The 66,367-nt window shown below is 54.9% G+C and overlaps 5 protein-coding genes and 1 long non-coding RNA gene across 19 annotated transcripts in view; 4 read left to right on the forward strand and 2 right to left on the reverse strand.

The window, feature by feature from the left end:
• Positions 1–6,484, forward strand: part of PFAS (phosphoribosylformylglycinamidine synthase) — an 18,054-nt gene extending 11,570 nt beyond the window's left edge. For all 4 annotated transcript variants that reach the window (XM_042916202.1, XM_042916203.1, XM_042916205.1 and 1 more), the window contains exons 13-28: positions 1–132; positions 447–508; positions 635–796; positions 1,049–1,168; positions 1,302–1,433; positions 1,641–1,871; positions 2,029–2,209; positions 2,296–2,379; positions 2,525–2,680; positions 2,877–2,996; positions 3,342–3,487; positions 3,590–3,797; positions 3,949–4,040; positions 4,120–4,234; positions 5,222–5,545; positions 5,645–6,484. The exon at positions 1–132 is cut by the window's left edge and continues 25 nt beyond it. In XM_042916202.1, the coding sequence (XP_042772136.1) occupies positions 1–132; positions 447–508; positions 635–796; positions 1,049–1,168; positions 1,302–1,433; positions 1,641–1,871; positions 2,029–2,209; positions 2,296–2,379; positions 2,525–2,680; positions 2,877–2,996; positions 3,342–3,487; positions 3,590–3,797; positions 3,949–4,040; positions 4,120–4,234; positions 5,222–5,545; positions 5,645–5,955 (2,576 nt within the window). In that variant the 3' untranslated portion in view covers positions 5,956–6,484. The remainder of the gene's footprint in view (positions 133–446; positions 509–634; positions 797–1,048; positions 1,169–1,301; positions 1,434–1,640; positions 1,872–2,028; positions 2,210–2,295; positions 2,380–2,524; positions 2,681–2,876; positions 2,997–3,341; positions 3,488–3,589; positions 3,798–3,948; positions 4,041–4,119; positions 4,235–5,221; positions 5,546–5,644) is intronic.
• An 11,163-nt stretch (positions 6,485–17,647) lies between these two features.
• Positions 17,648–19,776, forward strand: RANGRF (RAN guanine nucleotide release factor). Of its 3 annotated transcripts, XM_042916927.1 has the most exons (6): positions 17,648–17,787; positions 18,462–18,548; positions 18,637–18,753; positions 18,972–19,128; positions 19,236–19,321; positions 19,494–19,772. In XM_042916927.1, the coding sequence occupies exons 2-6, from the start codon at positions 18,472–18,474 to the stop codon at positions 19,615–19,617; spliced, it is 561 nt and encodes a 186-aa protein (XP_042772861.1). In that variant the 5' UTR covers positions 17,648–17,787; positions 18,462–18,471; the 3' UTR covers positions 19,618–19,772. The 3 variants fall into 3 exon arrangements, with proteins under 3 accessions (XP_042772861.1, XP_042772860.1, XP_042772859.1); XM_042916926.1 differs by lacking the exon at positions 17,648–17,787 and having other exon boundaries at positions 18,357–18,548; positions 19,506–19,776; XM_042916925.1 differs by lacking the exon at positions 17,648–17,787 and having other exon boundaries at positions 18,357–18,548.
• Positions 19,777–19,875: 99 nt separating this feature from the next.
• On the reverse strand, positions 19,876–23,562 carry SLC25A35 (solute carrier family 25 member 35). 2 transcript variants are annotated; one of them, XM_042916923.1, is made up of 5 exons: positions 22,609–23,562; positions 21,650–21,715; positions 21,047–21,199; positions 20,528–20,662; positions 19,876–20,355 (listed from the first exon to the last, which is right to left on the reverse strand). In XM_042916923.1, the coding sequence occupies exons 1-5, from the start codon at positions 22,981–22,983 to the stop codon at positions 20,182–20,184; spliced, it is 903 nt and encodes a 300-aa protein (XP_042772857.1). In that variant the 5' UTR covers positions 22,984–23,562; the 3' UTR covers positions 19,876–20,181. The 2 variants fall into 2 exon arrangements, with proteins under 2 accessions (XP_042772857.1, XP_042772858.1); XM_042916924.1 differs by lacking the exon at positions 21,047–21,199.
• Positions 23,563–29,791: 6,229 nt separating this feature from the next.
• LOC122206811 lies at positions 29,792–34,668 on the reverse strand. Its single transcript, XR_006196578.1, has 3 exons — positions 34,185–34,668; positions 33,375–33,431; positions 29,792–30,024 (listed from the first exon to the last, which is right to left on the reverse strand). It is a non-coding gene; the product is annotated as an uncharacterized LOC122206811 (long non-coding RNA).
• Positions 34,669–34,798: 130 nt separating this feature from the next.
• On the forward strand, positions 34,799–46,598 carry ARHGEF15 (Rho guanine nucleotide exchange factor 15). Of its 8 annotated transcripts, XM_042916367.1 has the most exons (18): positions 34,800–34,942; positions 35,449–35,482; positions 35,746–35,863; positions 36,732–37,387; positions 38,005–38,337; positions 38,601–38,655; positions 39,880–39,938; positions 40,045–40,256; positions 40,375–40,535; positions 40,717–40,869; positions 40,970–41,099; positions 42,382–42,456; positions 42,570–42,662; positions 42,740–42,900; positions 43,007–43,159; positions 43,315–43,397; positions 43,508–43,612; positions 45,029–45,487. In XM_042916367.1, exons 4-18 carry the CDS (start codon positions 36,781–36,783, stop codon positions 45,178–45,180), a joined length of 2,532 nt encoding a protein of 843 aa, XP_042772301.1. In that variant the 5' UTR covers positions 34,800–34,942; positions 35,449–35,482; positions 35,746–35,863; positions 36,732–36,780; the 3' UTR covers positions 45,181–45,487. The 8 variants fall into 8 exon arrangements, with proteins under 8 accessions (XP_042772306.1, XP_042772301.1, XP_042772303.1 ...); XM_042916369.1 differs by lacking the exons at positions 35,449–35,482; positions 35,746–35,863 and adding an exon at positions 45,886–46,598 and having other exon boundaries at positions 45,029–45,210; XM_042916368.1 differs by lacking the exons at positions 35,449–35,482; positions 35,746–35,863 and adding an exon at positions 45,889–46,598 and having other exon boundaries at positions 45,029–45,210.
• A 7,969-nt stretch (positions 46,599–54,567) lies between these two features.
• On the forward strand, positions 54,568–59,216 carry ODF4 (outer dense fiber of sperm tails 4). The gene is made up of 4 exons (XM_042916797.1): positions 54,568–55,207; positions 58,066–58,239; positions 58,497–58,631; positions 58,831–59,216. Exons 1-4 carry the CDS (start codon positions 54,796–54,798, stop codon positions 59,013–59,015), a joined length of 906 nt encoding a protein of 301 aa, XP_042772731.1. The 5' UTR covers positions 54,568–54,795; the 3' UTR covers positions 59,016–59,216.
• Positions 59,217–66,367: the final 7,151 nt, after the last annotated feature.

Raw genomic sequence — 66,367 nt, forward strand, 5'->3', positions numbered from 1 at the left:
TGGACTTTGGGGCTGTGCAGCGGGGAGACCCGGAGATGGAACAGAAGATGAACCGTGTGATCCGGGCTTGCGTGGAGGCCGCCAGGGGGAACCCCATCTGCAGCCTCCACGACCAGGGTGCCGGTGGCAATGGTGAGAGAAGGGGTTCGGACAAGGGTCCCGGCCGCCCCGGGCTCTTGCGAGATTCGGCTCAGAGAGGGGCATCGAGGATCTGCGACTGGCCGCCCGGCCCCAGGTCCCATCCTCCACCCCCTGTACCTTCTGGAGAGGCTCCGCTTTGGGGCGTTGGGAGCCTGCTGCCCTGGGGTGGTTGGTGGTGAGGGTGTGGAAGTGATCCGTGCGGGACGCACAGCATCGGGGGCTCCCTGGGAGGCCGGGCACTGTCCTCTGTTCGCCGGGTCCCGACCGTGGCCAGGTCACCACCTTCCCACGCACCCTCTCACCAGGCAACGTCCTGAAGGAGCTGAGTGACCCGGCTGGAGCTGTCATTTACACCAGCCGCTTCCAGGTGGGCCTTGTCCCCCCGGGCCTGGCTGCCTCCCCGTCCCCGCCGGCCCCCGCCATCTTCTGGCAGAAACGTGAGCCTGGGGAGTGCCCACCGACCTCTTCCTTTCCTCCTCCCCCGTGGATGCAGCTCGGGGACCCGACCCTGAACGCCCTGGAAATCTGGGGGGCCGAGTACCAGGAGTCGAATGCTCTTCTGCTGAGGCCCGTGGACCGAGACTTCCTCAGTCGTGTCAGCGCCCGGGAGCGCTGCCCAGCTTGCTTTGTGGGCACCATTACCGGAGACAGGAGGGTGAGTTGGCCGCGTGGGTGGGCGCGGAACTGCGGGGGGTGGGCTGGAGCAGGGGGTAGGTGCGGGGAGTGGGAGGGTAGGAGTCGGTGGCTCACAGACTGGGAAACGGTGGGGGGGGGGGAGAAGGAAGGGCGGGCCCTCGAGGGGAAGTCCAAGCAGAGGGTGGAAAACGCACCTCGCTGCTTTCTAGAAGTGGCCCCTGCTGGGCCTCACAGTCTCATGCCCTCTGGGCCACGTTCCCATGGTCTGTAGATCGTGCTGGTGGACGATCGGGACTGTCCCGTCGGGAGAAATGGCGAAGGGGACGCCCCCTCGCCCCCGACCCCTGTGGACCTGGAGCTGGATTGGGTGCTGGGCAAGATGCCTCGGAAGGTGCGTGTGGGTGGGTGGGAGGGAGGCTGGTCTCCCTTCCCCACCCCGGCCCTTCAGGCTCCCCCTTTGCCGACGTGCGCCTTCTCACCCGTGTGCCCGGGTGCTCACACCCCTGCCGCCTTCTGTGTCCTAGGAGTTCTTCCTGCAGCGGAGTCTCCCCGTGCTGCGGCCTCTGGCCTTGCCCCCGGGGCTGAGTGTGCGCCAGGCTCTGGAGCGCGTCCTGAGGCTGCCTGCTGTGGCCAGCAAGCGATACCTCACCAACAAGGTTTCCCTGCACCCCTGCTCTGCCCCTCGTCCCCCGTGCCCTTCCCTCTGCTCACCACCCTGGCCTCCCACTCTTTGGGATTGCCGAGGGGGCTCATCAGGCCCAAGGGAGGAGTGACGGGGCCCGGCGGCCACCCTGATGGCCTGGCGCCCCGCGCCCCGGCGTCCCTGTCCCTTGGCCTCTTGCCGACCCTGCCTGGTCCCACAGGTGGACCGCTCCGTGGGCGGCCTGGTGGCGCAGCAGCAGTGCGTTGGGCCCCTGCAGACCCCTCTGGCCGACGTGGCGGTTGTGGCATTGAGTCACCAGGAGCTCGTAGGGGCTGCCACGGCTCTAGGAGAGCAGCCGGTCAAAAGCCTGCTGGACCCCAAGGTTGCCGCCCGACTGGCTGTGGCCGAAGCCCTCACCAACCTGGTGTTTGCTCTGGTCACTGACCTCCGGGTGAGTCCCCTGGGGCTGCAGGCCTCTGCGATGCCCCTCCGTCCACCGCTCACCTTTTCCTCTTGCCCTTCGTGCCCGGGACCTCCCGGTCCCTGTGCCCCGGCCCGGTCTCCACGCGGCTGTCCCTCTCTAATGCCCGGTGTCCACCGCTCCCCAGGACGTGAAGTGCAGCGGGAACTGGATGTGGGCGGCCAAGCTCCCGGGGGAGGGCGCGGCTCTGGCCGACGCCTGCGCGGCGATGGTGGCGGTGATGGCGGCCTTGGGTGTGGCGGTGGACGGTGGCAAGGACTCCCTCAGCATGGCCGCCCGGGTCGGCTCTGAGACCGTGCGGGCCCCCGGTATGGCCTGGGGGGGTCCCGGGGAGAGCGGGGCAGGGCCTGCGGAGCGCGGCTGGCACCTCACCGTCTCACTCCTTGCCCTGCAGGGTCGCTGGTCATCTCGGCCTATGCTGTCTGTCCGGACATCACAGCCACCGTGACCCCGGACCTCAAGCGTCCTGGGGGCAGAGGTAAATGTGGATGCTTCCCCCTCCTCGCCGCGTCACGTGTTCGGGGGTCTGTGGGTCCGTCCGCGTGCCGGCCGCTTTGGCACCCGTGAGTGCGTTGGGGAGTCCCGAGCCGCTCACCTCCCTCACCCCTTCCCCGTCTCCCCAGGCCGGCTGCTGTTCGTGCCTCTGAGCCCCGGGCAGCACCGGCTGGGGGGCACAGCCCTGGCCCAGTGCTTCTCGCAGCTGGGCGAGCAGCCCCCGAACCTGGACCTTCCCGAGAACCTGGTGCGTGCCTTCCGCATCACACAGGGGCTGCTGCGAGGTGAGCGGGACCCTGGCGGAGCCGGTGTGTGTGTGGCGGATGCGTGGCGGGCGTTCCCCGGCTGAGCTGGCGAGGCTGGGGCAAGAGGGATGCGGCGTCCCCTCTCTCTGGTTCCCACACGTGGCCTGCTGGGTGAGGGCGCGGGGCCGTCAGGTTTGGGCCCTGAGCTTGCTGAGCGTTTTTCTCCTTCCTCCAGACCGTCTCCTCTGCTCAGGCCACGATGTCAGTGACGGGGGTCTCGTCACCTGCCTGCTAGAGATGGCCTTTGCTGGGAATTGTGGGATAGAGGTGGACGTGCCTGCCCCTGGGGTCGATGGTGAGGAGCCGGGGGTCTGGACTCGGGCCTGGGTGGCCTGCAGGGTGGGCCCCGTAGACCCCATGTCCTGTGAGAAAATGGAGCATCCCCACCCCCGTTCCCTGAGTCCTTTGCCATCTCCCTGACCACTGAGCCAGGTGAGGTCCCCGCCCCTGCCATCTGAGATGTCCCGAGACCCTGAGGCCACATCCTTGGTCGTGGTCTCCCAGGCCTCACCCCACCCCTGATCCTTGCCTGCACTCACTCGGCCCTTAGCCGCCCCCCCCCCCCCCCCCCCGCCCCCGGTTGTACCTCCGCATCCCCGGTGGCACCCTTGTCACCCTCCCGCCCCCTCTGTTCCCCCAGTGCTGCCTACACTGTTCGCCGAGGAGCCGGGCCTGGTGCTGGAGGTGCGGGGGCCCGACCTGGCCCAGGTGCTGAAGCGCTACCGGGACGCCGGCCTGTACTGCCTGGAGCTGGGCGCCACGGGCGACGCTGGGCCCCACGCCCTGGTGAGGGAGCGGGCAGCGCCTCGCGGGGGGCCGCGGTTCGCCTGTGCCGGCCCGGGGGAGGGGGGCCGGGTTGGACGTCCTCGCTCTGGCCTCTCCCCGTAGGTGCGAGTGTCCGTGAACGGGGCTGTGGTTCTGGAAGAGTCTGTGAGGCAGCTGCGAGCCCTCTGGGAGGAGACGAGTTTCCAGCTGGACCGGCTGCAGGCCGAGCCGCGCTGTGTGGCAGAGGAAGAGCAGGGGCTCAGGGAGCGGACGGGGCCCACTTACTGCCTGCCCCCCGGCTTCCCCAAAGCTTCCGTGCCCCGAGAGCCTGGTGAGGCAGTGTGTGCGCAGGCATGGCTTCCCGGACACCGGGCCGGGGTGGAACCCACGGCCCGATGCCAGGGCCTGCCCTGGAGCCGCGTCTGGGGGGATGGCGGTGGGGAAGGAGCCCTCCGGCCCAGAGACCCTCCTTCACCCTCCAGGTGGTCCCGTTCCCCGGGTTGCCATCTTGCGAGAGGAGGGCAGTAACGGAGACCGCGAGATGGCAGACGGCTTCCACTCGGCCGGGTTCGAGGTGAGCGTCGTCGTCAGCGGGGCCGGGGCTGGGCCTCGGGCTCTTTGTCCTCCTGAGCTTCCCCTCCCCGTCCTGGCAGGTGTGGGACGTGACCATGCAGGACCTCTGCTCTGGGGCGATCGGGCTGGACACGTTCCGCGGCGTGGCCTTCGTGGGTGGCTTCAGCTACGCGGATGTCCTGGGCTCTGCCAAAGGTGGGCGTCAGGCTTCCGCCCACGGCCTCCCCCGCCCATTCCCGCGGAGGTGCCTTAGCTCCCTTCTTGACCGAGAATTGGCCTCTCTCCTCCCAAGTCCGGGGAGAGAGAGCACATTGACTCTGGGGCGGCTGCCAGCACAAGGCCTGTGGCTAACCGACATGAGGTGTGGGAGCGCTGGGTGGCACATGACTCGACCAAAGGGCACCACTCAACACCAGCAGATCGTGCTGTTAGAAAGCCGGCTCGGCACGGCCAGGTCTTTGTTTTCGAGAGAAGCCAAAAATCCAGATTTTTTTTTTGCACAAAATCTTGTTATTTTTAAAAACGTTTATTTATTTTTGAGAGAGACAGAACGTGAGCGGCGGGGAGGCACAGAGACAAAGAGAATCCCAAGCAAGCCCCACGCTGTCAGCACAGAGCCCAACTCAGGGCTTGAACTCACAAACCATGAGGTCATGACCTGAGCCGAAGTCAAGAGTCGTCAGCTTAACTGACTGAGCCACCCAGGCGCCCCTATATGAAATTTTACGTTTTATTTTAGGGGGCAGGGGAGGGGCAGAGAGGGAGGGAGACACAGAATCCGAAGCAGGCTGCAGGCTCTGTGCTGACAGCACAGAGCCTGATGCTGGGCTCGAACCTGTGAACCACGAGATCGTGACCTGAGCCGAACACTTAACCGACTGAGCCACCCAGGCGTCCCACAAAAATCTTATTTTTAAGTGTTAGGCAGTGAAATAAGGCGTTGCACATGCCCCGCTGGCCAGGCAAGAACTTACGGGCCATCTCTGGTCCAGGACTTGGCAACATCTGATTTAAGCAGATAAACCTATTTCTTCCCCTTGGATTTGCCCTGAGTTTGCGTGCACGTGTGTGTATTTTGGGTGCTGGGAGGGGCGGGGGTGGCGGTCATGGCAGGGCTGGAACCGGAAAGCAGCCATCCGCTTCCGTTCCGGGTCCCTCCGTGACTTCTGTGTTCCCTGCTAGGGTGGGCCGCTGCTGTGACCTTCCACCCGCTGGCCGGGGCTGAACTGAGACGCTTCCGGAAGCGGCCCGACACCTTCAGCCTGGGCGTGTGTAATGGCTGTCAGTTGCTGGCTCTGCTGGGCTGGGTGGGAGGTAGCCCCAGCGAGGAGGCAGAGGGGACGGGCCAGGACTCCTTGCCGGCCCGGCCGGGCCTCCTGCTTCGCCACAACCTGTCTGGGCGCTTTGAGTCCCGCTGGGCCAGCGTGCGGGTGGGTCCTGGGCCGGCCCTGATGCTTCGAGGGATGGAAGGAGCTGTGCTACCCGTGTGGAGCGCTCATGGCGAAGGTCGGCCTCCCGAAGGCAGGGGAGGGTCTGGCCGGGTGGGGGGCAGAGGGGAAGCTGTGATCTCACTTCCCTCCTCCTCTCCCCACCCCCCCTCCCCAGGTTACATGGCTTTTTCTTCTCCGGAACTCCAAGCCCAGATTGAGGCCAGGGGCTTGGCTCCACTGCACTGGGCCGACGACGACGGGAACCCCACGGAACAGTATCCCCTGAACCCCAACGGGTCCCCAGGGGGCGTGGCTGGCGTCTGCTCCCTCGATGGCCGCCACCTGGCTCTCATGCCTCACCCTGAGCGGGCTGTGCGGCTTTGGCAGTGGGCGTGGCAGCCTCCTCCCTTTGACGCTCTGACTACCTCCCCCTGGCTCCAGCTCTTCATCAACGCCCGAAACTGGACCCGAGAGGCGGGCTGCTGAGCAGGGGGGCGTCGTGGGGGGCACCCGGGCCCAACGGTCTCAGCCCGCCCCATCCCCATCTTCAGAAGCACCCCCACGTCATCTCCACAGACGTCTGGGACAGACGAGGACCAAAGCGCCAAAAAAAACACCTCAGCTAATGTTACTAATCAGCCCGCTTTCGCCTTACGTTGTTGGATGTGTTCCTCTCTGCCATAGTTTGTTCTTTGTGGACCTGGGAAGGGAAGCCGTGTGTGGTTCTGAGGCAGAAGCCTGCCTGCGGCAAGGGGGAGGGTCCCATCGCCCCAGGCCACTCGGCCCACTGATCGAGGCGTGCCTCCTGTCTTCCTCCGGGCTCGGGGGCATGTTTTACGTGCCCCTTCCCCATACGTGGGATTGTGGGGCTGGGGGTGTGCGAGAGCACGCAAGTCGGGGCCTGAGTGTTCTCATCAGAAAAACTGCAGAAAGAAGCTTTCGGGATTTCTCTTTTCAAAATGTAGTGCTGGGCGCCTGGGGGGCTCAGTCAGTTAAACGTAGGACTTCAGCTCAGGTCGGGATCTCACAGCTCGTGGGTTCGAGCCCCGCGTCACCGCGTCGGGCTCTGTGCTGACAGCTCAGAGCCTGCAGCTGCTTCACATTCTGTGTCTCCCTCGCTCTCTGCCCCTCCCCCACTCACCCTGTTTCTCTTTCAAAAATAAATAAAACCTTAAAATGTAGTGCTGTGTGGTGCAAGCAATTGCGGACGTTTCTGCAAAACCGGTATCCAGCTGTGGGGTAGGGCTGCCCCAGTGCGGGCCTCTGAACTCAGCATTTGCTTCTAGATTTAGCAGATCCCTTCCTGGCAGAAATGGGCAGCACCTGCTTCCCTAGGATTGAGCCTTCAGTATCCAGTCATTCGGTCATTCATTCCATTAATGTTTGGTGATTAGCTACAGGGCCGAACACGGTCACTGCTCCCAGGGGTCTTCTGGTGTGAATAGAATTTAAAATCACAGCTATAGGGGCACTTGGGTGGCTCAGTCGGCTTGGTTTTGCCTCAGGTCAGGATCTCACAGTTTGTGAGTTGGAATCCCTAGTCGGGCTCTACAGGCAGCCCAGAGCCTCTCTCTCAGAAATAAAGAGTATAAACAATATACCAGGAACTAAGGGTGTGTTTGGCATTTTAAATGTATCTAAATTATGTCTCACAAGAATTCATCAAGATACTTGAGAGGCTACCCTCTTTGTTCTTTTGTTTTTGGCTTTTTTTTCTAAAGGTAGAGTTAAGGTTAAATAAATAGCCTAGGGACACACATCTACGGGCGAGCCGGGAGGCAGGGCTCGTCCTACAGCTGCTGCTGCCTTCCTGCAGTCACGCGGGAGGCGGCGGGACCCAGAGTAATGCTGACAGCCGTCCATCGCCTCCTTTGCTTACAAGACTGTGACTGTGTGCAGAGGTCACTTCCCCAGGACTTGTGCAACTGGAATGCGTTTGCCCCCTGGAGAGTTCAACAGCCTTATTTAGGAAATTTCATTCACCAAGGGGCGCCTGGGCGGTTGATTTCAACTCCGATCTTGGTTTCAACTCAGATCATGATCTCACGGTTCGTGCGTTCAAGCCCCCGAATCGGGCTCCATGCTGACAGTGTGGCGCCTGCTTGGGATTCTTCCCCACCCCCCTCTCTCTCTCTGTCCCTTCTCCATTTGTCCTCTTTCTTTCAAAATAAAAGAAGAGACGGGGCACCTGGGTGGCTCAGTTAAGCGTGGAACTTCGGCTCAGGTCCTGATCTTGAGGTTCATGGGTTTGAGCCCCCTGTCGGGCTCTGTGCTGCCAGCTCAGAGCCTGGAGCCTGCTTTGGATTCTGTGTCTCCCTCCCTCTCTCTGCCCCTCCCCCACTCACGCTGTCTCTCCCTCTCAAAACTAAAAAGCAAAACGTCAAAAAAATAATAAAAAGAAGAGACTGACTAATGAAACAATTTTAAATTACGGCTCTGAAGACAATAAGCATTTCAGGTCTTTTTCTTACTGCTTTGCAAACTGACCTACCCTGAGCAGCGGGAGGGGGTGGGGCTAGTAAGGGTCATTTTTGGCTTTTGCTCCTGCCTCCCTGATCGTGGGAAACTATAAGAACCATAGATATGCATATACACATACACATATACATATACATATATACATATACACATACATATATACATGTACGTATACGTATACATATACGTGTACATATGCATACACATGGAAACAGTAGGCCCCGAATGACATTGCTTAGACCTAGTCCCCAAAGGGGGGCTTAAAACTTAATCTCATTGCATTGTCGACCTCCCCACGAAATGTAGTCTTAGCCGGTCAGTAATTTTCTGATGGGTGCCAGTGAGTCGGCCACATGGGCCTCCATATTCAAAGGAAGCCATTGTCTGTGTGATAAGGCCCCTGTTCTTCCCTGTAAGGGAAAGTATCCTTGCCCTTGCCGGGAACAATCCATTTCTTTCACTAATCACTTTCTTGCCCCCCACCCTCCTTCCATTTGTATGGCTCCTGGGGGGGCCCCCTCTACTCGCTAGATGGGCTGCTCCTGGATTCATGAATCATCTCATAAGGCCAATTAGATCTTCAAATGTAGTTTGGTTGATTTTTTTTTTTAAGTTTATTTTGGAGAGAGATTTTTTTCCAACAATGTTTTTTACATTTATAGATGATCTCAAATGCACAATTTGGGAGCCGATACCAAAACTTAGATGTCAAGTTTACTTAGCACTTGATGCAAAAGAAGGGTGGTTTGTGACTGGCTGTGGCAGAGAAATTTGTGCATCTGTAGATAGGTTTCGGTTTGGATCACCCTGGCCAAGCAAGACCCACCCTTGGCCACTGCTGAGACTCTGAGTCCCTGCGGCTTCTCAGCCCGGTCTTTGCTGGTCCTTGACCCAGCTCCTGACTCTGCCCACCCACCCTTTGCAAAGATCTTCTAGCAAACTCCAGCAGACTACCCGTTCTCTGCCCCTCATTGTCTCCACGGGAAATGAGCTACTCCAAAATCCGCTCCACACCCCTTCCAAGTGGTGGCTTCCATTCTCAGACTTCACATGGCTCCCAGGGAGTTGGAGCTGGGTCCTCCCTGTACCCCTTCTGGATTGTTCTCCACCCCCTTTGAAGAACATCTTGCCCCATTTTAGGCTCATGCCATCCTTTTATATCACCTTCACTCCCTACTTTGTGTTCTTCTGGCTTCCCCATCACCCTGGAAGAGACAGTCACTTGTTCCCCAATGTCTGGTTCCCCTTCTAAAATTTCTTTTTTAACGTTTTTATTTATTTTTGAGACAGAGAGAGACAGAGCATGAATGGGGGAGGGTCAGAGAGAGGGAGACACAGAATCCGAGACAGGCTCCGGGCTCTGAGCTGTCAGCACAGGGGCCCGATGCGGGGCTCGAACTCACGGACCGCGAGATCGTGACCTGAGCCGAAGTCGGCGCTCAACCGACTGAGCCACCCAGGCGTGGTTCCCCTTCTAGAGATAGAACCCCTGAGTATTTTACCAGGGGTTGTGTCTGCTTAAAATAAAGATGACCTCTCCCAGCTGCCCTTAACAGGCATGACTGCATCTGACCAATGAGAGAGAAAACCGTGTATACGACTTCCAAGTGTTCTTAAAGGAAGGGTATATGCTTCTCTTCAGCTATCCTTGCTTCCTGATGTCTAGGTCAAAGGTGTGATGGCTGGAACTCCAGCACCCAGCACCACATTGGGCCATGAGGTAGCTTTTGGAATTGGCATCACGTGAGCAGAGTAACAAGATAGGAGACTGGGTCTCGACACTGAAGACTACATATGAGCCCTGGATGTCTTTTTTTTTTTTTTTTTTCAAGTTTATTTATTTGAGAGAGAGAGCAGGGGAGGGGCAGAGAGAGAGAGAGAGAGAGAGAGAGAGAGAGAGACAAATGATCCGAAGCAAGCTCTGGGCTGACAGCAGAGAGCCAGATGCAGGGCTCAAACTCACGAATTGTGAGCTGAAACCAAGAGTCAGATGCTTGACCGACTGAGCCACTGGGGTGCTTCAAGCCCTAGATGTCATGCTTCTGTCTTGTTTAGCCATATTTGGTTGTTTTCTAACACTTGTAGCCAAACCTTATCCTATGCAACCCTTCCTAATTCCCCCTCATCCTTCAAGGGCATCTTGCTGTCCACCACAATCCCTTCGGTTATTCTGGATTCATGTCGATGGCCATTTAACACTCCGGACCTTTCTCCAATGACTTTGTCCATTCCGCCTTGGCCAACCTTGGGTTTCATCATCACCCAGATCTGCTACACTGGTTCCACTCTTGCTTATTCAAGCTCCCTGCCTCTGACCATAGCCTCTCTGACCATAGCCTCCCTTCCTCACATCCTGTTTCTTTGTTTTTAATTTTTTTAATGTTTATTTATTTTGAGAGAGAGAGAGAGAGAGAGCAAGCTGGGGAGGGGCAGAGAGAGAGAGAGAGAGGGAGAGAGAATCCCCAAGCAGGCTCGGAGCTGTCAGCACACAGCCCAACTTGGGGCTCGAACCCACGAACTGTGAGATCATGACCTGAGCCGAAGTCGGACGCTTAGCTGACTGAGCCACCCAGGTGCCCCTCAGCTCTCTTGTTTCTTCATCTTCGGTACTCTGAGATCTTCAAATCATCAGGACCTCCACCTCAATAACCTTCCCCCCAAGCCACTTCCTTCTTCCCCTCTCATCCAACCTCCAGGCATAACCTGTCCAGTGTCCTTTAACTTGACCGAGTATCTTTTCGTCATTCCCATGTGACAAAATCCCAACCATCAGCTATCTCATAAATTCATCATTACCCCCTTATGGGGGGAACAAAATGGGAATTAGAGATCAAAGGCGGTAAGAGAAGGCCCTCCAGTCAGGCAATGATAATATACCATGAACCGAAGGGGATGATGACAGCTCTCTACACCCGAGGTCTACAAAAAAGCCACCTATAAGCGTTCCTGGCTGGCTCTGTTGGTAGAGCGTGTGACTCTTGACCTCCAGGTTGTGGGTTCAAGCCCCACGTTGGGGGCAGAGATTACTTAAAGATCTTTTTAAAAAATCTATAGCAACATCTAAAGCTAATAATCAAGTCCTGTCCTTTTTTGGGGTTCCGTCAGTCAACAACTCTCGGATGAAACCCTCTGTTAGACACCGGAAGCTCCACACACCCAAGTCACTGTTGTAATCTACTTTTCTGTGTGCTCCTTCGATCAAAAATCCGTCTCCACCGTGGAGTGTAAGCTCCACGAGAATGAGAACTCCGTCTTTGCTCTCCCCTGGATCCGACCACCTGGAAACGTACCTACCGCCTACTAGGTGTTCAATCGCTATATGCGGAATGAATTAATAAATGTGAATGTTAAAATTAGGAAAGGTTGATACACTCTTTTTTTTTTTTTTTTTTTTTTTTTTTAAGAGAAGAGCAAATTTAGTGAATCTGGCTTATGGCGGCTTGGCTTTTCAGGTCCTCTCAAGGATTTCCCTTTCTTACTTCATCTCTCCAGTCATTCAGAGTGGCAACTTCTTGTCATCACATTAAATGAGGGACACTGTGTGTGTGTGTGTGTGTGTGTGTGTGTGTGTTCAGGTGGGGGTGGGAGACACGAGAACCCTTAAGTCTTACTGTTTTCCCAATTTTTAAAAACATTTCTTAATGTTTATTTATTTTTGAGAGAGAGAGACAGAGAGACAGAGTGCGAGCAGGGGAGAGTAGAGAGAGAGGGAGACACAGAATCCAAAGCAGGCTCCAGGCTCCGAGCCGTCAGCACAGAGCCAGACGCAGGGCTCGAACCCACAGACCGCATGACCATGACCTGAGCCAAAGTCAGAAGCTTAACCAACTGAGCCCCACAGGCGCCCCATCTGTTTTCCCAGTTTAATACCTGCCTGGCAGCCAACAGGATCCAGGGGGCGGGCAAACCTGTTTCCCTACCACCTGCTGTATTCAAGACGCTGGGGCGGAAATCAAAGAAATTTCAGCTTGTCATTGGATATGTGGGGGCAGCACACAGCCAGATGGTGGAGGCCCAGGTACTGCTGGGGTGGGGCTTGGGTTGGAGTCCCGTTTCTGGCTTCAGGAAGGACCTTCCTGTGTGAGCAGCCCACTGGGAGTCCCGGCCACTGTGAGTCAGTCCCCCACCCCCCAGAAGGGGTGGGTGTGTGTGGCTTCGCCTGTCCTGTGGCCACAAAATTCGGCCCAAGCTTTCAGGCTCAGGGAGGGATTCCCAGGAGTGGCTGAGGCCTGAGGGAGGACTAACCTTGTTGCAGGAAACAGGAAAGCTCGGGGCTGGGGGGGGGGGGGGGGGGGGGGGGGGTGGAGACTTGACTCGCAAAGATGGTGATGTAAGGACTTGAACGAAGGGGTGTCTGGAGTATTAAGTGGGAGAGAGGACAGGCCTGGGGAAAGACCTAACAAGCATGTTAGGGAACATGGACTTTCTCCAAAGAGCAACGGGGAATCTCTAGAAGGGGTCTGTTTCGGGGTAGAGATGGGACTACCACTAGGGCTGCAGGGGAGGAAGACAGAGGAGGGTGTGTGTGGTGGGGGGGTCCGGGGAAGAAGGCGTGGCACTCTCCAGGCAGGAAATGCTGGCCCAGACTGGAGATGGAGAGAAATGGAAGGGTTCCAGGGACACTAGGAGGCAGAACTCACCAGGAACTGGATGTGAGGGGAGGAGGAGGGCGTGGGGGGGCCAATGGTGGAGCCCAGACTTCTTGCTTGGACCGGCTCCATGATAATCTCATTAACCGTGATAGGAACACTGGGGAGGGGGCACGCTTGGGTCAAGAGGCTGTGCTGTGCTCAGGACGCACCGACGGAGGTATCCAGCGGGCGGCCAGGAGACATCTGGGATGGAGGTGAGAATCTGGGAGGCCCTGATGTACTTACGGAAAAGGTTATCCAGAAGGACCCATGACTCACTCTGAGGCTGTGTGCCGTCCGCTAGCTCCGGGCAGAGGGTCCTCAGGAAGAAATGTCACTGAGCCCGGGCACATGGTACTGTTGCCTCTGAGTGACTGGCTACGGACAACCCACGGTGACAAGGAGGAATGGCAGAATCATAGGCACCTGCACTCCACCGTTGGGAGATGGAGGAAAGGATGCTGTCTCCTCCTGGCCCCAGAGCCAAACCCTTCGGTGCCCGTGCCCTATTTCTGTCATCGGTGTAGCCATTCTTCTCGGCCAGGCCTCCATCTTGGCCACTGATCTCCATGTTTCCTTCCACCTGGGATCACCCAGGTCATGGCTTCCCTTGCTCATGGCTTTTCTGGTGCCGTCTCTTCCTCTCCCTTCTCTACCAGCGCAGCACAGACCCTCATCACCCTGAACTTGGGATATCACACTGACCTCTTATTCTATGTCACCCTAACTGGTCCAACACCAACTGGGAGGTGGCATCAGGTGCTACATGTTATAGATTGTTTTCCACAAGACCACCCTCACTTCAGATGCCAACTATAAATCTCCTGGGTTCCCCACTCACCCACATTTCTGGCCAAGTGGTTATAAATTCCAGGCTTCCTGCAATGCCCACAGGTTCGATATTTCACTGGAATGACTCACAGAACTCAGGGAAGTGCTCTACTTAGGACTGCTGTTTCACTGCAAGGGTCTGGAAGGGTCCTAGAAGCAGACCTTCTAAGCCCATTCCCCCAGGAGACAAGGGGTATCGCCCTCCTGGCACATCGGTGTGTTTACCATCCAAGAACGTCTCCCTGAGCCTCAGTGTCCAGAGTTTTTGCTGGGGCTTGGGGTCTGATTGGGCTGATATCAAGTGGCTCGAACATGGCTGGTCTCTACGGTGTGGCCTACGCTCATCCTGACTCTTCCCTTTGCATAAACCATGTAGTCGTCCCATTAGTGCAAACAAGCAGGGCCCGCCATGAGTAACCAGGAACCCCCATCACTTGGAAGATCCCAACGATTTAGTTTCCCCCTCAGGAATTAAGAAGGAAGGCCAGTCGAGTTCTTTATCTTATAATATCTCTTGACTGGTTTTAACTGGTAAATAACTGCTTGCCTCTTAAGCAATATCCATTCGATAAATATTTATGGACCAGGCCCCGTACAACTCAGTGGGAAGCTAAAGGTAAAAGATGGGTATGATTGGGCGTCTGGGTGGCTCAGTCGGTTAAGTGTCTGACTCTTGGCTTTGGCTCAGGTCATGATCTCACAGTTTGTGGGTTTGAGCCCCATGTGGGGCCCCACATGGCTGGGGATTCTTTGCCTCTACTCTTCTCCCCTGCTTGTGGTCTCTCAATCTCTCTCTCTCTTAGAACAAAACAAAACACAACACAACAAAACAACAACAACAGAAACCTCCTGGTGCTTAGAATCTACTGAGGATTAGAGCATTACAGCACAGTGAGTATCTACGGTGGGGACAAGGAAGTCAAGCATCACAGGAGCCCTCTGAAGGCTCCTGACAATGAGTTAGCCAGGGAAGAGAGGGAGAAAGTTCTAGGCAGAAGGCGTGTGTGTAAAAGCACTGAGGCATGAAAGAGAATGACTCAGTCAAAGGGCTAAAGGAAGTTCAGAGTACCTTGCATATAGAGCATGAGGGGAGAAGGGGGAGATACAGGGCTGGAAAGGTCCGTGGGAGGTGGGGGGTGTGGGGTCTGGGTGACAGCTATAGAATCATCCCCAATACAAGGATACATGGTCTTCCTCAAACACTGCCTTCATGATGCCAGGTCTTTGGTTAGAAATCTCCCAGGGCTACCACTGGCTGCCCCAGGACCGTGGGCACCTCTCCGAGGCAGCTTCAACTGGGAAGTGAGGGCACTAATGTCTGTAACGTTACAGGATGGAGACTGTTCACCCCAGCTCTCTTGCTCAGCTGGGTGCTCAGAAAGTGACACCGTGTTTCACACATTTTTGGATTTTTTTTCTCAGAGCCTAGTCCACGGCCATGGCACGTACTTCATAGCTGGGTTTGTCTTTTCCTCTTTTTATTTAAAAAAAATTTTTTTAAGGTTTTTTTTTTTTTAACGTTTATTTATTTTTGAGACAGAGAGAGACAGAACATGAACGGGGGAGGGTCAGAGAGAGAGGGAGACACAGAATCTGAAACAGGCTCCAGGCTCTGAGCTGTCAGCACAGAGCCCGACGCGGGGCTTGAACTCACGGACCGCGAGATCATGACCTGAGCCGAAGTCGGACGCTTAACCGACTGAGCCCACCCAGGCACCCCTTTAAGTTTTATTTAAGTAATGTCTCCACCCACCCTGGGGCTGGAAGTCACAACCCTGAGATGGAGAGTCGCACGAGAGCTAGCCAGGCACCCCCACAGCTGGGTTCCTTACACTCCGATCAATCAACTTGGATGGGGAAAAAAGTATGCTTATTTCCAATGACCAATCGGAAATGCTTGTTATGCATTTATGCCTATTTCCAATTGAAATTCAGCAATTCAATTCAATTCCAATTGAAACTCCTGCAATTGTGACTGTAGATACCACAGTAGTAGGAACAGTACCAGAGGCTCTGTCACAATAGCGGCTGCAGGTACTGTCACATTACAGGGGTTGCTGATCTCCTGAGGTACGATTTAGGTGCATTGCCAGTTTGACGTCACACTTTCCAGACTTGCTGTTAGATCTTGTGAACGTGGTATCAGAGAAGCACATCTTGACTCTGACAAGAATCCGGGGGCTTGGGGGCGCCTGGCTGGCTCAGTTGGTTAAGCATCTGACTCTTGATCTCGGCTCAGGTCATCATCTCACGGTTCGTGGGATGGAGACCCGCGTTGGGCTCTGCGCTGACAGAGTGGAGCCTGCTTGGGATTCTCTTTCCCATTCTCTCTGCCTCTCCTCTGCTTGCAAGCACGCTCGCTCTCTCTCTCTCTCTCTCAAAATAAATAAACTTTAAAACAAATCTGGGGTTTTCATTTTGATGATTATATTTACATAGTTTCATTTCCTTTGTAGTCATACATATTTTACTTTATGAATTTGAAAACATTTTCCTGCGTAGGGGGTCCATGGGCCTCACCAAACGGCCGAGGGGACACACGGTAGAAAAAAAAAAAAGTAAAAACCCTGGGCTTAATAGAAGTATATATGTCACCCTCATTCTTCCTAAAATTGATGTTTGACTTTGGATACTGAGGTCATCTCTCTGGTCCAAGTCCATCACTTCCAGTCCCTGGTGCCCTCAAAGGTGCTCTGGGACACCTGTCCCCAAAGAAAACAGCTGTATCAAGTGCATGCAGGGCATCACCTAAGGGAACATCCTAGGGGTACGGAATCCATCAGCTGCAGATCTCTTTCAACCAATGAGCTGAGAGCCGGACAGACCCTCACACACACCCTCCCTTGGGCCACCTGGGTCTACTGTAACTCGTCCCATGATACCCTTCATCCTAGCGACGGCCGGCCGGACCGGGGATTTCACTCGTGTCTGGCTAGTGGCCTGGGAGGTGGCCAAGCACGAGGGCTTGCCAAACAGGTACTTTCCAGTTGGATGACCCAGTTAGTTTCTGTCTCTTGGGAGACTGCACTTGAACATGCAAGGGGTCAGCAGTTGGGAGGGCTAGAGGAAGTGATCGACACAAAGACAGAGGTAAACGGTGAGAGAAGGGAAGCGAAGTCCAAGGTGGAGCTTGCCAAGTGAGGGTGGGGGTCTCGCCCTGTGCCTGTGTCACTTCATGAAGGTCTGCCTCTCACCACTTGCAAGAGCGGACCTAACCTGCGCCCCTAGAGAATTGTGGCGGGCCAGAAATCCCCAGTCTCACACAAGGCTCACAGCACAGCATGACTCCTGGCACGCCAGAGACCCAAATCGATGAAGTGGAGGGCTTCCTCCTCAGTCTCCCTAATCCTGGCTCAGTAGGCCCCCACCCCCTGTGCCCAGTGCCAGGGCCCCGTTAACCTCTTTGTCCTTGAAATCCCCTTTCCAAGGGTTCCCTATCTGCTTGACTGCTCACAAAGCAGTTAGAGCTGGTACTGTGCAGGTGGGGTTGGGCTGGGGGTGGGGGGAGGTGGCAGGCAGAGATGGGGAGGGAGGGACCAGGAGGTCTGCCACTCCCCACCTGACAGAGGCCACATGGAGTAGACCTCTGGGATCTGGCCCCCTTGGTGTCCCTTGCCCAAGCTCCTTCTCTCCCTCTGGGGTCTGTAACACTCCCCTCCTCTCTAGAATTCCTCATGGATCAAACCTAGTCCACTCTCCTTGCCCAGAAACAGATCCAGAGATGCTGCTACGTCCATAGCTCTTTTAATCCTAACGTTTTAGAGACGAGGATGTGAGGCTGAGAGAAGTCTGATGCTAGCAGTCAGAAGAGAACAGTCCAAGCTCCTTCGGATGCTCTATAAAGACCCTGCACAAGGCAGCCTCTCCAGCGTCACTGTTCACAGCTGCCTGCTACCTGTTCCTCACTGCGCCCTTGCCAAACTGATATGCTAGCCTCTCCCAAAACATGCCGTTTCGTTTCATCTCCAAGTCTTGGCTCCTGATGATGCCCTGGCTAAAATACCCCTAGGATGCCCTAGTGAATTTTGGGTCAAAGTGTACTCCACGGTTCCCTGGTGAGGCAGGGATCGGGTCTTAATTGCCTCTGTACCCTCCAGCTTTGGTAAGGGGCCAAAAATGAGGTGTCCCCTGACCCCAATGTCACTAAATTATTAGGGTCCATAGTATAGTCTCACTTGGAACCCCGTGGGTGGGGTTTATTGAATCATTTAACAATACATAATGGGTCTATTATGTTCTAAACACTCTGCCCGGTGCTGGGGATCAAACGTGAATGGAGACATTAGCTGGCAGGATATCACTGAGCAGACACTTTAAGAACATTCTAAAAATCTATAAAAGAGAAACAACAGAGGGTTTAATCCGTGTTTTCCTCCAGGTGCGTGTTGGGGCGGCCACCCTCCCCACTCCCCACCGGGTTCTCAAGGCAAGATTTGAGAGGGATTAAGCATTATAATCCCCGGGTTGGGTCTCGCGTCCAGAAAAGCATGAAGCCTGAATCCTAACCAGGCCCCACACGTGGCCCCACTGTATCCCTAATTCCCCGCATCCGGGAATTAGCGGTCTGGTTTGCAGCTTGCTGCCATCAAGGGGCCCCAAAGAGGGAGTTGCGAGACCCTCAAACTATTTTCCCGGGACTCAGGAGACCCCATCTAGACGCCGGTCCCTGGCACGAGCAAGGGCCCCTAACGAGGGTCTCAGGCGACAATCTTAGGAGGTGCGAACCTTTTTAAAAGAGGAGACGGGTGGGCGCGAGCTCGGGAGCAGGCGGGCATCATTATTCCCAAACCGAGATCAGAGCTCTCCGCGGACGCCGGAGTGGGGGGGTGGGAGGGGCCCCCCGGGAGAGCGTGGCTTCCGGGATCCGCCCCGCCGGGCACCGCCCCGAAGACGCAGGCGCCGATTGGCCAACGCGACCGCGGGGCGGGACCAAAGCTAAAGGGGCGGGGCTAGGGTGGCCTGGAGAGGGCCGGGGCGGCGGCGAAACGCCGGAGGGGAAGCGGCGGGGCCGCACGTGGGTTTTTCGTGCATCTCTGTAATGCCCGAACCTAGTCCCAGGCGCATGGAGCCCACGCGAGACTATCCGCTGTTTGGGGGGGCCTTCTCCGCCACTCTCCCCCCCGGGGCCATCGACGTGAGGTGAGAAGGCGCGGGCACCGCTGGCCGACAGGGTGGGATGCGGGGAGCGGCGGGGGTCACCCCGGGGGTCTGCCTCGCCTCTCTCCAGCGATCTCCGGCCGGTCCCGAATAATCAGGAAGTCTTCTGCCACCGCGTGACGGACCAGAGCCTGATCGTGGAACTTCTGGAGCAGCAGGCCCACGTGCAGGGAGAGGAGGCTGCTCGGTGAGGGAGGCGGTGCCCGCGCGGCTGGCCAATGGGAGGGCCGGAGCTGGAGGAGTGGGCGGGGCCTGCGGCTGGATGTTTAATCGGGGCAATGAGAACTCCAAGGGCAACACTTTATCACCGGAAGCGAGCGAAGCTCAAAGGACTCAAAGATGCTGGGGGGGGAGGGGAGGAGCGGTGAGAGATGCCCCTGCCTGACCCTGCTCCCCCTACTCTAGATACCACTTTGAGGACGTTTGCGGGGCGCAGGAGGCTAGGGCTGTGCAAGTGGAAACTGTGCAGCCCCTCTTTTTGGAGAACCTGGCCCTGAGGGGCTGCTGTCAAGAAGCCTGGGTCCTCTCTGGCAAGCAGCAGGTGGCTAAGGAAAACCAGCAGGTGAGGGCAGGGAATGTGAGATTACTGGAGGGGTGAAGGGAGTGGCCCCGGCGGGGGAGGGGTGAGGGGGTGGGGTCGGGTAAGCATCCTGACACTGATCCCTTTAGGTAGCAAAGGACGTGACGGTGCACCAGGCCTTGCTGCGGCTGCCCCAGTACCAGACTGATGTCCTGCTCACCTTCAGTCAGCCCCCGTAAGGAGGACAGATAGTACACATGGCTCATGGCTGGGACCCCAGGAGGATCTGCTGGGAGGGGAGGAGCAGGGAGACTGGCTGGTGGGGTTCTCCTGGAAACAGGAGGTGGGAACTTCCAAACCCGAGGCCTGGATGATGTTGTCTCTCCATCTGTTCCCCCACCCTCAAGCCCTGACAACAGGTCATTTCTTAGCCCTGAAAATCTGTCACTTCTGCCCTGGAGCCTGGGTGACTTTGAACAGCTGGTGACCAGTCTGACCCTTCACGATCCCGGCATCTTTGGTCCCCAGTAAAGATCCTGAAGTACCGCGTGACGCTGCTGAAGCACATGGGGGCCCCGTTCTGCAAGGGGAGCGAGGGTTTGGAGATATTCCCCTAATTCCTTCCCTGTGCATAAACATAAGACACCTCCTGTCTGCAGAAATAAACTTGCTTTATACCCAAGATAATCTCTGTGCCATTGCATCTAACAAGACACCTGGATCCCCCCCCCGCCCCCACCGGGTTCCCTTTGGTCTTGGAGTGGGGAGTGTAAAGTTTGTGCATCAGAGCCGAAGGGACCCAAGGCTGCCCAAATAAAAGGAGGAAATACTTTGGAGTGACCGGTTCAGCCCTGAGAGAGGGGTATGAAGTGTCCAGGGGGACGGGTAGGGAAGGTTTAAAGAAAGTGACACCCAAGAAAGGGAGGGAAACTATCCCTTGTAGTGATTCAACCCTGAGAAGACAGTTAGGGAGTGGCATAGGCGGTTCCCTTTGGATGGACGAAAAGATCCGCTGGTCAGAAGTCACGAGAACACAATAGTGGAGGCAGAAGTGTCTAAGGAGTGCTGATGTGGTGGTGTGGGAAGGACTGGCTGTTATTTGGTGTACGTGTGGTAGAGGGTGCGTAACTGGTCCCAGAAGAAGAGGGAAAGGATGGTGTGGGGGCCAAGGCGGAAGTAGGAGGCACCTATACCCTTGTACATGCCAAAAATGCCCTCTGTCCGAGCGGTCTGCCGCAGAGCATCCAGCATCCCCCGGTACATGAGGCCCTGAGAGCAGGTTGGAGAGGGAGGGAGAGCACAGGGAAGGGATCTGTCAGAGCCCACCAGGGGGCCTCATCTCGGCAGGCTGCCTTTCTGGCTGTCCCACCTGCCCCCACAATCTGCCTTCGCCCACCCCCTGGCTCTCCCTACCTGCCGACACTCCAGAGCACTCCCTTACCTTGCCCTGAGAGTCCGTGGGCTGGTTGTAGAGCCTCGTGCTGACCACATCAAACGGCGTCATGGCCAGGACCACCGCAATGCCACTCACCATGGCAGCTGCCAGAGCCACTTTCCAGCTCTGGGGAGGAAGTATCTAAGAGTGGAGGGAGGAAGAGTTTTGTCAGCCAATCATTCGAGGCCTAGGGAAGGATAGGCCCCGTCCTGGGGACACAGGAGAGAGCTGGTAACTCGGGAAGCTCCCATGCCACCACTTATAATACAGCGTGATGACACTTGGAAGGAGGAAGGGCAGGCTGCTTGGGGACTCAGAGACGACTGCTGCGAGGTAAGCGAGGTAAGCGACAAGAGGACTGTGGGAAGGGTGTCAAGAGTCAGTGAGCCCCAAGCCCTCCTGCTGTTCCCTTGTTCCCTCACACTGAATGTCAGCACTGTCCCCTCTGGGGGGGGGCGCCCTTCAGCTTGCCCTTCCCCCCTGCCCACATTCCCGGGGAGGCCCCACCCCTTTCCCAGGCAGTACCTCCCACTGCGTGATGAGGTCCTTGGTGGATGAGAAGGTGCACAGCTGGGTGGAGGAACCGATGATAACTCGGGGCAGGCCGCCCAGGGCCCCACGCCACAACCCCACCAGACCATGTTTCTGGCCAATCTCGCTTAGCGCCTGAAACATGCCCTGGCAGGGGGAAGACCACGGGGGCGGGCTTCAGTCCCCCCAGCATCAGGGGCTGCCACCTAACACTGCCAGGGAGGGGTCCTTAACAGGCACCCGGTGTCCGGACAACCAGTTCCGTGTGGACTTAAGAGTCGGCATGTGGCCCCTTCAGGGATCTACCAGCCCCCCCCCCCCCCGTGGTTCCTTTCTTCATCACCCCAGAATAGGGGCAGGAAGCAAGGGAGGACGTGAGCAGCTCAGGAGAATGGGATGGGAGAAACAGGTGCAGAGACGTGGAGGAAGTGGGGACCATGTGGGAAAGAGGGTCTGGGCAGACTCCAGGGACGCAGTGGGGCTGAGCTGGTGGACCAGGCAGAGCCGGGGCTGGGTTGCAGTTGTTGGGGGCAGGCAGAGAGCTGGGGGGCAAGGGGCACGGGGGGCAGGGAGCCAGTGGGGCTGGAAAACCCTCACCTGATGCTTATACTGGTGCCCTACTGCAATTTCCGAGGCTGCTTGTGCCTGTAGGTGTGTCTTCACCTGGGGACGAGAGAGTATCACAGCCTCCAGCCCGGGGGCCACCCTCCCACCCCAAAGACCCGAACGCCTGACCCCCTCACACTTCCTCTGGGGTGTTCGGCAAGGTATATCCTTTTAATCTGATAATTATTGTTGTTCCCACTTAACAAATTGGTCATGAGACTCTGTGTCCCTTGGCTCCAGTCCCAGGGGATGGATCTCTTAGCACGGAGAAGACACCCCACCCCCTCTACATCCTCCTTCCCTTGGGGAGGTAGGGTGGGGGATGGGGAGGCTGGAGAAAGGCAGCATTTCCTAAGACTGTTCCCGTAGGGCAACACTCTGGTGGTGCTCGGCCTCTCACGCCAGCTCTTATTCTCAGACTGGATCTCCAGCCACCACTGTGAACCAGCCTGCCCATCAAACTGGGGCAGGTTGTGAGGGGTCATCTGTAAAACTTGCTCTCTGGCCCCCAAACCCCACGGGGGCATGTGGAGGCTGATTTTTGAAGGGGTCACCGTCCCTGAATCTCATACCCTGAGAGCGAGACCAGACAGACTGCCTCTCTTACAGAACTGACTGCCTCCCAGGATCTTCCAAGAGGAGCCCTAAGCAAGGCCTAATCCTAGCAATAAGCAGCTGTGTGACCTTGAGCTGGTCACTTCCCCTCTCTGGGCCTCAGGCTATTGACCCTTCATCTATTCCAGAAAACTCAAAGGAGAACACTGCGGGATTCTAATTCTGTGATGCCCGGGACTTTCCTTGATCCCCTACACCCGCTGATGTATGGTGCTCAAATTCCCCATCATCCCCTGCACGAACCCACTTCCAAGCTCAGTATCAGCTTGTGCAGGCCCGGCCCACCCGACACCAAGTGTCTGCCTGAAGGCCCCAGGCAAGATCCTTCTTCTCACCATGTAGATGGGGCTCCCCAAGTAGGCTCCCATGACCCCAGCCAGGGCCCCAGCTGCTGCGCTTCGTGGAGGGCTGAGGGTGCCTTCGGCAGTGTGCAGGTAGCCCCCAGCCTCAGCCAGCCCGTAGGTGCCCAGGCGGATGCCATTCATGAGGAACTGGTATAAGAGGGCGGGGGCCAGTCCCTTCTGCAAGGCAGCCAGGCCGTCCACCCTGCCGATGGTGATGAAGGCGTGGAAGACGTTTCGGTAGTGCCGCTGGTAGGTGCCCGGGGCCTGCAATTCTCCCTGCAGCTGCATCCTGGTCTTTACCACTTCCAGGGGGTTGGTGAACAGACAGGCCCCGCAGGCTGCCAGGCCGCTCATCAAGAAGTCCATGGTGGGGTAGCAGTAACAGGAAGTGGCCCAGGAGTAAAAAAGTAAAACTGAGCTTCAGAAACGGGGGGCTCAGAAATCAGGGGGAGGGCCTCAGTCTTAGCAGTCCGGGCTGCAGGAGATAGGAATTGAGAGGTCTGGAGCGGAGACTGCTAGGGTCAAATGTCAAGAGGTCAAGGGTTAGCTGGAATTTGGGAGTCAGGAGCTGGCAAAGAGAGAAGAAAAAGGAGTTTAGGGGAGCCTGGTGAGAAGGTTATGGCAGGGCTCTGTCGGTCAAGGATTTGAGGCCAAGGAAGGGCGGAAGTCAGGAGGATGGCAGGTGGAATGATGAGGATGGTCGGCTACGGGGGCCCAGGAGCAGGGGAGGGAAATGCGGATTCGGGAGATGGGAGCCGGGAGGAAGGAAAAAGAAAAACAGCAGGTTACGGAGGAAAAGGATCCTGGAGAAGATCGATGGCGTCCCGGGGAAGGCAACGGGATCGATCTGTATCGGGGAAGCAAGTCGGGACTCCAGCCCGGGATAAGCGTCCCCGGGCAGCTGCCGAAGCCCGCTGCAGCTCCGGCCAGGGGTAGCCAGCGGAGGCCGGGCCGCCACACTCCAGTCACTGGAGCGCGGCGCCCAATCGGGAGCCGGGGAGAGCCGCAGCCGGGAGCGCCAGCCAATCAGCGCCGAGCCGGCTCCGCGGCCAATGGGAGGTGCTCTGGACGACCCGGCCCCCGGAATCCTGGGAGAGGCTGTTGAAATTAACTCTCCCCACGCCGGCGCCCGCGCCGGCGCGGCGGACGGGAAGCTCCGGGAGGGGCTTTGGGGGAGCAGAGCTTGTATCTCCCGCGGGGAGGCGAGGCTGGAGCCAGGGCTCCTGGGCTGGGGTTTGGGGCTGCTCCTCTCGCGGGCGGAGGGCGCCCCTCCCTTCGCCTTCTGTCCGGGTCTGTGTCAAACTGTGGATCCGCTCCCTCCTGGGTTCCGGCGCCAGGTGAACCCGGAGGCTGCGGCTACGCCCGCAGGTGCAGACGGGGGACACACCTGCTGGACCGGATGGATCTCTTGAGGCTGTGGAGAGTATTCGTAGGCTCCAGCGCCGGGGTGTGGTGGCTGCGGGCCCCGAAGGTTGGCGTGGGAGCGCAGTCAACCCTGAGCTCTTGATCCTCGCGGCAATCCAGAGGCGAAGGGCGGACAGGGCAAGGCAGGGGGTTAGTTCCCTGGGCTTAGGTTTACACTGTCCGCTGGTGGTGGGGGAGCCTGGGATCCTGGACCCCTGTCTTTGCTCATGAGTCCGCTGACAGTTAATCACGGGAGAACCGAGGAAAGAGGTTGGGTTAGCTAGCAACCCTGGGAAGGGGTGGAAGGAGAAAGAAGGCTTGGGAGAAAGAAAGCAGGATGGGGGATGTCATCTTGGGGAGGGAGGGAGGAGGAGGAGGAGGCAGAGGCTGCCTGCCTGTGTGTAAGTGAGGCAGCCACCAGATTAGACTCAGCGCCTCTGGAGTTCCAGTTTGGGTCCTGTTGTGCACCGGTTCAGTGACCTTAGGCAAGTTACTTAACATTTCAGACCTTCCTTTCTAAACAGGAATGATAATTATCTATTGCACCGACCTGAGTGCAAGTGTTGGACCTGTACTAAGTGCTCAGTTACCAGGTTTCCAGAAAAGCCGGGAGCTGTCAGACCCCTGTGCCCTGTGCCCTGTGCCCTCCAGTGTCTTGTTCCCACTGCCCGGAATGTCCCTTCCTTCTTTTGGCGATTCCCAAACCATTCCTCACCTTGACCTTTACTTCTCCTGACACTTTTTTTTTTTTTTTAATTTTTTTTTTTTCAACGTTTTTTATTTATTTTGGGGACAGAGAGAGACAGAGCATGAACGGGGGAGGGGCAGAGAGAGAGGGAGACACAGAATCGGAAACAGGCTCCAGGCTCCGAGCCATCAGCCCAGAGCCTGACGCGGGGCTCGAACTCACTGACCGCGAGATCGTGACCTGGCTGAAGTCGGACGCTTAACCGACTGCGCCACCCAGGCGCCCCTCTCCTGACACTTTTGAAGCTTTTTCAAGTTCTCCACTTTCAGCCATTTCCATCTGGCTTTGCTCCTCAAGCATTTACCCACATTTTTCATTTTAATTAGCAATTGTTTACTCCCTGACTCCTTCACCTCCCTGGGAGTTCTTGGATGCCCCAGCCCACCCCTAGACCCTGTCTGAGTCATCTCTATCTCACCATTGTACTGCTACCTCATTGAGCAGTTCGGATGAGGCAGGAGGGGTGGAGGGTAAAGTAGCACAGATAATGGGGCTTCTCAGGAGGGGCTCTGAGTCTTCTGGAAATTTCCAAAGAATACTCTTAGAGTTCTCCACCTGGTGGACGGGATGAGAATTTTTTTTTTAATGTTTTTATTTATTTTTGAGAGAGAGAGAGAGAGAGAGAGAGAGAGAGAGGCAGAGCATGAGCAGGGGAGGGGCAGAGAGAGGGGGAGACACAGAAGCAGGCTCCAGGCTCAGGCTCTGAGCTGTAAGCACAGAGCCCAACGCAGGGCTTGAACTCAGAGAGTGTGAGATCATGACCTGGGCTGAAGTCGGACACTTAACCAACTGAGACACCCAGGAGCTCCGAGAATTAATTATTATTTTAATCCTGGAGTTTACACCAGTGGTTCTCAAAGTGTGGTCCTTGGACCCAGACTGACTGACTACTCCGTTCAACAAGCCCTGTAGGTTATTCTGATGTGTGCTGAAGTTTTAGAACCATTAGTTTAGGCCTTTTGTCTTTAATATCTAGATACCCTAGAGACAGACTACTTTTATAGTATTATTTTTAAAAATACCTTCATTTTGGGGTGCCTGGGTGGCTCAGTCAGTTAAGCGTCCGACTCTTGGTTTTGGCTCAGGTCATGATCTCACAATTCGTGGGTTCAAGCCCTGCGTTGGGCTCTGTGCTGACAGCTCAGAGCCTGGAGCCTGCTTCGGATTCTGTGTCTCCCTCTCTCTCTGCCCCTCCCCCTCTCATTCTCTGTGTCTCTCTCTCTCAAAAATGAATAAACATTTTAAAAAAAGGGTTTTTTTAATAGCGTAAATTTTAGAAGTGTTAAGTTTACAGAAAAGTCGTGGGGCGCCTGGAGGGGCTCAGTTGGTTAAGTGTCCAACTTCGGCTCAGGTCACGATCTCACGGTTTGTGAGTTCGAGCCCTGCATCGGGCTCTGTGCTGACAGCTCAGAGCCTGGAGCCTGCTTTGAATTCTGTGTCTCCCTCTATCTCTCTCTGCCTCTCCCTGGCTCACACTGTCTCTCTCTCAAAAAAATAAACATTAAAAAAAAAACTTAAAAAACAAATTTACAGAAAAGTTGTAAAAGTTGTAAAGGTACTATGAGAGTTCCCATATCACCCCCATCCAGTTTCCCTTGTTATTAACATCTTGTGTTAATATGATATATTGTTGGGGCGCCTGGGTGGCTCAGTCGGTTGAGCGTCCGACTTTGGCTCAGGTCACGATCTCACGGTCCGTGAGTTCGAGCCCCACGTCGGGCTCTGGGCTGATGGCTCAGAGCCTGGAGCCTGCTTCGGATTCTGTGTCTCCCTCTCTCTGACCCTTCCCCGTTCATGCTCTGTCTCTCTCTGTCTCAAAGATAAATAAACTTAAAAAAAAATTTAATAAAAAAAATGATATATTGTTATAATAACGGACTGATATTGACACATTATTATTCATTAGAGTCCATATTTTACTCGGATTTTCTTCATTTTTGCTTCAACTTCTTTTTCTGTTCCAGGATCCCATGCAGGGCACCTACCACATTACACTTAATTGTCATATTTTCTTAGGCTGGAAGAAGGCTCTGTCTTAGCTGTGACAATTTCTCCGATTCTCCTTGTTTTTGATGACCTTGACACTTTTTTGATGACCTTGACAGTTTTGAGGAGTCCTGCGTTAAGGATTTTGTAGCACGTTCTCTGATTCTCAGGATTGACCGAGGGCTTTTTGTCTCATGATTTTCTTTCTTTCTTTTTTCTTTTTTCCCCCCCTCATGATTGAACTGAGGTCATGGGTTTTTGGGAGGAAGACCACAGAGGTAAATGTCATTTGTCACATCATATCAAGGGTGCCACTAGACGCATACTGTCAAAGTGGCTTCTCACTGTGGGTGTTGATCTTTTCTTTCTTTCTTTTTTTTTTTTTTACATTTATTTATTTTTGAGAGACAGAGAGAGACAGAGCACTAGTCGGGGAGGGCTAGAGAGAGAGGGAGACACAGGATCCGAAGCAGGCTCCAGGCTCCGAGCCGTCAGCACAGAGCCCGATGTAGAGCTCGAACTCACGGACTGTGAGATCATGACCTCAGCCGGTCCGATGCTTAACCGACTGAGCCACCCAGGTGCCCCTGCTGGTGTCGATCTTGATCACCTGGATCAGGTACCCTTCGTCAGGGGTCTCCGTTGCAAAGCTATGATTTTTTCCTCCTCTGCAAACTGTACTCTTTGGAGGGAAGTCACTCTGCACAGCCCACACTTAAGGGATGGAGAGTTAGACTCCGCCTCCTCGAGGGAGAAGTATCTGCACAATTTATTTGGAATTAATGCACAGAAGAGTTGTCTCCCCCATTTATATATTCATTTATTCAACTATTGATATCTATCAGTATGGACCCACGGATATTTATTTTATACTTTGGGTTATAATCCCATATACTTCATTTCGTTGCTCAAAGTGTTCTAGCTTTAGCCTTGGGAGCTCTTTCTTTCATGGGCCATGCTTTTCGTGTTGCATCCAAAAACATATCGCCAAACCCAAGGTCACCTGGATTAGCTCCTATATTTTTCTCCTTGAACTCTCAGAGTTTTACATTTTACATCATAGGTCTATAGTCTTTTTTTTTTTTTTTTTTTTAAATTTTATTTATTTATTTATTTATTTATTTTTGGGACAGAGAGAGACAGAGCATGAACGGGGGAGGGGCAGAGAGAGAGGGAGACACAGAATCGGAAACAGGCTCCAGGCTCCGAGCCATCAGCCCAGAGCCTGACGCGGGGCTCGAACTCACGGACCGCGAGATCGTGACCTGGCTGAAGTCGGACGCTTAACCGACTGCGCCACCCAGGCGCCCCTCTATAGTCTTTTTTTGAGCCTGGATGATGTAAGGCCTGTGTCTAGATTCATTTTTAAAAAAATTTTTATGTGTATTTATTTTTCAGAGAGTGAGACAGAAAGAGCATGAGCGGGGGAGGGGCAGAGAGAGAGAGACACAGAATCCGAAGCAGGCTCCAGGCTCCCAGTTGTCAGCACAGAGCCCGACGTGGGACTCCGAACTCACCGGGGTTCGAACTCAAGGACTGTGAGATCATGACCTGAGCCGAAGTCGGACGCTCAACTGACCGAGCCACCCAGGCGCCCCTTTTTTAAACATGGATGTCCGACTGTGCCAGGAACTTTTATTGAGAAGAGTATCCTTTCTCCACCCAACTGCCTTTGCTCTTTTGGTTAACATCGGTTGAATATATCCGTGTGGGTCTATTTTGGGCTCTGTATTCTCTCCCGTTGATCCTGGTGTCAGTTCTTTAGCTAATAACGTGTCGTCTTGATGACTATAAACTGTCACCATTTTTTGCTGGGTGTGAACGTCCTGAGACAAATTCCAGAGGAGCGGAGGGGGGACCCAAAGGTGGGCCCCAGGTGCCCGGGGGAAAGGGTGGGACCACAGAGAGGGGTACGGAGCATGATGCAGCGTGTGGAGAGCACTGGGCTGTGCCTCGTCTCCACCTGTGCTGGGGTGGCCTGGACACTGATGGGTTCGTTTGGCAGCCAGGTCCCACACCTGAAGTGCTCAGACTCCTCCACCTGGTGGCAGTTGGACCGAATCCTTTGTCCTTACCAACATCAGAACCGATCTCTATGGGGCGCCTGGATGGCTCAGTCGGTTAAGCATTCCATACAGAAAAGGAGGCCTGGGGATTGTGTGCTTCCAGAAGGTTTCTTCCATTTTTTAAAAATTACTTATTTTTGAGAGAGAGAGACAGACAGACAGAGCATGAACAGTGGAAGGGCAGAGAGGGAGAGGGAGACACAATCTGAACCAGGCCCCTGGCTGTCAGCACAGAGCCCGACGGGGGCTTGAACCCACAGACCGTGTGAGATCTTGACCTGAGCTGAAGTTAACCAACTGAGCCACCCAGGCGCCCCACTCCCAGAAGGATTCTATTGGAGTTCAAGGTCCCGGCCCTACCAGACACCAGTGGGACTCAGTATTTCTTTCACCGAGAGCTCCTCTCCCCTCATAAGGGATTTTTTTTTTTTTTTTTTTTTTTTTTGGTTATAAGTGACGGAAACCCTACTCAAACCAGCTTACAGAACAGGAATTTGTTGACTCACATCATGGAAAAGCGCAAACACAGGTAGGATTTCAGGCCAGCGGGATCAGGGACTCACCTCTGTGTCTCAGCCTCTCCCTTGTGTTGGTTTTATTCTCAGGCACCCCACGGAGTAGCCCTAGGCCTGTGCCTCATCAGCTTAGCATCCCCAGAGGAGAGACAGCGCTTTGGTTGTCTATCGCTGCATAATGAATCAACCCAAGACTTAGTGGCCTGACACACAAACCATTTCTTTGCTCAGGAGTCTGTGGATCAAGAATTGGGGCTGGGGCACCCAGGCGGTTAAGCGTCCGCCTTCGGCTCAGGTCATGATCTCACGGTTTGTGGGTTCAAGCCTCGCGACGGGCTCTGTGCTGACAGCCCAGAGTCTGGATCCTGCTTTCAATTCTGTGTCTCCCTCTCTCTGCCCCTTACCCACTCATGCTCTGTCTCTCTCTCTCAAAAATAAATAAACGTCAAGAAGAAGAATTTGGGAGGAAAAAAAAGGATTTGGGCAGGGCTCAGTGTGGATGCCCTGTGTGGTATTAGTTGGGTGTTGGGGTGGGGCTGGAGAATCCAATGTGGCCTTCTCACGTGTCCTAAGATCTCCATCCTAGCTGATGGCTGGGGCATCCCGGTTCTCCAAGTGGCTTCTCCCTCCACATGGCCGGTCACCATTCAGTAGTCTCACCGACATTTCTGTGCACGATGGCTGGCTCCTAAGAAAACAGAGAAACTGTCAGTCCTCTTCAGGCCCAGGCCCCGAACAGGCACACTGTCATTCTTCACGTTCTCTTGATCAAAGCAGGTCACGGGGCCGGCCCAGGTTGAATTGGAGGGAAAATAAATTCTTCCTCTCTCTTGTCTTTAAGTTTATTTATTTGGAGAGCGAGAGCACACAAGCTGTGGATGGGCAGAGAGAGAGGGAGACAGGATCCCAAGCCAACTGCACGCAGTCGGCATGGATCCTGACATGGGGCTCGAACTCACAGACTGCAAGATTGTGACCTGAGCCGAGATCAAGAGTCAATTGCTTGGCCGACTGAGTCACCCTAAATTCTTCCTCTTAATGAGAAGAGTGTCAGAGTCCCATTGCAGAAGGGAATTTGGTATGGGAGGGGCTGTTGCAACCATCTTTGAAAAATAACCTACCAGAGAGCGTAGAATGTCTTTTTCAACGATTGGCGCCTACGTCCTGCGTGGATTATGCTTTGGCCCTGCGTGTGTCACAGGCTCACCCCTGAATCAATCTCGGTGGCTAGGGAGGAGAGCACGTGTTGGCTGGCTGCTTCTGGGCCATGTGGACTAGAATGATGGTGGCTCCCTGAAGGAGAACCAGGTACCAGAAGGTGGGGGTGGGTAAGAAAATGGTCAAAACCATTTCTGTCCGCCCCCTGCCACCCCCACTCAGAAACCTTCTGTACCTGTTCCTCCAGCCTCCTAACCTTCTTTCCATTTCAGCCAAGACTCTCTCCCCACAGTTCTCCAGATGGGCCCACTCTCTGTGGTCCCCCCAGATGGGCACCCATGCCTTGCCTCCTGGCCTGGCCAAGCCCTACCTGATTTTCAAGAACAGTCTAAGTGACTCCTAGGGTTACTTTGTGAATCACATTTCAAATTGCAAGTGTTTTGCACAGAAAAGGATGTGCGTTGCAGCCTTGATTGTAATGACAAAACCTGAAAGCGACCCACGTGTCCCTAGGGAATGAATTACAATAGTCAAGATTCTTTCAGCAATAAGTGACAGAAACCCAGCTGAAACCAGCTTAAGCATGAAAGAATTTAGTGGCTCAGGAAATGGGGTGGTCCAGTGGACAAAAATGAGTTGCCAGCCCCCCTCCATCTCTTGTCTCTGCTTCCCTGGGGTATGGGGCTCATTTTCTCCCCACTGAATTGACTAGGGTGGGGATGGCGGGTGGGGTGGGGGAAAGGCCAAGTCTGATGGTGCTAGACTTAACCTTGTTCCTGCTTTGTGCCCTTGGAGGAAAGAGGAAGCGGCTCTTTCCCAGGGAGGCTCTCCCTGCTTGGGTGACTCCTGCATTCCTGGGCCATTCTCTGTGGCCAGAGGATTGACCAAACCTGGGTCAGATGGCCTGGAGGAGACTGCTGTGGTCGGCTGTCCCACTGGAACCATATGGAGTGGGGTGGGGGGTGGAGGTGTGAAGCATTTCCTAGAAGACTTTTACTGTTCTTACCAAGGTGGTAAAACCTAGTTGATGCAATATTATATTCCAGGAAAAGCTGTAGTTACAGAGACCGTGTAGCAACATGACAAAGGGTCATAAAGCAATGCTAAAGAGAAGGCAGAATACAGACTTGAAACGATGATGGTGTCCCTGGAATATGGAAAAACAGAAAGCTTTTGCCTTGGTGGGGGTGGGACGCTGTATTACTACATGAAAAAACCTTCACTACCCTTGCAAAAGTATTTGCACAACAAATACGTGTCCGTACAAAAATAATCTGGTGGGTGTCGCACGGTATGATTTTCAGAGCTCAGTTTCTTTTCGAATGGGACGGCGCACACATATAAATAAACAGACGGTTGGGGCGCCTGGGTGGCGCAGTCGGTTAAGCGTCCGACTTCAGCCAGGTCACGATCTCACGGTCCGTGAGTTCGAGCCCCGCGTCAGGCTCTGGGCTGATGGCTCGGAGCCTGGAGCCTGTTTCCGATTCTGTGTCTCCCTCTCTCTCTGCCCCTCCCCCGTTCATGCTCTGTCTCTCTCTGTCCCAAAAATAAAATAAAAAACGTTGAAAAAAAAAATTTAAATAAACAGACGGTGATTTTATAGCTCTGAAAAGTCGTGTTTTTTTTTTTTTTTTTTTTCGTCCTTGTGGTTGCTTTGAGCAGTGGGGCCCAGTAGAGCCTCTTGGTCAGGAATGTTAGAACATTCCGAGGGCAGTCCCAGGGAGCTTCAGTTTGGGGGAGGAGGGGACATCTCTCACCAACAGCTAGGCAGATAGGAGGCCTCCGGGTGGGCCAGTCAGGACAGAGAGAGGCAGCGGGAAAGTGAGGGAGGACAGCGAAGGGCCCAGGGGGGTCCAGTCCACTCCATTCCTCTTCCGCTGGCATCCCCACTCACCCCTGGGTTTTAGAAAGTTTCAAGTGCCATTTATGTCTGCAGCTAATAACCAGCACTTTGGGGTTACGCTATTTATTTATTTGTTTATTTTAAAAGTTTATTTACTTTGAGAAAGAGAGAGAGAGAGAGAGCAGGGTGGGAGCAGAGAGAGGGAGAATCCCAAGCAGACTCTGCCCCGTCAGCAGCATGGAGCCTGACGTAGGGCTCAAACCCACCAACCACAAGATCATGACCTGAGCCGAAACCAAGAGTCAGACACTTCACCGACTGAGCCACCAAGGCACCCCTATTATTTATTTATTTTTATTTGAGATAGAGAGAGAGAGGTGTGTGTGTGTGTGTGTGTGTGTGTGTGTGTGTGAGTGGGGGAGGAGAGTGGCAGAGGGAGAGAGAGAGAGAGAGAGAGAGAGAGAGAGAGAGAATCTTAAGCAGGCTCCATGGTCAACTCAGAGCCCGACACTGGGCTTGATCCCACAACCCTGGCTCAACCGACTGAGCCACCGAGGTGCTGTCCTTATTTTTATTTTTTAAAGTAAGCTCTACATCTAATGTGGGGCTTGAACTCACAACCCTGAGATCAAGAGTTGCACGTTCTACCGACTGGGCCAGCCAGGTGCCTCTTGGGTTATCTTTTTTTTTTTTTTTTAATTTTTTTTTAATGTTTATTTATTTTTGAGACAGAGAGAGACAGAGCATGAACGGGGGAGGGGCAGAGAGAGAGGGAGACACAGAATCGGAAGCAGGCTCCAGGCTCTGAGCCACCAGCCCAGAGCCCGACGTGGGGCTCGAACTCACGGACCGCGAGATCGTGACCTGAGCTGAAATGGGACGCTTAACCGACTGAGCCACCCAGGCACCCCGGGTTATCTTTTTTTAATGTTATTTTTGTAAGTAGCAAAATGAATAAGATATTCCCGTTTCGGTTAAAACACATGCGCGCGCACACACGCGCACACACACACAACAGGATTCTTTTGGCTACTTACGTGTATTCAGCTTTCTTGATTGGGTCTGTGAGATACTCTTGGAAAGATTTCCTCTCCCTGAAAATCCAAAAGGATCTAGAGATGAGGGCTGGGAGGTTAGATTCCTGGTCCTGGTGTGTGTGTGTGTGTGTGTGTGTGTGTGTGTGTGTGTTGGGAAACAGGTGGGATCAACAGAATCGTGGAAACGGTCTGTAGGGAAGGAGAGTCAGAGACTAGTAGACCTATGGGGAGGATTCGATTTAATTTGTGTCAATTCCCAAAACATTAAGCACCTATTATTATCTTTTTAAAATTTTTTTTAACATTTATTCATTTTTGAAAGACAGAGAGAGACAGAGTGAGAATGGGAAAGGGGCAGAGAGAGAAGGAGACACAGAATTTGAAGCAGGCTCCAGGCTCCAAGCAGTCAGCAAGGAGCCCGACGCGGGGCTCGAACTCACACACCACAAGATCATGACCTGAGGTGAAGTCGGCCGCCCAACCGACTGAGCCACCCAGGCGCCCCTAAGCACCTATTATTATATGCCTGACCCTGTTCCAGAACTTGGGGATAGATACATCAGTGAGCAGAACATAAAGATCCTGCCACCAGGAAGCTTACTTTTTAACACGGAAAGGTAATTAACTATAAACAGAATTTGTCAATTTGAGAGCACAGATTTTGGCGCGTTACAAGCAATGGTTGCCGGCGGGGAAAGAAGGCAGGTCGGGAATGGGGCAGGAGGCGGCGGCTGGCAGTTTCAGAGTGGTGGGGCAGGCCTCGTGAGACGGTGGTCTCTGAGCAGTGACTTGAAGAAGGGAGGGACTCACCCATGGGGATGTCTCCGGAGGCAGGTTTCCAGGCTGCAGGCCCGGACAGGGATGGGCGGAGGGTAGGTCGGGTAGCGCCTGGTAGGTCGTTGCGAGAATTTTGCCTTTCACATGGAGGAGAAAAGGGGTCAAACACTTTTACACCAGTTTTCCGGCTTTTCTTTCCAGTATCTTGTTCGGGTGTGGGCACGAAGATCTAGAAAGGGCGGCACTGGGCGTGGGCAGAGGCCCCCGGATTTCATAACCGCCCTTGTATCTTCCTCCCACCAGCCCGAATCCAGGCTAGGCGGGGGTTCGCTCCACCCTGTTTTTATGGCACACCCCCAGCCCCTCAAGCACAGAGCAAATTAGAGGGGAGAGGGTCCCCCGCCCACCCAGCCTCAGGGGGTGCTGACTGCACAGGCCAGTCCACATCAAAGCCTCCCAGCGGCAAAGGGAGAGTCAGGGGCTGGGACCCAGAGAGAGGTGGGCAGAGAAGGGTGAACAGGCAGGGGTCTCAGGTCTCCGACCTCCTTCCCACTGGAGGCCCTCTCCCCCTGCCTCCCTCCCCCGCCCCCCATGCACACATGCACACACGCCTGACACAATGGCCGGGTGGGGCCAAGGAACTGGCTTCCTCTGTGGAGATCTCAATCTGGGCCCTCAGTTCCCGCCCCAGAAACACAGGAACAGGCATTCGGAGACCTGGCCCCACACTCCTCGCTCCAAGGGGTAGGCAGGACAGGCTGAAAATAGAAACAGCTTCCAGAAAGATAAAGGTAAGTTCAGGGAGGGGGGCACTACAGGGAGCGGGAAGCCCGGGTGGGGGTCCCGTGGTGTGACATAAAGAGTGGCTCACACCCAGAGGGACAGGTTAGAAGCTTAAGGGACGGGCTCTCGTGTGTGGTGTGGGAGAGATAGACACGTCCTGGAGGGACACACACACCATCCCTCAGCTGATACAGAGGTGTCCAGACGCCCGTGCCCGGTGCCCTCCCACCGGCCCGGCCCTGTGCCATTGCCAGCCCATCCTTCGTCGCCACCCCAGGGCCCCAACAGCCCCCAGTCCACGCAGCCACGCAGCCACAACCAGACCCTGTGCATACAGAACAGCCCGCTCTCCCACGCCGGCGTTTCAGCCTTTTTCCGGGACCCTTGGGATCCTGGGTCCATCACATCTTCCAGAACCCTAGTGTGCGCATGTGGAGTGCGGTGTGGTTTGGGGAGGGGGGGTGTCCGGTTGGGAGGAGGATCCGATTCCTGTTTCCTGCCCCTACTCACTCAGCCCTGGGAGGTGACAGAGTGGAGAGGACTGAAGGGTGAGTGCTGGGGCCTGGTACCTGGGTCCCTGTGAGAGAGGCCTGAGTGGGGGGGCGGGAAAGGAAGTAAACGCAGGTACCTTTGGCGGGGAGTGGGGGGGGAGAGGGATCCCTGAAGGGGGGCAAGGCTGGGGAGGAGCCCGCCAGCTGGTGAGGCCACTGCCTGGGTCACCTAAGGAGCTTCCTGCCAGAACACAGAGGCCATTGAGCTGCAAGCTTCACAGCCTCCGGCCCCCAGCCCCCACCCGGCATCCTTTCTCCAGAACCTAATCCGGGGCCTGGAGGGGTCTGACTCTCCGGCCGCCTCCTGTGCGGAGTTTGGGGCCACCGCCCTGACCCTGCCGCCTTCTCAGGATTGCAGCCGCCTGCCCGCAGGAGGAGGTGAAGCCCAGGTTTCGGCGTCCTGGCCCCACTGGTCCTCACCTTCAGTCCGGTCTCCCGACCACCCACCAGGCATCCTGGCAGGACCCAGGCTCCCACTGGGGCCTCTCTGACCAGATGCGGGGCGGGGGCGGGCAGGGATGAGGACGGGGCAGGAGAGACCGTGCCCGGGGCCCCCTGGTCTCTTGGGGTCAGAGGCTCCAGGAATCTTGAGGGCAGGAAAAGGAGACTAAAAATAATCCGGAAAGGGAGAGTCCGGAGAGAGGAACTGGGAAATGGGGGGCGGAGGGCCCGCTGGAGCAGGGAAATAGTGATGCATCCCTCGCTTCCCCGGGCCCGGGCGGCGCGCCTGCGCACACGCGTCCGCTCGCACCCCGCCTCTCCGCCTGCACCGCGCCGCGGCCCGCGCTCGCCCCCCGCCTGGCCGCACGGAGCGTGCGTTCTCAACACCTCTCGCGCGCTGGCGCACGCACGCAAGCACGCACAGCTCTGCAGCCGGACACGTCTGGCCATAGGAGAAGCGCGATGTACCGGGGCCCCCAACCTGGGTCTCCAGCCGGCCGCCCCCGCGCCGGCCTCACTGCCCCCTGTGGCCCGACTGTGGCAGCAGAAGCCAAAAGACAGAGAGAAATGGAGGCTGGGAGGCTGGGAGGGGTGAGAGGTGAGGAGAGGAAGACAGTGGAGATGAGAAAGAAGCAGAGGGAGGGCACTAGCCTTTTCCCCTCCCGCGCCCCCCCCCCACCCCGAAATCATGTCCCCATTTGCTTGCAAACAGTTTCTGCTGGGAGGCCTCCGTCTACCCATGGCGGGGGAAGGGGGTGGGTGGGGTGGGGTGGGCCTTAAGGGTCTCTTCCTCCCTCTTCCTCAGGGGATGACTCCAGAAGAGTATCCCACTCCTTTGAAGAGCCCAGAGGAAGATGTCAGCCCAGTCTCTTCCTGCAGCAACACCCCCTACCCAGAAGCCCCCTCGGATCATCCGCCCCCGTCCTCCTTCTCGCCCCAGGGCTGCCCAGTCCCCAGGGCCCCACCACAACGGCTCTTCTCCACGAGAAGCTCCCCTCACCCCCAATGACGCGCCAACCCCGATGTGCACCCCCATCCCCTGGGAGCCCCCAGCCTCGGCCCTCAAGCCCCCTGCCCTTCTGCCCCCCTCGGCTTCTAAAGCCAGCCTCGACTCCCAGACTTCCCCAGACTCGCCTTCCAGCACCCCCAGTCCAGTGTCCAGGCGCTCCGTCACCCCAGAGCCCGCTCCCCGGTCTCCAGTTCCCCCACCCAAGCCCTCCGGGTCACCCCACACTCCGCCCCTGCTCCCCAGGGCTGAGGTCCTGGCCCAGGGTGGCTCTGCCTCGGCCCCAGGCGCTGTGCGGAGATTGGCTGGCAGGTTTGAATGGGGGGCTGAAGGTAAGGTCCAGGCTGGGGATGCCCTGGAGCCGGGTGCCCATGGGGCAGTGGATGTGAATGGCGAGAGAGAGGTTCCACAGGGCAACGTTGCTGGGAGCGGGTCACAGGAGAATGGCGCTCCGGGTAAGTGCATCGTGGAGCCCTGGGTGGGCTTCTTTGTTTTTAGTGCTTTAAGACTGGGTCCTTTCAGGGGCGCTATATATATATGTATGTATATATATATGTATATACATGTATGTATATATATACACATACATATATACATGTATATGTATATATATATACACATATATTTATACGTGTATATACATATATATATACATGTATATATGTATGTATATATATACACATATATATACACATATATATATACATGTATATATATATACATATATATATATATATTTTTTTTTTTACATTTTTTAAAGATTTATTTATTTTTGAGAGACAGACAGAACACAGGGTGGGTGGGGGTGGGACAGAGAGAGAGGGAGGGACACACAGAATCCGAAGCAGGCTCCAGGGGCTACATTTTTAAAAATGGATTTCATGTTGGGAAAAATCTGATTTCCATGTTTTTTGGGGGGGGTTTGAGGAGAGTCAGGGTGGGGGAGATAAAGATGCCTGGGGCTGGACCACCTTGTCCCACTGCTTGGTAGCTTAGGGAGAGGGAGGAGGCCCGGGCAAGGTGCGGCCAGGCCCCAAGGGCCTTCTCCTTAGGGCACCCCTGTCTCCCCCAGATGCTGTCCTGGCCTGTCCTCCCTGTTGCCCCTGTGTCTGCCACATAGGCCGGCCTGGCCTGGAGCTCCGATGGGTACCTGTGGGGGGCTATGAGGATGGCCCCAGGGCTTTCTGCCGGGCCTCCCCACTGAGGACCTCCCGCTCCCGCCCCAGCCCTCCAAGCCTCAGTCTCCCCCCAGTGGTCCTTACGTCCTACCGCTCCACTGCCGAACGCAAACTCTTGCCACCCCTGAAAGCCCCCAAACCAGCGTGGGTCAGGCCAGACGTCACCGCTTCCGGGGACCCCCCGCAGCCAGATCTCCATTTGCCCTCGGAAGACGGAATCCCGACAGGTACAGAGCCCGGGTGAGCGGGTCTCTGGGCGGGGAAGGGAAGGGCTGGAGGTGGATCTTTGTAAAAGCCAAAAAACTACCACCCACAACCCGCCCTGGACTCTTTGTTCTCCACCAGCTGCTGCTCTGGGGCTGACTGGAGTTGTAGTTTTTATAGTGAGCGTCTGCCGCTGGCGGGTGGGGGTGGGGTGGGGGCTGGAGTCAGGAGTCCGGGGCTGGGGATCCTGGAGATTTGTTCTCTGGACTCTGGGCTCTCTCTCCAGGGGACAATCCTGATGAAGCTCTTCAGGACACTCCTCCAGCATCTATGGAGGGCAGGTACCAAACACCCGCACCCTTACCCCTACCCCAGCGCAGGCTAAGCTTCAGGCCCAGCGAAATCTCACCTTCGCAGATGTGGGGGAAGGACGTCTAGGGCTCTGGAGACAAGCGGTTCTGTCCCTTACCAGCTGTGTGGCCTCAGACAAGTCACTTAACCTTCCTGGTCTCAGGGTCCTCATCTGTGGGTGGGGATAAGACACCAGCTACTTCACAGAGTTGTTGAGTGCGATACTGGTAAAGAGCCCCGCCCACAGCAATTGCTCTGGTTTACTTCCGGGACCTTGAGCCTCTATTGCAATGGTCTATAAATCTGTTTAGCACCAGGGACGCCTCTCCTGTGTTATGTGGGTTTGTTGATCATCTTAATGTTCATTTATTTTATTTTGAGAGAGAGACAGAGAGAGGCAGAGAAAGAGAAGGAGATAGAGAATCCCAAGCAGGCTCCACGCTGTCAGCACAGAGCCCGATACGGGGCTCAAACCCACGAACCATGAAATCATGACCTGAGCCGAAATCAAGAGTCAGATGCTTAACCGGCTGAGCCACCCAGGGACCCCTATTAATCATTTTAGATTCACCACCCCTATCAGAGCTAGTGAGTTCCCACTCACTTATTCAGCCCTTGCTGGTAGGAATTCTCCTAGGTGTTTAACTTGGTTGAATGCGGCAGAGCAGGGAGGTGCGATTCTGGGTTCGATCATGCTGAATTTCACTGAGACACAGATAGGACACGCCAGACAACCATCCGCACCTGAGCGATCTGGAGAGCTCTGGAGAGAGAGGCTTGGAAGTGTGTGGTACCCAGTAGTTGAGATCGCAGGAATGGATGGGGCCTGCCCAGTACAGGGCCTCGTATACAACAGGCACATAAATAATTTTTACAAAATGTTTGTTTATTTTTCAAGAGAGAGAGAGAGAGAGAGCAGGGGAGGGGCAGAGAGAGAGGATCCCAAGCAGGCCCTGAGCTGTCAGCGCAGAGCCCGATGCGGGGCTTGAACTCACAAACCGGGAGATGGGGACCTGAGCCAAAGTCAGACGGTCGCCCGACTGGGCCACCCAGGCGCCCCGCATAAATAATTTTGTGTGTGTGGTTCCATCGGGGTCCCTGCACACTACCTGTGTGCGGATCGCGCACTCCCTTACACTAGCATGTGAATAGCGCCCCCTGGGGGGGGTGTGATCGTGGTGGCTCTGGGGCAGTCCCTCCGTTTCTCTCCGCAGGGACAAGGAGGGGCTGGAATTGCTGAAGGAACAGAACTGGGAGCTGCCCCTGCAGGACGGTGAGGGCCTCTGGACCTGGGGTCCCCTCTGTCCCCCCCCCCATCAAGCAGTGGGGAAAGGTTCTGGGGCGCTGGGCTTCCCTGATGTGCTGGGTCTGTACTCCAGAGCCCCTGTACCAGAACTATCGAGCGGCTGTGCTGTCAGAGGAGCTCTGGGGGGTCAGCGAGGACGGGTGTCCCTCTCCAACAAACCCCGGCGAAGCTCCCACCTTCGCACGGCCCCCTGGACCTCGCAACACGCTGTGGCAGGAGCTGCCGGCTGTGCGGGCCAGCGGCCTCCTGGACACCCTCAGCCCCCAGGAGAGGCGCATGCAGGAGGTGGGCACGCCTGGGGTCCGGCAGGGCTGGCGCGGGGCGGGGGGAGGAGGGTGGAACCTGCGTCCGGGACTGGCGGGGAGCCGGGCTTTCGGCCCACTGCCCTGCCCTTCCTCCTCAGAGCCTGTTCGAGGTGGTGACCTCCGAGGCCTCCTACCTGCGCTCCCTGCGGCTGCTAACTGACACCTTCGTGCTGAGCCAGGCTCTCCGGGACACGCTCACCCCCCGGGACCACCACACCCTCTTCTCCAACGTGCAGCGAGTCCAGGGAGTCAGCGAGCGGTCAGTGGGGTCCTGTCGGAACAGCAAGCGGGGCCTCTGGCCGCTGAGCACTCCCTTAGCTTTCTGCTTGTCCCAGGTCCTCCCTTCCAGGGGCCCAGATAGCGCCCAGCTCTTCGCTCGGACTCCTGGGAGACCTGGCTGTGTGCCCCACCTCCATTGCGTGTTCCCCTGACTCCCTCAGGTTTCTAGGGACGCTGCTGTCCCGTGTGCGCTCTTCCCCCCACATCAGCGACCTGTGTGACGTGGTGCACGACCACGCCGTGGGCCCCTTCTCGGTGTACGTGGATTACGTGCGCAACCAGCAATACCAGGAGGAGACCTACAGCCGCCTTATGTGAGTGCACGTGGCGGGGGAGGGGGAGGACGGGAGGGGAGCAGGGGCGGGGGCGGGGCCTCCAGGTGGACGCCGCCATCCGCCGGGACCGCTTTCGCAGGGACACGAACGTGCGCTTCTCGGCCGAGCTGCGGCGCCTGCAAAGCCTCCCCAAGTGCGAGCGGCTGCCGCTGCCGTCCTTCCTGCTGCTGCCCTTTCAGCGAATCACCAGGCTCCGCATGCTGCTGCAGGTACCTGTACCCCCCCGGGGTGGGGGTGGGGGGCCCTCGCGGGAGCACTCTCCCCCTATCTCCCCCCCCCCCCCAGCGTGGGTAGGGGGGGCCCTCCTGCCCGGCTTCTCAACTCAGGACCCACCCAGCCTGGCTGGAGCCGACCAGCCGTCCCCGGAGCAGTCTGGGTCCCGCGAAGGAGCCCCTGGCTGGACGCGCGGGTTCGCCACTTAGCTCGGCCACTAGCTGGCCCAGTGGTCTTGGGCAGGTCCCCTCCTGTCCCGGGGTCTGGGGGGAACGTGAGGAGTGGCCTTTGAGGTCTCCCGCCGCGTGCCTCCCCAGTGGGGGGTGATAGCACTCCCAGCGAGGCACCGATGAGCTCTTTGGGGGTGAAAACAACCTTAGCTGGTCCAGTGTTTGCGGGGGCACATCGGTAGACGCGCAGCGTATCTGTGGCGTTAACGTTCCACGCGGGCAGGACGCTGCGGGGAAAACGTTGTCTAAAGAGGCGCCTTGGCGGGGCGATACCGGGGATGGGGGTTAGGTTGAGACACAGAAACGCTCTTCTGTTGCAAAGCAGAAACTTCTCCCTAAACCAGGTCACCTGCTGTGGGTGACCCGGTGAGAGGCCCCATCTAGGGTATCAGCCTCTTCCTATCGTATTCAGCTTTCTATATCCCCGGTGTAGACAGTGCCATAATCATACTACTAATCGTAATAGCTAGACGGCTGTCGAGCGCTCTGTTCTAGGCATGGTTTTAAGTGTTGTCTGCCTATTTCACATTACCGGCCACTGTAGGTGGGCAGTGTTACTGACCCCACTTTATGGATGAGGAAACTGAGGCACCGCGAGGTTCCATAACTTGCCCCAGGTCATACAGAGGATAACTGAGAGCGGCAAAATGGACGCCTGGGCGCTCTTAACCACTTGGCTGCATTGTTTGCGCCAAGAGCTAACGATGAAAATACTAGCTGTCTTCTTTTGTGTTTACTGCGGGCCAAGGAGTACTTTTCATAGATTTACCTCGTTGAATCGTTACAGCAGTGCTTCTGGTCTGCTGGGTGGGTATTGTTGTCCCCATTTGACAGATGGGGAGACTGAGGCCCAGAGAGGTAACATGACGGGCTCAGGGTAATGCAGATGGGGAGTGGTGAGGTCTGTCTGCCTCCCTGAGGTTGGTTCCCCAGCCCGGTGAACCCAGAACATTTTGTCAAGCTACGTAGGGTCCTCTGAACAGCAGCCCCTCTGAATCCCAGGGCGGCAGAGCGGGGCGCCCAGTCCCTCTTACCTCCTTGTCCCCAGAATATCCTGCGCCAGACAGAGGAGGGGTCCAGCCGCCAGGAGAATGCCCAGAAAGCCCTGGGTGCCGTCAGCAAGGTGGGCAGGAGGGATGCTTTGGGGGGGGAGGGGATAGGGGATCCGGAGGCAGGCGACCAGGTGGTTGGGGCGGAAGGAAGGAGGGCTGGGTGACACGGCTCCCCCAACCCCAGATCATTGAGCGCTGCAGTGCAGAGGTGGGGCGCATGAAGCAGACAGAGGAGCTGATCCGGCTCACCCAGAGGCTGCGCTTTCACAAAGTCAAGGTGAGCCCCTGCCCAGGCCCCCCCCCACCCCCCCGCAGTGCGGCAACAAGCCAGAACCTCCCCCTGCTCCCCCACAGGCCCTGCCCCTGGTGTCCTGGTCCAGGCGCCTGGAGTTGCAAGGGGAGCTGACCGAGTTAGGGTGCCGGAGGGGGGGTGTGCTCTTTACCTCGCGCCCCCGCTTCACCCCCCTCTGCCTGCTACTCTTCAGCGACCTGCTGCTCATCACTCAGCCCAAGAGGTGGGTCCCAGGGAGGGAGGGAGCCCAGGCTGGGGTAGGGAGGCGGGGAGCTGGGGGTCCAGCCGGATCCCCCATTCGCCCTCTGAACTGCCTCTTCCCTGGGCAGTGGGCAGCGGCTGCAGGTTCTGGACTATGCCCACCGCTCCCTGGTCCAGGCCCAGCAGGTTCCGGACCCATCTGGACCCCCTACGTTCCGCCTCTCCCTTCTCAGCAACCACCAGGGCCGCCCCACCCACCGGCTACTCCAAGCCTCCTCCCTGTGAGTCGTGTCGCCTTCAGAAGACACCCTGGGACCCTCGGTTGGATTCTCAGGCCCCGCCACCCTCTTCCTCAGTCTCTCTCCTCCACGGCCCCTGTCTGTCCCTCAGAAGGACCTCCCGGTTCAAACGTGACCCCTCCCTATGTCCCCACCAGATCAGACATGCAGCGCTGGCTGGGAGCCTTCCCTACCCCCGGCCCCCTTCCCTGCTCCCCGGACACCGTCTATGAGGACTGTGGTGAGTGTCCTCCGGGAGACGAGGGAAGGAAAAGTGAGGCTAAAGGGGGAAGATGGGGGAAAAGCTACAAAGGGCCTTGATCCCACTGTGTGTCACCCACCCCCAAGCAGACTGCTCCCAGGAACTGTGTTCAGAGTCTTCTGCACCGGCCAGGACTGAGGCACGAAGTCTGGAGTCCAGGGCTCTGCCCAGGCACCTGCACAAGAGCCCTGAAGGTGAGAGATTCTTTTATTTATTCATTCGGTGAATTAAAAAAAAAAGTTTATTGATTTATTTAGAGAGAAAGGGGAGAAGGAAGGGCAGAAAGAGCGAGAATCCTGATGTGGGGCTCAAACCCACAAACTGATAGATCATGACTCCAGCTGAGGTCACGAGTTGGACACTTAACCGACTGAGCCACCCAGGTGCCCCCTGTAGGAATTACTTTAAAAAAAAAAGTAGATGATACAGTGTCTGAGGGTTATAAGTGTTGTGGGAAAACGCATGTAGAACAGAGTCAGGGTCAGGCGTCCCAGGGTTGGGTAGGAGTACAATTTTTTTTTTAATGTTTATTTATTTATTATGTTTATTTTTGAGAGAGAGAGCGAGAGAGAGAAAAAGAGAAAAATAGCGAGTGGGGGAGGGACAGAACGAGAGGGAGACACAGAATCTGAAGCAGGTTCCAGGCTCTGAGCTGGCCACACAGAGCCCAGTGTGGGGCCCGAACTCATGAACCATGTGTGAGATCATGACATGAGCCAAAGTTGGATGCTTAACCAACTGAGACACCCAGGTGCCCTAGGATTACAATTGAACATAGAGAGGTCAACGGGGTGCTGGCGCTCTCTCTCTCTCTCTCTCTCTCTCTCTCAAAATAAATAAATAAGCTTAAAAAAGTAAAAATAGGGGAGCCTGGGTGCCTCAGTCAGTAAAGTGTCTGACTTCGGCTCAGGTCATGATCTCACAGTTCATGAGTTCAAGCCCCAGGTCTGGCTCTGTGCTGATAGCTCGGAGCCTGGAGCCTGGTTGGGATTCTATGTCTCCCTCTGTCTCTGCCCCTCCCCTGCTCGTGCTCTGCCTCTCTGTCTCTCTGTCTCTCTCAAAAATAAATAAACATTTAAAAATTTTAAAAATAAATAGGAGGTCGAGGTGCCCCTCCACAAGGAGGCACCGTGTGAGCAGTGACTTGACAGAGGTGAAGAACTTAGTTGGGCGCATGGTGTCTGGGAAAAGAGTGTCCCAGACCAAGGCAGGAGTCGGTGCAAAGGCCCTGTGGCCAGAGTGTTTGAAGAATCCTAAGGAGGCCAGCCAGCCTGGTAGACGGAGTGAAAAAAGGCCAGAGAAACAGATGAGGTCACAGAAGTAAGGGGGACCAGACCGTGCGGGTCCCGTAAGAACTCCAGCTCTCCCTTGCGTGAGATGAGCAGCACTGATGAGAGATGAGCAGGGCTGGACAGGAATGACACGCATCTTCTGTTGCTGCTGCTGTCTCCACCTCTAATGAAATGGCCTTTCTACTGCCGCTCCAGGCTTCTCCACTCATCCCCACACTCACCGTGACCCCCAGGCCTCAGACCCCGTCGGACCTCCTTTTCCTTCCTGTCCCGTCCACTGCCCTGGCTCCACTTGGGCCCCTGTCTCTCTTTTCCCAGGCTGGCTAAAGGGCTTTCCTGGGGCCTTCCCTGCCCAGCTGGTGTGTGAAGTCACAGGGGAACACGAAAGGAGGAAGCACCTTCGCCAGCACCAGAGACTCCTCGAGGCCGTTGGGCCCTCTTCAGGCCCCCCCAGCGCTCCCCCACCCTAAGGCAGGCGGGGCGGCGGCGGTGGTGCACAGGTTGGGACAGCTGGTGCTTGGCTCGGGGAGGGCAAAGCCCACCCATCCATTGGATTCGCTGTCAGTGGGAACGCTCCCTCTATTGGCAACCAATAGGGACCGAGCTTCAGGAGAGAGCAGCCAACGGACACGCTCGAGTGAGCGGCCAATGGAGAAAGAGGCTTAGTGCAGAGCAGCCAATGGGTGCTGAGCTGGCTGAGCCCCTGGCCAATGAGTATCCCTGCTACGCTCACAGCCCAGGAAGACTAAGCTAGGTCAATAAAGCTTTGAAAAGGGCTGCGCTGGAGATACAGTCTTAGAATAAAATAGCCAGTGGCGATAAGCAGGGAGCCATCCGGCCACGCAAGATGGGGGTCTGGGCCCAAGAGACCGGTAGTGACCCTGCCTCGTTCTCCAGCCACGACTGTCCTGCCCTTTGAGTCTGGGAATCTTTGGATTCCATTCCTGGGGTGCCTCCTGTGCCCTCTCAAGCCACTTCCTCTCTTCTAGAAGAATCCGGAGTGTGTGACTCAGAATGTGTGTGTGCGCGTGCATGCATGCCTCTGGATGTATCAGGGAAGGTGATTCTGCTGAACATGGTGTGTGTGTGTGTGTGCGGTCTTGCCCCCCCGCCCCAGGTGACCAGGTGCCCCATGCCTTCCCTCACCCCCTGTTTTTCCTATTATTGTCTCCAAGAAGACAGGAGGTCTGAGCTCCAGACGAGATGTGCTGGGTGTGGCTTGGCAGCCAGAAGCTAGAGTTGGGGGTGAGGGGCCTGGGTGCTGGGCCAGGGGTCCATGGCAGCCTGGTAGCAGACGAAGATGGCCAGTGGCTGCGGCCTGAAGCCCCCTGAAGCTTCCTTGCCCCAAACTTGGCCTCCAACCCAACCGTATCCAGTCACGCAGCCCCCGCTTCGGGCTTTAGACCGGCTCTGGGTTTGGGTGAAGAGACTGGAGCTGTGGATCGCGGGCCCTCCGGTGAGCCTCCTGGCCTTTCCCGCCGTCATCCTGGCCCTGTCACAGAAACACTGGGCCAGCCAGTGGGGAGAGGACAAAGAGCCAGTGTAACCCCCTCCAGAGCATCTCCTTCCAGAGGAGAAACCACCCTGCAGGATGCCACAAGGACGTGAGGGATGGGGCCAGGGCGGAGCAGACAGTTGCTGGCGAGGGTGGGGGTGGGGTGGGGGGAGGTGCCCAGGCCTGGCACCAGGCCTCCCCTGAACTAGACCATCACTCTGTCCCTTCTGCTCATGCGTGGCAACCGGCCCAGGACAGCAACCGCCACGCCAGCCACAGGAGGTGGAAGGACTCTGGGAGACTCGGAGGGAGAAAGGGACTGGCATTTGGCCGTCCGGGTTTGCACAGTGCCCGGCGAATGAGAAACCCTCAGTAAACGTTGGTGGACCTGTATGGAGGGGAGTGTGTGCTTAAAGTTTCCCGAGTGTGTGCTTAAAATTTCCCAAGTGTGGCTTTGTAAGGGGGTGGGGCTGCTTGGAAAGAGATTCTTTGAGAGCCGGGGTCGGTTCTGCTGGCCTGGGGCTTGGAGACCAGGAGCATGGCCTGAGGGTGTTGGCCCCCACTCGTAGTTCCCCGGGGGACCTAGGCAGTGGCGGGGAAGGGTCTACAGCTGGAGCAGAGCGCTGTTGCGGGTTGGGGAAGAGGACAGGGCAGGGCCAGGTATGGCTGGGACTCCAGCAGGGAATGAAGACCTAGGGAGAAGGGCAAAAAGGGCAGTCAGCAATAAATGTTCTTTACTGACCAGCTAAGCATCTCAATTCAATTCAATTCAATTCAATTCAGTTCAATACAGTACCTATTTATGGAGCGCCTTCTATGCATCAGGCACTGTTCTAGGACACAGGGGTACAGAGATGAAAAAGACTAAGGCTCCTCAAGGAGCCTACATTCTGGGTTGAGGGAGAACAAATGCCAAGTAAACAAATTAATAAGCAAGGGAGCAGTGAGTGCTGTGAAGAAAATACAGGAAGGGGCTGGGGTTCAGAATGATTGTGTGTGTGTGTGTGTGTGTGTGTGGCTTTGGGGAAGAGCCTAGAGGAGGTGATGTTTGAGCTGAGGTCCAAATGACAAGAAGAAAGCAACTCTGGTAAGATCTGGGCAAAGAACATTCTGGGGTTGCAATAGGGGGACTGAGGTTCCAGGAAGAGGAGGTTAGTGGTCATGGGAGGGGGCCGGTGCGCTCGCTCCTTGAAGTTTCCTGGTGGGGGAGCCCCTCTTCACTACGCTCCCCTCTTCCTCTGAGATACTGAGATAGACACGCAGAGGCAGACAAACAGCCACACATGCACTCTGTGTACATTCCCTCCAGGCTCCTCACCGCCCCCCGCCCCATTCCTGCCCTAAGGAAGCCTCCCTTCACCAGTTCAGAAGTTCTGATGCTGGGATAATGGGGAGATGGAGAGCAGACAAGTGTTGTTCTGGGGACACGCAAACACACAAAATGCAACCACACGTTCCAAAGGAGACTGAAAAGACAGGGAAGGAAGAGGGCTGTTACCCTTCTGTTACCTTAGGGGCCCCTTTCCATTCTGGGGTGACCCCAGTGTGTCTGTGCAGTCCTGAGGGGTCTGTCCTCTGCGGGCCTGTGGGAGAGGGCGGAGGGCCAGGACGCCTGGCCGTAATGGGAGAGGTTGGGAGGTTGGTGGATGCGGGGAGTGAGGACCGCCGTAAACGCGGAGAAAATGGATGGGAGGGGCGCCTGGGGGGCTCAGTCGGTTGAACGTCCAACTTCGGCTCAGGTCATGATCTCACAGTTTGTGGGTTCCAGCCCCGTGTCGGGTTCTGTGCTCACAGCTCAGAGCCTGGAGCCTGCTTTGGATTCTGTGTCTCTCTCTCTCTGCCCCTCCCCCATTCACACTCCGTGTCTCTCAAAATAAATAAACATTAAAAAAAAAAAAGTGGATGGGAGAAGGATCGGGCGGAATGATGGGGTAGTGGTGGCGGTGATGGGTAACGTGCCTCACCCTACATTCTCTCCCTCCGTCTCCCACTCACTACCATAGTCGTGTACCTCGACCTTCTCACCCCTCTGGTTGCCTCCTGCAACTTCCTTGTAGGTGCGATAGGAGGCTCCAGGGGAGAAGGAGGCTCTCAGGGCTGCCAGGGTTGCCATTCCAGGCATGGTGGTGTGGGTAGCAGGTACGAATGTCCCAGGTGATGATAGAGAGGCTCGCCGACCCACGTGGGGAGTCCTGGGGCTGCCATTACCCCCATTCCTTCGCATTCTGTCATGCTGGGGGGATTTCGGAAACAGATATTGTCAGAGGCGCCGGAAAGGTGCAGGTGGGGAAGCTGGCCCCCCTCCCCGGGAATCTCTCTGAGTCAGTAAGTCCTTTCTCCACCAACAACCTTGCTCCTCGTGTTCGTGGTCTCCACGTTTGGGGAGTCGATGACAATGAAGATAGGACAGGGCACCTGCCTCTCTTTGGGCTGGCCCTTCTGTGGCCTCTGGGTCAACATCGTCGTGGCGGAGGGGGATGCCATCGTGACCACAAGCAACAGGTGGACGAGAGGAGCTGCCCCCTTCTCCTCACATGCTGCTCACTGGCTCTCTCCCCTCTCCCGGTCCCACTGAGCCCTCCAGCCCACTTCTACCTGAGATCCTTTCCAGAGCCCTTCAGCCGGGCTCTCTGTCCGTCCCTGAAAGCTAGTCTCTTTCCTCTCCTTCCTTGCTCGCTGGGCTCGCCTCCTCTCTTCAGGGACAGGGATAAGTGCTCGTTCCTGCTCTCTGGGTTGGCCAGTTCACCAGACGGGCACCCCATCCGGTGCAGGAGTAGGGTATCCGCTCCTCCGCCTGCCTGGCGAACCCCAGACCTTGCTCCGCAGCACGCCCAGTCCGAACTGCGGACTCGCCACCCAGCGGCCCCAGAGAGCCACGGGCCAGGGGTAGAGGGTGCAGAGGGGCAGAGCTCGCCCTGCGCCCGCGCCGGGACGGCTGGCACCCTCGGGGGCGTGGCCGGGTTCTCCCTGGGCTCTGCGCTCAGGGATTGGCCCCGTCCCCAGTCCTGGCCCCGCCCCTCCGCGCCTGGCCCCGCCCCTCTCTGCTCCACGCTCCTCCCCTCCGTGCCGGCACCGGCACCTGCGGCGCGAGGAGGGCTTCCTGCCTTGGGTCGGTGACGCGTCCTGCGGCTGGTGCTCCGGCTCCGGGTTCGCTGTGCTCGCCTGTCGCGCGAGACAGGATGGGGGTGGCGCTCCCACACACCCCCCTCCCGCCGAGGAGCCCCTGAGGAGTTGAGGAGCAGGCAGAGGGCACGTGCGGGGCACCTGCTCCCCGGGCCCCCGGGCCCTCCCCACGCTCGCGCCCCTACCGTCTCTCCGTCTCCCGCGGTGGTTCTGGGCCCTGGCAGAAGCTTGGCATTTCAGCTCTTCCTTCATCACGATTGAGTTCTTGGGCATGAATGTCTGCCCCCACTCTTCAATCTTGTTTTTCTTTTAAGATTTTTAAGTAATCTCTGCATCCAAGGTGGGGCTCGAACCCACAACCCCAAGATCAAGGGTGGCCTGCTCCACTGACTGAGCCAGCCAGGTGCCCCTGACATAAATCTTCTTGGTGGGAATTATGCCACCCTCCCTCCCGAGAACACAGAAGTCACTTTTTTGCTATTTGTAAAATATGGTCTCCCCCCCTCTTTTTTAGGTATAATTTTTAAGGTATATATATATATATATATATATATATATATCCCATTTTTAAATTTTATTTATTTATTTCAATTTTGATTCCATTATAGTTAACATACAGTGTTATATTAATTTCAGGTGTACAATATACTGATTCAACAATGTTTTATTTTATTATTAATTTTTTTTAATGCTTATTTTTGAGAGAGAGACAGAGACAGAGACAGAGACAGAGTGTGAGCAGGGGAGGGGCAGAGATACAGGGAGACACAGAATCGGGAGCAGGTTCCAGGCTCTAAGCTATCAGCATAGAGCCCGATGTAGGGCTTGAACTCAGGAACCCTGAGATCATGACCTGAGTGGAAGTCAAAGGCTTCACGGACTGAGCCACCCAGGTGCCCCATGAGGGTATATTTTAAAGGCACAATTTACATACAGGAAAATTTACCCTTTTTAGTGTAACGTTCTGAGGTTTTTGGCAAACATATATAGTCACGTCACTACCACCATGATTGAGAAACAAAGGACTTGCATCGCCCCTCCTTCCCCAAATTCCCTGTGCCCCTTTGTGGTGAACCCCTTCCCAATTCCAGCCTCTGGCAACCCCGGATCTGTTTTCTGTCCCCTGGAATGTCGCCTTTTCTATAACATCATATAAATGGGACCATACAGTATGTAGCCTTTCAAGTCCGGCTTCTTCTGCTAAACTTAATGTATTTGAGCTTCATCTATGTACTTCATTACTTTTCGTTGTGGACTAATATTTCAGTGCACGGATACATCAGACTTTGTCCATTCCCTAGTGAAGGGACGTTTGGCTTGTTTCTAGTTTTAAGTGATTATAGATAAAGCCGTTATAAATATTCTTGTACAGGGTTTTGTGTGATAACTATCATTCTACTTGGGTGTACACGTAGGATTGGCCGTGCCGGGTCACACGGTAAGTGTACGTTTTAACTGTTTTAAAAACTGGCAGGGGCGCCTGGCTGGCCCAGTCGGTAGAGAATGCAACTCTTGGGTCTTCGCTTGGGGTCATGAGTTCAAGCCCCACGTTGGGTGCTGAGCCTACTGAAAAAAACAAAACAAAACAAAACAGAACTGGGGGCGCCGGGGTGGCTCAGTTGGTTAAATGTCTGACTTTGGCTCAGGTCATGATCTCATGTTCGAGCCCCGCATTGGGCTCTGCGCTGCTTATCTTGGAGCCTGCTTCGGATTCTCACTCTCAAAAATAAACAAGCATTAAAACAAACAAAGAAACAGCTGGCAAACTGGGGGTGCCCAGCGGCACCATGTTACCATTATTTTTTTGACTGCTCGGCCTCCTTTCTTTTGGGGGGCTGTCGCTCCCCAAGTCCGTGTGGCTCTGGTGGGCTGTCGGTCCGGGCATCCGCCTTCCCACCTCCAGAGGTGGACACGTGCCCCAGTCGAGGCCAGATTCTGAGATTCAGAATCCCGATCAGGAACGGGCAAGGGTGGGGGTGAGTGGGGTCACCTGAGGGGAAGCAGTGAGCAGAGGGGCCACGTTCCCTGGCTGCTGTCGAGACTCGCCTGGACGTTCAGCTTCCTCTCTGAGTCTGTGTTCACCCAGTATTGCCCCGAGGCATTCCTTCTTGCCCAGCTCAGCCAGTCTGGGTTCGTGCTCACAACCGGAGAGCTCTCGCTGATACACCAGCAGCTGGTTGGCCAGGACTGCGAGCCTGCCAGGCACCTTTGTGCCTCGAACGTTGTGGTCAAAAGGCAGCCCCTCTGAACAGATGCTGGGGCGGTTGTCTGGGGGGGGGAGGAGCCCCTTTAGGAGACAGAGAACAAAGTACCTCTTCCTCCTGGTCAATGCAGCCCCCTTGGAGGGGCATCGCTCGTTGAGCAGAATGCAGACTGGACCTCAGTTCTCACCCACCCCTTCCGCTGTGCGCTCTTGTGCAGTGCTCACCCTCCCCAACTTTCTGCGGAGACCCTGCTGTCAGGTCCCCCACTCTTCCCTTCAGCTCTCTTCTCCTCGTCCCCTTCCAGTTTACCTCTTCTGAGTTTTCACTTGGACCACATCGAGGCTGATAACGGCTATGTTTACGTCTGTAGCCATAGTTAAGTCTTCCGTGCTTTGTCTATCTGTTGAGTCTGAAAGTTGAAACTCTAACTAATAGTGTTTACCTTATATATTGTGACTTTATACATAGATTTCCCTGCAGGCCTATAATCACTAGGATTGCATTTCCTTTCTTAAACTATTTTTTAAGTTTATGTATTTATTCTGAGAGAGAGGGAGAGAGAGAGAGAGAGAGAGTGCGCGCGCATGAGTGGTAGAGGGGCAGAGAGACAGAATCCCAAGCTGTCTCTGATAGCTATCAGTGCTGAGCCGGATCCAGGGCTCGATCCCACGAACCCCCAGTCCATGACCTGAGCCGAAATCACGAGTCTAATCAAGCCTAACTGACTGAGCCATCCAGGCTCCCCACTCTTAAGCTATTTTTAATTACCTTTTGAAAAACAGCATCTGATACATTCACAGGATTATATGACATATATGTTGGTTATAAATTATTATAATATAATAAATGCCTGTGCACCGAGCACCGGAATGAATAACCTATTACTAATAACCTGTGTGCCCGGTGTAATCCTCTCTGCCCCATTTTCCTGCCTTTCCCGGGAAATAATCACTACTCTGTATTTTGTGTTTATCATTCTACTGATTATCATTTTTGTTTTTTTTTTCCAAATTTTATTTATTTATTTTAAGTAATCTCTGTACCCAACGTGGGGCTCGAACTCACGACCCTGAGATAAGCGTGGCATGCTCCTCTGATTGAGTCAGCCAGGCATCCCTCTGCTGATATTTATTTATATTTATTTATTTTTGAGAAAGAGCACAAGCAGAGGAGGGCCAGAGAGAGATGGAGACAGAGGATCCCAAGCAGGCTCCATGCGGACAGGCCGGGCTCGATCCCGTGAACCATGAGATCGTGACCTGAGCCGAAATCACGAGTCTGACGCTCAACCGACTGAGCCACCCAGGCGCCCCTGATTTTTAAAACGTACCACGCCATCATAGTAGTGTGTATACTTAACGTTGCATTTAGTTGGGCTTGTTTAGGAACTCTCTAGAACTGGGATCCTATTTATAGCGTAGACTTCTGGGAGTTACGTTTTTCAGGAAACATATTTCCAAGATTCTTCCATGTCGTTTTGTGTGGCCATTAGGATGAGAAGCTCTTAGAAACTCCAGGAGAACTAAACGAGACCCAAGGAAGGAAACAGAATCCTGAAGTCACTAGTTCCGCTCAGCCTCCTGGACCCGGGTGCCTCCCGACCGCGGCCGAGGGTTCTGAGCATGGCGCTTGTCCCCGCCAGGGCCGGAGCTCTGTCCTCGCCAGTGGGATTGGTGTCTTAGGCAAGAGACCCCACAAGGCTCCCTGGCCCCACCTGAAGATACAGCAAAAAGCCGGAGACCTCGAAGCGGGCCCTCACCGGACCATGCTGGACGGCCACGAACTTGGACTTCCAGCCTCTGAAAACGCGAGGGACACATTTCTGTGGTTTATAAGCTACCCCGTCTGTGGCATTTTGTTACGGCAGCCGGACAAACTAAGAAACGGAGGAAGAGCCCTCGCGGGATCTGAGTTCCTGATTCTGGCTGGACTTCCCGTCCTGCTGAGCACGTGACCTTGGGATTCGCCATGAACTCCCCTTTCGCTTAGGCCTCTTTGGGTTCCTTCCATCATTTGTAGCCACCCACAGGCGCAAGGATGCCTTCCGAAAACCTGGGTGTTTTTGTTCCTTCTCCGTATCCTAGCAAGAGAGCACGAACGATGAAAATGATAATGTAACTGTAACAACTATCACTTTCTGGGAACTGACTATGCAGCAATGAGTGCTCATTGTTTATTATCCCATTTGATACTGAAACGGAGCCTGCGAGGAGGATTATTGTTCCTGTGTTACAGGTGAGTAAACTGAGGCACAAAGAAGCTGTTGGATGCGTGCAGGTTCGCTGGCCCACATTCCTCTCTCTGCCTGTTGGACCTTAAAGCCTGTGTTCTTAACCGCGTGGATCACTACTGCCTCCGCAGAGTGAACCAACTCTGATAGGATTCAAACTCACATCCCAAATCTGAAAGGCTTTTTCCTTGCCAGAGCTCCTGGGGTCTGAGTCTGGAAGCTGCTATGATCAGGCCGCCCCAGGTGATTCAGATTTATTTTCTCCTAGCTGAGAAAAATCTCAGACTGTGGGGCTCCTGACTGGCTCAGTGGGTGGGTGGGGCGTGAGGCTCTTGATCTTGGTGTTGTGGGTTCGAGCCCCATGTGGGGTGTAGAGATTATTTTTTAAAAATAAAAATAAAACCGTAAAAAAAAAAAAAAAGAAAAGAGAAATTTCAGCTTGTGTGACCCTCCTTTACCCCCTCCTTATCCTATGTCCTCCCCTTCTGGTGCTGAGGGGAAATAAGGAAGGGAAGAAGATACAGAGTGGAGGCGGGAGGGAGGTGAGGGGTTGGGGGGAGTAGTGAGAAGGTCGGTCACACCTTTGGAAGACATTTCCAAAGAACTTAGGGAGGCTGCTTTTCTGAGGACCAACTCCCTCTCCTTCTCCCTGCTCCCTCTGTCAGCATTTTGGGGTGGGGTCAGGGCCGAGGATGTGGGAAGAGAAGAGGGGACCCTCAGAAACCGCCGCTCTTGGGGGGTGGGGCCTGTGACCTTGGGCCCCTCCCCCACTTGACTGTCCCGCCCCCGGAATGTTGGAACGTTCCATGGCAGTTAGGGGCCCGGTCCTACGGAATAGGTCGTTTCTTTCCCAGACCCCAGGCCCTGTGGTGGCAAGGACTCTGCCTGCTACAAATATTTAAGGGATGAGGGACCACTGAGCCCAGCAAGGGAAGGTGGAGATGGGGTGGAGGTTAGGAGGAGAGACAGGGAATGCTCAAGGTGGGGGCAGGGGACTTTAGGGCTGGATTTCCCGGGTCGGTAGGAAAAAAGGATGAGCATCCAAACCCTGGCGAGGGAAGGGGGGGCTGGGAAGCGGGACGGGGCGGAGGGGAGCCTGGCCCAAGAAGAGAGCTGGCCGGCTGACCCCAGCGGTGCCAGGCAGGTGCCCGGGGAGCACCCCTCAGAGCCCGGGAGAATCTCCGTGCCGCCCCTGTGGTGGAGGATGACGCACAACTCCCGCTGGGTAGCGCGGGTGCTGGCCTCGGAGCTCAGCCTCGTCGCCTTCATCCTGCTGCTGGCCATGGTGTTCTCCAAGAAGTGGCTGTGCCTCTCCGGGAGCCGCGTCTACCAGCGCTGGCCCAGCAACGTCAGCTCGAGAATCTACACGTCGGCTCGTCTCATGTCCATGGGGCTCCTGCACATCTGCAAATCCAAGAGCTGCTCCAGCTCCGAAAACGGGAAAGGTGAGACCCTCCACACCCCCGTCGCCGTCCCGGGGAACCGGCCCGCCTCGGTCACGCCATCTGCTCCCCGTGGCCTCGTCCCCTCCCTCTGGTCGTCCCCAGTGCTGTTTCCCTGCAAGATGGCCTCACCGGCAGAGACCGCCGAGGATGGGTTTTCGTTCTCCCATCCGTCCCGGCCAGAGGGTTCTGCCTGACCCAAGGGAAGGTACCATTCCTCTGGAGGAGCTCAGAGCCCAGTCTGCGCCTGTGACAATGTTGCCAGGGGCACGACTCTCAGGGAATGTCAATCATTCAATCACACAACACCCATTATATTGGGAGAAGAGCCTCCTTGGAGGTGGGGATTTCCTTCCCCTAGGCTTGCAAACCCCGAGCTTCAGGGGAGTCCCCAGAATGCTGTCTCCCAGGCCCGGGTCCCAGCCTCTTTTCTTCCCTTCTCCCTCAGGCCCTGCTTTTCTGGGCCAGCTCTGGGTTTCCCTGTCTGGTTTCCCTGCTCCTTCCTTCCCGGCGTCCTTGCAGCCTTTCACTTCTAGTTCTTGTTCATCTGACCTCCCCTCCCGGCGCTGGGCCTCCTTTCTCAGCTCTCGTGCAAAACCGGAGCGTTTTTGGTTTTTTTTTTTTTTTTTTTAATGTTCATTTATTTACTTTTGAGAGAGCGTGAACATGCAGGGGAGGGGCAGAGAAAGAGGGAGACGCAGAATCCCAAGCAGGCTCTACCCTGTTAGCGCAGAGCCTGACGTGGGGCCTGATCCCACAAACTACGATCATGAGCTAAAGTTAAGAGTCAGATGCTCAACCTACTGAGCCACCAGGCACCCGTTAAATTATTTATTTATTTATTTATTTATTTTGCGAGAGAGTGAGAGAGAAAGAGCATGAACGGAGGGGAGGGGCAGAGAGAATCCCAAGCAGGCTCTGCAATGTCAGCACAGAGCCGGACCCGGGGCTCGATCTCGAGCACTGTGAGATCATGACCTGACCTGAAATCAAGAGTCCACTGCTTAACCCACTGAGCCACCCAGGTGCCCCTATTTATTATTATGTGTTAAAGATTTTATTTATTTATTTTTTCAACGTTTTTTATTTATTTTTGGGACAGAGAGAGACAGAGCATGAACGGGGGAGGGGCAGAGAGAGAGGGAGACACAGAATCTGAAACAGGCTCCAGGCTCCGAGCCATCAGCCCAGAGCCTGACGCGGGGCTCGAACTCACGGACCGCGAGATCGTGACCTGGCTGAAGTCGGACGCTTAACCGACTGCGCCACCCAGGCGCCCCTAAAGATTTTATTTTTAAGTAATCTCCATGTCCAATGTGGGGCCCGAACTCACAACCCCGAGATCAAGAGTTGCACACTTCACCGACTGAGCCAGGCTTTAAAAAAAAAAACCAAAAAAAACAACCAGGGGCGCCTGGGTGGCTCAGTTGGTTAAGCATCCGACTTCAGCCTGGGTCACGATCTCGCGGTCCATGAGTTCGAGCCCCACGTCGGGCTCTGGGCTGATGGCTCGGAGCCTGGAGCCTGCTTCCGATTCTGTGTCTCCCTCTCTCTCTGCCCCTCCCCCGTTCATGCTCTGTCTCTCTCTCTCTGTCTCAAAAATAAATAAACATTAAAAAAAATAAAAAATAAACTGAACAAATTTCGAATGGTTTTTATACAGCTGGACTCAGTCTTCATAAACAATTTTATGTCTTCTAAATTATTTTAATTTAATTTATAGTGTTTTAAATATGTCTATAAAGATACAGTAAACGTTTCCATATTATAATAGATGGGACATTGGGTCAGTCAGTTGAGTGTCCGACTTCGGGTCTGGTCATGATCTCACGGTTCATGGGTTCAGGCCTCACATTAGGCTCTATGCTAACAGCTTGGAGCCTGCTTCGGATTCTCTGTCTCCCTTTCTCTGCCCCTCTCCCACCCGTGCTCTCTCCCTCACAAGTAAACATTAAGAAAATATATGAATTAATAGATATATATCAAGTAAATGGATTGTCACCTTTTTACTTGACTTTTATTCTTCCATTCTTGGCAAAGTTTATTTCCAATGTCATATTTGTGAAAAAAGGAGCAACAAATTTGTTAATCATAAAGTTTTTTTTCTCCCCTGTGTTTAGTATGAATTCTTTGGTATAGATTTCCCAAAGTGGCTTGGCTGGATGAAAGAATGAAATATTTTAAGTTTTTGGGGGGTTTTATTTATTTATTTGCTTATTTATTTTGAGTGAGAGGGAGAGAGAGAGAGCTTGTGGGGAAGGGGCAGACAGAGGGGGGAGACAGGGAATCCCAAGCACGTTCCGTGCTGTCAGTGTGGAGCCTCCTGTGGGGCTTGAACTCACATACTGGGAGATCATGACCTGAGCCGAAGTTGGACACCTAACCGACTGAGCCACCCGGGCCCTCCTCCCCAGCCCACTTTTCTATTGAGTTATTCATTTTCGTATGGTTGGGATTTTCAAACAATCTCCATGGTAAGAATCCTTGCCGGGGTGCCTGGGTGGCTCAGTCGGTTAAGCGTCTGACTTCGGTTCAGGTCATGATCTCACAGTTCGTGGGTTCGAGCCCTGCGTCGGCTTCTGTGCTGACAGCTCGGAGCCCGGAGCCTGCTTCGGATTCGGTGTCTCCCTCTCTCTCCGCCCCTCCCCCGCTCATACTCTGCCTGTCTCTCTCTCTCAAAAATAAATAAACATTAAAAAAAAAAAAGAACCCTTGCCTATTTAATAAGTGAAAGTCACGTTTCATTGTTACCTCAAATGTGCATTTCTTCGAGTATTAACTTTTTCTCGTAATTACTCATTTGATTATATTTTTTTTCTCCTGTGAATCCTGAGTTCGTCCTGTATTCTCATTTTCTCCAGACAGTTTTAAGCTGTGGGAAAATCACCCGGTCTTCGGGGTGGCCCGGATAACCTTCTGCCTGACCCTGGGGCTGGGCTTTGTCTTCACCGTCTGGTTGCACCTGCCGTATCTACCCGGTCTGAAGAGACTGCCCTTCTTTAGCTGGATCGGGACCATCCTGAGCTTCTTTGAAGGTACCCCCAGCTCTGGGAATGGAGCTCAGTTTCTCACAAGCCACATCTTCCTGGGCACTCCTCCCTCTTCCTTCCTTTGGGGGGTGGGGTGGGGCAGGGGTGTGGGTGGGCGCTGAGAATGGAGTCCCCCCATTTCCCCCCCCCCCCCCGTGTCCCTGGAGAGGTGGAGTTGGGTGGGGCTGCGCTAAGTCAGCACCGAAGGGAGCATCCTTGGGGGATTCTTAGGTGAGAAGATCTCTTGGCTTCCTGTCTCCCAGTTACCTTTATCTTCTCTACCCTCCTGCTGTTCCCTATTAACCTCTGGATCTTTGAGCTGAAGAGGAATTTATCTGTCCCCATCGGCTGGAGCTATTTCATAGGCTGGCTGGTGTTTGTCCTGTACGTCACCTGCGGTGAGTGGCCTGGCGGTCCTGGGAAGGAGGTGGCTCAGGGCAGGAAGGAGCGTGGAGGGAGGGAGGGGCTGGTAAGGCCCGGAGGTGGGGAGGTAGGTTCTTAGGATTCGCGTCCCCTTGGGCCTCACCTCGCCTGGCCTGCCGCTTTCCTCCTCCGTTCTCCACATTTCCTGTCCCCCATCCCTTTGTCCTTTGCCAGCAGCCCTCTGCCACTTCAACCACAAACACTTCTGGAGCGTGATTGTGAACTGTCCCCGCCGGGCCGCGTCCTGCAGCAATGGTTCCAGCTCAGTACAGAACTTTCCGAGTGAGCCGGGGGTCTCACACACCTCGGGCAAGCAGGAGGAAGTCCCGGATCCGGAGCGAGAGAAGGCCTCTCCGTAACCTTTTCCGAAATCCTGGCGCCGACTTCGGCCGCCCCTCGTCCGAATCCCTCTCCTCATCCTTTCTCGAAGCCCTGGGTAGGTTGGCTCTCCTCGCCTCGAGGACTTAGAGAGGGAGGATTTTAGGTCAGCCTCGCACTTGCCCTCCTCGTTCCTGCCGGCTGACAGCGGGGCCGATGGGGAATAAATTGTCTCTTGCTTACCGTGTCTGGCAGTGGTCGAGACAAGACAACCACTCGAAGAAGGCGAGGAAGGGAGAGAGAACAACTTCGTTTCCCGACTCTTCCTGCCTGGGAGCCTTTGGGCCCAGGTGAAAGGCGTCGCGAGAGCTACGCCTTTTTACACTTCGTTACCCGCATCCCAACATTTGCTAGGAGGCGGGGGGCGTGATGAGGAGAGATCGCTTGTGACCAGTGGGTTTACGGGGAGTGAACGACCCAAGAGCAAACTGGCCACAAGGTGAGAGGCAGGTTACCCGGGCCGTGGCTGTACCGTGTGTGCTGGGCAGCCATCCCACCTCCTGTGTCCTCGGGTGACCAAGAGGTCCCAGCGCCCTGGGCCAGGGTATCACCGGCGCCAACTCCGACTCCAATTCCACCCCGGCCTCCGTCCACACCTTCTCCTCCGCCACTCCGTCGCCACCGCTCTCGACTCCACCAGTTCTGCCACCCCTCTGGGCGGCTCCTGCTCTCCGACCAAGCTTCCCGTGTAACGGCAGGAATAAAAACCGTGAGAGTCAGGCCCTACGATCGAGACACAGGTTGTCCTTTTGGATTACGAACTTCGTCCAGCCTCACGAACACGTGCGGCACCTGCCTGGGGCAGCACCGGCAATGACCACTGGGATTCAGGCATCCCGCACAGAGAGGCTGGTCTCCCCGGAGAGCCGCTGTGGCTGATCTGTCGAATCCTTCCAGATGGAGCCGCCATGCCAGCCGGCCAGAGAGAAGGCGCAAAGTCCGAGTGGGGTGGATAGACGAAAGCTGTACGTCTTAGCGGGTCGAGCCGTCCGACACTGCCGTTTCAGCGGTTAAATGCTGCCCATTTCATATGGTTCGACCTAATACGTCTGACTGATTTCTATTTGATTTTTTTTTGGCTCTTTTGAGATTCTTGTCCTTAACCATACCCGACGAGCGGTGGGCAGCTTCTTGGCTCCAGGCAAACAGTCTGAGCAAAGAATATGTGGGCTTGAAATCTGGGCCGAGAAGCACCCCACAAATCCAGACTCATTGTCTCCCTCGTGCTTCTTCCCCCCGTAGCGAGGATTTATTGATTTGGTCATCCTTGGGGAAGAAACAACAAGCAAATGTAGGTCACGATCGGAGAAAGGGATTTGGTCATTGGAAAGAAGTCATAAACTCAAATGCCTACAGGGGTGAGACTATCTGCCTCCTACATACATAAAGGGGGCTATGCTTCCAGTCTATGTATAATTTTCCTCTTTTGATAAAGACCTAGTATAATCTTTTGCTGCATAACAAATTACCCCAAACTTGGTGGCTTAAAATAATAAACATTATCTCACGTAGTTTCCGGGATCAGGAATCTGGGAGCAGCTTAGCTGAATGGTTCTTGCTCAGGGTCTCTCACGAGGTCATAGTCAAGATGTCAGCTGGGGCTGCAGTCATCTGAAGGCTCGACTGGGGCTGGAGGATCTACTTCCAGTGTGGTTCACTCATATGACTGTCGACGGTTCCTTGCCACAGGGGCCTCTTTCATGGGCTGCTAGGTTGTCGAGAGCTCGTGTCCCCCAGAGTGAGTGATCTAAGAGAGAACGAGGAAGGAGGAAGAGGAGGAAGTGTCCGTGCCCTTATACACTGTTACTTTCACCACACAAATCAGCTGAAATTTCGGAATTCCACTGTGTTGCAAGGGAGGAACTAAGTCCTCCTCATGGGGCCTTTAAGGATTATTCCAACAAAGCTGTGGAAATTGCACTCAGAGAGGCATTTGAAATTGGAGGGTTCATTATATCCACAGGTCCTAGGAGAGGTCCACATTCCACATGGAGGCCACATGGAAGGAAAGCCCAGAGAGCAGGCTCAACCACGCAGATGGGGAGCTGAGAGAGTGAGGACCCGTGGCCAAGGGCCTTTATTGGGGTCAAGCAAACGTCTGAGGGATTTTCATTGGTGCATTTGGATGTCACTAGGTTATAGTCAGGGGAGGGCAAGAAGAGGAACTTGTGGCAGGAGCCAGCCTTGTCACACTCGGTGCACCTGTCACCTGGTAAGGTGCTCACAGTCTCATCGTGGAGCTGTTGAGGCATCCGGCAGAGACGAAGTTTTAAGCATTCGTGATACACTGGCCGTCTGTTATGGGCCGAGTTGTGTCTCCCCCAGAATTCATACGTTGGAGCCCTAACCCCCAGTACCCCAGAATGTAACTAGCTGGAGATAGGGTCTTACGAGGTGCACAGGAAAGACCGGGCGGGAAGGTTCGCATCTGCAAGCCACGTAAGAGAGGTCTCAGAAAGAGACCAAACCTATTACACTTGACCTTGGACTTCCAGCCTCTAGAATTGGGAGAAAATAAATTTCTGTTGTTTAAAGGACCTAGTCTGTGGCGCTTTGTTACGGCTGCCCTAGCAAACAAATGCGCCGCCTAAATTGGGTCCAGGTGCAGGTAAGGCTCTTGAGATGCAATGCCTTAAATACAGGGAGTCAAGTGCAGCTCCTCTCAGTCTGCATACCTGTGAACTAGAGAGACATGTGACCACCCCCCACACAGCCAGAAACCATGGCAGGCAGGGCAGTCAAGGGGTAACCGTGACAGACGCTGCTGTTTACAAAGGGGGATAATGGCATATAATGAACACTGAGTAATGTATAGAATTATTGAATCGTTATGTTGTACACTTGAAACTAATGTAACACTGTATGTTCATCATACTCCAAAAAAAAAAAACAAAAAACAAAAAACGGGGAGGGGAATATGAATGAGGGACACAACAGGGAGTCATTGGTTCATAGCACTTCTGAAATCCAGCTGGGAAAATGTTGAAATTTCCTTGATGGAGACTCAGTCCTGGAGCGTCCGGGTGGCTCAGTCGGTTGAGCGGCTGACTTTGGCTCAGGTCATGGTCTCACGGCTCATGGGTTCGAGCCCCACGTCGGGCTCTGTGCTCACAGAACAGAGATTCTGTGACTCACTCCCTCTCTGCCTCTCCCTGCTTTCGCTCTGTCTCTCTGTCTCAAAAATAAATAAACATCTGGAAAAAATAAAAAAAGATTCAGTCCTATTTCTCCCCAGCTGCAAGTCTCCATGGGTTTTTTTTTTTTAGATGTAACACACATGCCATAAAATTTACCATTTTAAAGTACGCAATTCAGTGGTTTTAGTATATTCACAATGTGCAACCATCACCACTATCCCATTCCAGAACACTCTACTGCTCTAATTACTCCCCATTCCCTCCATCCCCTGGAACTAGTCTATGTTCTGTTTCTCTGCATTTGCTTATTCTGGACATTTCCTATAAATGGAATCATACGATACCCAGGCTCTTGTGTCCAGTTTCCTCTGCTTAGCATAATGTTTTCAAGGTTCGTTCATGTTGTTCAACTCCGTGATGCGAGGCGGAGCCCTCCCAGCTGTTAAAGTTGGAGGCCTGGAGGCAGTAAGAGACCAACATAGGTATCGGTCTATCGGTATTGGGTTCTGGCTCAGCCTTGTAGGTTCTACTCTATTTTTTGCTCTCTTCTTTTCACGTCTTCCCTTCCTGACTGCCTACACTGATGAACTTCGGGTCCCAGAATTAGGCACGGAAGCGACAGCCTTACATAGACTATTTAACTGGTTCCCCACCGGCAAAAAATAAATCCCTTAGTGGTTCTGTTTCTTTGGTTGAACCTTGACCGATAGGCCAGTCAAGGGCCTATCTGGGCCTGCTATTCAGCCCATCCTCTGAGTTTTAAAATTTCATTGTATTTTTTTTTCAGTGCTAAAGTTCCCATTTAGTCATTCTATGTATCTTCTATTTCTTCGTGGAGACTTTCTATGGTTTCATTTGTTTTAAGCCCATTTGTAATTGCTCGTCGAAGCATTTTTACACCGCTCCTTAAAATCCTTGTTGGAAAATCCCAATGTCTAGGTCATCCCAGGGTTGGCATCTGCTGGGTGTCTTTAACTCCTTCAAGTTGAGCTTCTCTGGTTCTTGGTATGATGCGTGATTTTTGTATTGTATCCTGGACATTTTGGTATTACATCGTAAGACTGTGGGTATTACTCAAATCTCCCATTCCAGCAGGCCCTCTCTGACATCGTGCCATGGAGGAAGGGAGTGTTTCCTTGCTACAGCCAGGTGGGGGTAAAGGTCCTGGCTCCCCACTCAGCGTCCTTGGACACCCTGGGCAGGGGAAGGGATACATCATTACTGCTGGTCCAAGGCAGGATTTCAGGTTCCCCACTAGGCTTCCTAGGTGGGAGGGGGAAGGGTGCCTTGATACTCCTACCCATGTGGCCTCTCTGTGATGTGGGGTGGAGGCCTTTTTTGCTCACTGGATGATAGTGAAAGTTCCAGCTTCCCACTCAGCCTCCTCTGACAGAGGTGGGCGGGTGGTGAAGTCCAGGATTCCCATGTGGTCCCCGTTCTTCCTGTGTGTATGTGTGTGAGGGGGGGTTGTTGGTTGGAGTATAAGTCTTGGTTGCCCCCCGGGGTCTTGTCTGCTACCACCCGGGCAGGAGGTGGGGGTGGCGGGGGTGCTAGGAGAGGTGTCTTGTTATAGTCTGTTGAGGGTGGAGGCCCAGGCTCCCCCACTCAGCCTCTGCTGACCAACATGGCAGAAGGGCCACGGTGTTCTCCATGGTGTTGGCTGGATTAATGAAGTACTTTCTATAAGTTTTCTGTCTTGTCAGGTTGCCTCTCTCCTGGTCTTTTGGCTAGAGAGAGCAGATCTTTTCTGTGTGTGTGTGTGTGTGTGTGTGTGTGTGTGGTTTTGGTCTGCTCCCACTGGCATTTCCAAGTTACTGGCTTGTCCAGCACCCAGTCTGCGATACTGTGAGGCAAACAGTATTGTACCACTCACTGTGATGTTGTTCTAAGCATCCAAGATGTCTAGCCAGATCTTCTTGACTCCACCTTTCACAATTTTCTTGTATTTGTTCTTTTAATGTTTATTTATTTTGAGAGAGAGAGAGAGACAGAGAGTGAGCAGGGGAGGGGCAGAGAGAGAGGGAGACGCAGAATCCGAAGCAGGCTTCAGGCTCCCAGCTGTCAGCACAGAGCCCGACGCGGGGCTTGAATTCATGAACTGCAAGATCATGACCTGAGCCGAAGTTGGACATTCAACCGACTGAGCCACCCAGGCGCCCCTCGTAGATGTAATTTTAAGCCAAAGAGTCTGCTGGATTCAGTAGGAGCCATTGATCTTCCTGTGGTGGTCATTCGTGCTGTTCACCAAGTATTTCTAGGTTTTGCCTTCTGGGGATATGCTAAGATTGCCCCTTCTGGCTCCGGACGGAGTCACGTGACTAGTTCTGGCCAACAAATTGTGCAACATGCTCCTACCTCTGGACCAGAGCATTTACTTACCAGCGTGAAACCCCCTGGAGATCTCATTGCCCCTGCGCATTCAAGATGGTGGCTGATCTGTCACCCTGAGTGCTAGAATGAGGACACCTGGCAGAGAGTCCATAGCCAGCCCTCGAGGGACTTCACCAAGGGCTTCTCCCTCCCTTGAGGGAGGAGAAGGCAAGCTGACAGGCCCCAGGTGGGATGTGTGTGCTATTCCTCGGGCACTCCCGGCTGCTCAAGAACAAAGGAAAGGGGGAAAACAAAGGGTTAACCGATAGAGCTCACAGTCGTGCAGGACCCGAGTCTCCATCTATTTACAAAGATCTTAGTCAATCACAAGAAAAAGGCAGTCTTCTCAATAGCCTCGTCTCCAGAAATTTGTAGACTCAGTTTCCTGGAGCCCCAACATCACCCTCTCCTCCATAGTGATGTGGGAAACAGAGGCAGAAGGAAATGGCAGATAGAACTCAATTTCTGTATAACCTGCAGCCCATTGACGAATACTTGAGGCCGGGAAGAGCCAAACACTTCTCTAGGAACTCCCTATGTCTTAATGTTAATATTTTGCTAGGGCGGGGGAAAAAAAACCCTTAGCTCGGCAATAGCTAGGCCTCCACCATCTTGGGAGTGTTCTTTAGCATATGAAGATCTCACTGGAAACTTCCCCAACCCCATAGTATATAACTAGTCTCTCCTCGTGGTCCGGGCAGCTCTTTCTGCCCACGGGTCGTGTCCCCGTGCTTTAATAAAATCACCTTTTTGCACCAGGGACATCTTTAAGAATTCGTTCTTGGCCGTCGTCTCTGGACCCCCTGAGCCCCACTATCACCCCAAAAACCTCATCCGACTGAATTGTGTCCCCCTGCCACCCTCCCCCCAATTCATGTTGAAGCCCTGACCCCAGTGTGGCTGTATCTAGAGATGGGCTTTGGGGAGGCAGTCAGTTTACCTGCGGTCATAAGAGTGGGGGCCCTGATCGGATAGGGTGAGTGATTTTACAAGAAGAGATGCCAGAGGGCCACTGGCTCTCTTTATGTCCGTGCACGTGCAGTAAGGAAGGGCCACGCGAGGACATGGCCAGATGGCAGCTGCCCGCAGGCCAGGAAGACAGCTCTCGCCACAGACCCGATTGGCCGGCCCCTTGGTCTTAGACTTCCGGCCTCCAGCACTGTGAGAAAATGAGTTTCTGTTGTTTAAGCCTCCCGGTCTGTGGAAATTCCTTATGGCGGCCCGTGAGGACAAAGATATGCAGAGTGAATGGGGGTGCAGCTTGGTTGCTACGAGATTGTGCGACTTGAAGATTTTGGGGTTCTCTGGGGCGCCTGCGGGGCTCCGTCGGTGAAGCGTCCGGCTTCGGCTCAGGTCACGATCTCACGGTTTGTGGGTTCGAGCCCCGCGTTGGGCTCTGTGCTGACGGCTCGGAGCCTGGAGCCCGCTTCCGATTCTGTGTCTCCCTCTCTCTCTGCCCCTCTCAGCTTGTGCTCTCTCTCAAAAATAAATATTTAAAAAGTAAAAAAAAAAAAAAAGATTTTAGGGTTCTTTATTCCCTCAGCATAACTGAGGCTCTTCTGGCTGACACAACCCTCTTGGCTAAAAGGGAAAGAGAGAGAGCTGCGGGGAAGCTAAAGTCACTCCATCCCACAAAGACAACTGCATTTCCCATAGAGCTGGGATTTGCGGACCTTGGCTCCAATGACGACCAGATGGCAAGGCTTGGAGAAGCTGCTGGTTTTGCACAAGAGATAACAATAAATGTCCGATGTCAGAATCACTAGAGAAACTTTATTTTCACAATTTTATTTCCTTAAAAATTTTTTAGTGTTTATTTTTGAGAG

This window comes from Panthera leo, chromosome E1, assembly GCF_018350215.1.
Source record: "Panthera leo isolate Ple1 chromosome E1, P.leo_Ple1_pat1.1, whole genome shotgun sequence".
NCBI lineage: Eukaryota > Metazoa > Chordata > Mammalia > Carnivora > Felidae > Panthera > Panthera leo.

Excerpts from the sequence above, each read along its gene's own strand:
- SLC25A35 (XM_042916923.1), bottom strand. The coding sequence starts at position 22,983 with ATGGACTTCTTGATGAGCGGCCTGGCAGCCTGCGGGGCCTGTCTGTTC. Across the intron at positions 21,200-21,649 it reads GGCACCAGTATAAGCATCAG|GGCATGTTTCAGGCGCTAAG; the intron begins GTGAGGGTTTTC and ends TCCCCCTGCCAG. Across the intron at positions 20,663-21,046 it reads ACCTCATCACGCAGTGGGAG|ATACTTCCTCCCCAGAGCTG; the intron begins GTACTGCCTGGG and ends CTCCACTCTTAG.
- ARHGEF15 (XM_042916369.1), top strand. The coding sequence starts at position 36,781 with ATGTCAGCCCAGTCTCTTCCTGCAGCAACACCCCCTACCCAGAAGCCC. Across the intron at positions 37,388-38,004 it reads ACAGGAGAATGGCGCTCCGG|ATGCTGTCCTGGCCTGTCCT; the intron begins GTAAGTGCATCG and ends TGTCTCCCCCAG. Across the intron at positions 40,870-40,969 it reads GAGACCTACAGCCGCCTTAT|GGACACGAACGTGCGCTTCT; the intron begins GTGAGTGCACGT and ends CCGCTTTCGCAG.
- RANGRF (XM_042916925.1), top strand. The coding sequence starts at position 18,448 with ATGCCCGAACCTAGTCCCAGGCGCATGGAGCCCACGCGAGACTATCCG. Across the intron at positions 18,549-18,636 it reads CCCGGGGCCATCGACGTGAG|CGATCTCCGGCCGGTCCCGA; the intron begins GTGAGAAGGCGC and ends GCCTCTCTCCAG. Across the intron at positions 19,322-19,493 it reads CTCACCTTCAGTCAGCCCCC|CCCTGACAACAGGTCATTTC; the intron begins GTAAGGAGGACA and ends CCCACCCTCAAG.
- ODF4 (XM_042916797.1), top strand. The coding sequence starts at position 54,796 with ATGAGCATCCAAACCCTGGCGAGGGAAGGGGGGGCTGGGAAGCGGGAC. Across the intron at positions 58,240-58,496 it reads CATCCTGAGCTTCTTTGAAG|TTACCTTTATCTTCTCTACC; the intron begins GTACCCCCAGCT and ends CCTGTCTCCCAG. Across the intron at positions 58,632-58,830 it reads TGTCCTGTACGTCACCTGCG|CAGCCCTCTGCCACTTCAAC; the intron begins GTGAGTGGCCTG and ends GTCCTTTGCCAG.